This window comes from Peromyscus maniculatus, chromosome 1 (assembly GCF_049852395.1).
Source record: "Peromyscus maniculatus bairdii isolate BWxNUB_F1_BW_parent chromosome 1, HU_Pman_BW_mat_3.1, whole genome shotgun sequence".
NCBI classification, from domain to species: Eukaryota; Metazoa; Chordata; class Mammalia; order Rodentia; family Cricetidae; genus Peromyscus; species Peromyscus maniculatus.
In genome coordinates this window covers 128,601,157-128,662,104 of record NC_134852.1, presented here as the reverse complement: position 1 = coordinate 128,662,104, position 60,948 = coordinate 128,601,157, and the positions used below count along the sequence as shown (strand labels likewise).

At 48.2% G+C, this 60,948-nt stretch overlaps 2 protein-coding genes across 2 annotated transcripts; both read left to right on the top strand.

Moving 5' to 3' along the window:
* Positions 1 to 3,171: 3,171 nt before the first annotated feature.
* Positions 3,172 to 11,356, top strand: Coq7 (coenzyme Q7, hydroxylase). Its single transcript, XM_006985688.4, has 6 exons — positions 3,172 to 3,330; positions 5,292 to 5,470; positions 7,023 to 7,137; positions 8,815 to 8,954; positions 10,469 to 10,537; positions 11,156 to 11,356. Exons 1-6 carry the CDS (start codon positions 3,258 to 3,260, stop codon positions 11,231 to 11,233), a joined length of 654 nt encoding a protein of 217 aa, XP_006985750.1. The 5' UTR covers positions 3,172 to 3,257; the 3' UTR covers positions 11,234 to 11,356.
* Positions 11,357 to 50,302: 38,946 nt separating this feature from the next.
* On the top strand, positions 50,303 to 56,427 carry Itpripl2 (ITPRIP like 2). Its single transcript, XM_006985687.4, has one exon. It carries the CDS (start codon positions 50,311 to 50,313, stop codon positions 51,916 to 51,918), a length of 1,608 nt encoding a protein of 535 aa, XP_006985749.1. The 5' UTR covers positions 50,303 to 50,310; the 3' UTR covers positions 51,919 to 56,427.
* Positions 56,428 to 60,948: the final 4,521 nt, after the last annotated feature.

Sequence of the window (60,948 nt, the reverse complement as noted above, 5' to 3'; positions counted from 1 at the left end):
ATTCATTCTGGATAAGGACTCAGAAGCTTCCAGTCTGAGGAAGCAGGATCAGCTGAGGAACTGGTGAGGTGAGGTGGCTGTGGCCTGTTCTGTCTCCCTGATTTTCCAGCATTCACCCCAATACCTGGCCCCAAGTTTTTTTTTTTTTTTTTTATTAATAAGAACTTTTAAGATTCACGCTACAGTCTCATCCCAGTAAAAAGGAGAATCCAGTTAGGCAGGTCTTTAGTTTGCATTAACTCTTTTTAAGTTCGCAAATAAGATCTCGCAGCTGAAAATCTGATGGGCTGCTATCCACTTGGCTAAGTATTTGGAAACAAACTAATTCATTTTTTTTCCAGGGTGGCACAAGTCCCAACCCTGTGAGAAATTCTGAACACATCCTGACGCTGTAGTGTGCGGCTTTCCCAGAAGCCTGACCAGAGTGAGAGAAGTGACGGAAACATGGGATGTACCCTTGCGGTGTGACTGTGAACAAATGTCTTCACCTTCTTAGACAGCTTCCTTACATTTAAAATACAAAAATAAGACAAATCACTTTTCTATTTCAGCATTTGATTAGGGAAGCACATCCTCCTTGTTCCCTTTTGGAACATAGAAGTACTTACCATAGAAACTATGAGACCATTGAAAAACTACAGAGGCCAGCCTGGTCTCCAAAGCGAGTTCCAGGAAAGGCGCAAAGCTACACAGAGAAACCCTGTCTCGAAAAACCAAAAAAAAAAAAAAAAGAAAAACTACAGAGGAAAAATTAAAATTACTCATAAGTACACAACTTTTTTTTTTTTTTAATGAAGTACAGAGGCATCAGTGAGGCTGAGGCAGGCAGACTGCGAAGACTTCAAGGCCAACCTGGACTACACAGCAAGTTCCAAGACACCTGGAGACAGGGTGAGACTGTTATCTTATAACCAAAAATAAAAAAAATAAAGCACAAATAGAGGGAGAGAAGAAAAAATTGTAGTATTCTCACTTTCTCCACTTAAATGTTTTTTTATTTTATCCAAAGTTCTTTCACAGTTCATGGTACCGACATACACCTGTGAGCTCTGGAGGCTGAAGCAGCTGTAGCTGAGGCGAGCCTGAGTTACCCAATCAGATCTGAATTTTAAAAAAATCATTACACACATTCCAGGAAGCTGCTATTTGTGCTCATGAATCACATTTATTTATTTATTTATTATTTATTTATTTATTTTAGCATTCTCTTGATGGGGTAACATTAAATTTTTTTAATGTGATTTGTGAATTGTTGTTTTGGGGTTTTTTGCTCTTTTGGGGGGCCTGCCACCCAGCTCCAAATAAATCACACATGTAGGCTTATTTCTAATTATGAATGCCTGGCCTTAGCTTGGTTTGATTTCTAGATTTTCTTTCTTTCTTTCTTTCTTTCTTTCTTTCTTTCTTTCTTTCTTTCTTTCTTTCTTTCTTTCTTTCTTTCTTTTTCTTCTCTCTCTCTCTCTCTCTCTCTCTCTCTCTCTCTCTCTCTCTCTCTCTCTCTCTCTCCTTCTTCTTCTTCTTTTTTTTTAGACAAGGTTGCTTTGTGTAGCTTTGCGCCTTTTCTGGAACTCACTCTGTAGACAAGGCTGGTCTTGAACTCACAGAGATCCGCCTGCCTCTGCCTCCCAAGTGCTGGGATTAAAGGCATGCGCCACCACGGCCCAGCCAAGCCAGCTTTTCTTAACTTATCTCATCTGCCTTTGGCCTCTGGGCTTTTCCCGTTCTTTTACTTCTGTTAATCTTCCTCTTACTCCATGGCTTGCTGGTTGTGTAGCTGGGTGGCTGGCCCCTGGAGCCTCCTCCTCCTCTGGCTGCTAGATCTCTTCCTTTTTCTCCCAGATTTCTTCTTCTATATATTCTCTCTGCCTGCCAACCCCACCTATCCTTCCTCCTGCCTTGCCATTCATTGGCCATTTAGTTCTTTATTCGACCATCAGGTGTTTTAGACAAGCACAGCACAGCTTCAGAGTTAAACAAATGCAACATAAACAAAAGTAACACGCCTTAAAATAGTATTCTGCTACAGTGAGTATGTGTCCTGTGTGTCTGCAGAGTCCAGAGGAGGGTGCCTGATACCCTAGAGCTGGAGTTACAAGCAGCTGTTAGCCTCCTGGTGTGGATGCTGGGACTCAAACCCAGGCCTTGCAAGACCAGGAAGCACTCTTAACCTCTGAGCCATCTCTCTGCTCCAATTTTTAACATTTTACTTCCAAAATTTTTCCACAACTAGGACATCATACATCTCAACATTTTTTTTTTCCTCCTTAGATCTAGGAGTGCAACACATGGCAAAGGCTTTGAATATGTGATGGTTTTGGGATCGAGATTTAAGCGGAGCATGACAAGGGAATGTTATAGCACCCTCACTGCCGCTAATGTTGAGTACTTGGTTCATCTTAAGTTACTGTAGTATACTAATTTGAACACTATAGTTACATAGAATAGCTTAGTAGCTTCAATTATTTTACAGTAGCTATGCATCAAATATATACAATAACCAAAGTTCAAGCTGAAGCTCCCTTAAAGGCACAGCTTCTGGTGGCACCTATAATAACTGATGGATATCATTATAGGCATTTTTTTGTCCTCATACACATTACTTACTTACAAGTTTATTTCTATTGGCTAGACCCTAGCTGTCATATTAATGGATATTTACTTTTAAAGGGTTAACGTATGTTGCTAAATTTTCCTTCCCTCAATACACAGCCATCTTCACCACTAATGTGCGCCAATACACACGGCCAGAAATAATCCAGTAAAGTATGAAGAGCAATGTGTGAAACAAATCTTAATACGAAAATTGAGAAGGGATAGGAAATATTGTGAAATGAACTGTCAGACCCACAATTACACCAAACACTGGAGTGTTTTAGCACGTAATTTCTACTGATTTTTAGGTGTAGAGAGCCTGCAAATAGAGAAAAATAATCTTCGTAAAGCGGGGGAAACAAAGGCCCCAACATGAATTAGGGGTCGCCTTCCCAAGACGGTGGGCAGTGCACCTGGGTTGCTACTCCAGGGAAACTGCGCATCCTCATCCATAAAAGCAGCCAAGGCCCCTTCATGACGTCACAATGATCGACAGAGAGTACATCCAATAGAGTTCTTGCATTGGCCATTTCCAGCCAACCGGGTGGAATCCCGGGTCTAGGGGCGTTTCCTCTGGTTCCGGTCCGACGCACCGGTGCGTCATCACCCTGAGCCGAAAGCACGATTGGCCCGGGCGCTCGGGCCGTGGTTGCATTGCCACCGCGATGAGCGGCGCGAGGGCGATAGCGGCTGCTTTGGTGTGGCGCCTGCAGAAGGGCGCCCGGAGGCCCTCCTCAGGTACCGGCCGCTGGCGGCCGTGGGCCGGCGCAGGGTTCCATGCCGGGAATATTTGAAGGGGAGGTCACGGGTGTCACGGGGGAGACGTTCATTGCGTCACAGGCGCGCGACGTGGGGGTGGGGTTTGTAGCACACGTCGAGGTGATTGACAGAAACAGGTGGACTTGCGCAGGGTGCGCGCGCGGGGGGGGGGGGGGGGGGCGGGGACCGAGTGATTACCAGCCTATGACGTGACGTCAGTGCAGATGTGGAACTTGAGTGTCCTTGCAGTATCACTGTAGTCTCCACCCGGGCTTTCTCGAACAAAGTAGCCCTCCGTCGGCAGCTTTAACCCGTTAGAAATGCAGATTTCTGGGTCCCGCTCATTATCTACTTGGGTTGATATGTGTTTCTTTCTAGATTTTTAAAAAATTGTGTGTGTGTGTGTGTGTGTGTGCGCGCGCGCACCATAGTTAAGTGTCATAAATGCCAGAGCGGGGTTTAAATTTGGAGCTGAAATAACAGGCAGTTTGTGAGTCCTGTATGTTGGTGCTGAAAACCAGCTCAAGTCCTCTGCAAAGTGCAGCGCACACTCTTAACTGCTGAGCCCTCTTTCCAGCCCTGGTATCAGTATTTTTATCAAGCTCCTCATGGGACTGTTTGCATTGCAAAATCTGAGAAACATTGAATTTGGAATGGAGAGAAGTGGATCTGGATTCAGATCTGAATCATGTATTATCTGAGCTGCCCCTGAAAATTGTGAGGCCATTTTTGCAAAACTAAATCTTCAGGCATCAGATCTCTGTTTTGCCTGATAGCAATACTGTTTGCAATTTTGAGATTTTTTTTTTCTTAATTTTTCGGAGTTGAGGACTGAACCCAGGGCCTTGAACTTGCTAGGCAAGTGTTCTACCACTGAGCTAAATCTCCAACCTGAGATGTGTTTTTTTTATAACTACGACCTATTAAATAATTTCATCAAAACCACATCTTGGCCGGGCGGTGGTGGCACACGCCTTTAATCCCAGCACTCGGAGGCAGAGGCAGGCGGATCTCTGTGAGTTCAAGGCCAGCCTGGTCTACAGAGTAAGATCCAGGACAGGCACCAAAACTACACAGAGAAACCCTGTCTCAGAAAGCCAAAAAAAAAAAAAAAAAAAAAAAAAAAAGACCCTTCTCAAAGGGGTGAACATTTGAGATCCTCTAATCTAGGGCTTAGAGAGTATAATGGAAGGGTTTGCCACTCGGTTTCCTCAAAAGAATTGACATTTTAAAGAGGAGTTTAGTTTGTGAGGTCAAACCTAAGCTATCAGACTGGGTCTCGAGTCACCTGTCCATGGAGCTGGTGTAAGTCCCAACCTGGGCTGCCAGACTTTGCACCCTGAGCTGTTTCAGACTATCAGCACGGGCCTGCTTCCCAGGGAGACTGGGGAAGGGCATCGTGGCTTGGGGTGTGTTCCATGGGCTTCTCCTTGGGAGGGAAGAGCCTTTCCTGAAGCCGCTGTCACGTGAGCTCCCTGGTGAGACAGACTTCAGCCTTTCCAGATGGCCGTATGTGTAAAGCGAAGCCAGAAGCCCGTGATTTTAGTGAAATCTTTTGGGTTTGAGCATTCCAGATGACAAAGAATGCATGATAGGCATGTCCAGCCCTCAGGGCTCGTTTATGGCCTTGGTTCTAACATGTCTTTCATTCTGTACAGGCCGGTGGGATGGCTCAGTGGTAAAGGTGCTTGCTGCCAAGCATAAGGGCCTGAGTTCCATCCCTGGGCCCCACATGGAGGAGGGGAAAACTGATGCCTGCAGATTGTCCTCTGACTGCCACATGCACATCAACACACACACACACACACACACACACACACACACACACACACACACACACACAAATAGATATATGTCATTGTTTCAGAATAAAAAGGACAGTATCAGTATCAATGTTCTGTGTGAATGATGAAGGACCGTTACTTGCATTTTCATTGCAGCCTATGGAAGAGGCATCATCGTCAGGTTTCACAGTTCAGGAATGACCTTAGACAATATTAACCGGGCAACTGTGGATCGAATCATCCGGGTGGATCACGCTGGTGAATATGGAGCAAACCGCATCTATGCAGGGCAGATGGCTGTGCTGGGCCGGTCCAGTGTTGGCCCTGTCATTCAGGTGGGCTCTTCCCTAAGTCTCAACCTATCTATTGCATTGGCAATGTATCTGAAGCCCACAGTAATCACTTTTGCCAGTATGTCCCAAAGGGAGGTTCTGGGAAACAAAGAGCTCATGTTCTGTTTATATAAAAGCACAGATACAAATTGAACATGACTGGGTGTGGTGGTACATGCCTTTAGTCCCAGTACTTGGGAGTTAGAGGCAACTAGCTCTCTGTGAGTTTGAGGCCAGCCTGGTCTACATAGGAAGTGTCAGTCAGAAAGAATGGGGAGAGAGGAAATATAAAAGAAAGAAATTGAGTGTGGAAATCGAGTGTATTCGTGGTGGGAATGTTTCATGGTAGAAAAGACTGAAAAATCCCTTCATTAGGGGAATGTTCCATGTGCCAGGAGGTCATTGTAGGCTTCTCCAGTCACAGAGGGCCAGAGAGAGGGGTTTATAGTCCCAAAGATCCAGTTTTCCTTTGTAGTTCTCTCACCTTCTGTGACCTTGAAGAGGTCACATGACCTCTAGGGTTCCATTTCCCTGTGTAAACTAGCCTGGTAAAACTCTAACTTCGGTTTGGTTGGGGAATAAACAAGCTTATCTGGAGCTGTTGGCACCGTGCCTGGCACATGGCAGGGTAGCATGTTGTCCCTTCAGATTCGCCGCAGACACCCCAGTCCCCAGAGGTCATCCATGTGTAAGATGGTCTATATCTTCAGGAAGCCCCTGCACTGCACATCTCTACCTTGAAGCATGTCAAGGCTACTGAGAGTCCCCCATGCCAGGAGAATACCACACATTTGCTGTTCTGTTTCCTGTCGCGAGCAGTCTGTGTGTTTTCAGGACGCAGTTCTTTTCCGTTATTTCCACCTGTGGTTACTTGAACCGATGTCTCAGAGCCTGGAGTTCCCAAGGGCTCACTGTGCAAGATGAGTCCTCAGGGTAATCGGTCTGCCCTAACGAGGCATTGTGTGGATGGCAGGAGTAGCCTGCTTCAGCCATGTGGATGGCAGGAGTAGCCTGCCTCAGCCATGTGGATGGCAGGAGTAGCCTGCCTCATCATGTGGACGGCCCCTGGTGTTGAGGAGACACTGACTGTCTCACCTTGGCTGCTCTCACCCTTCTGTCCCCGTCCTTTGTGTGGAGTCTAGAAGGAAATGACACTGTGACTGACATTTGCTCTCCCAGTTCTGAACTGGGTCAGCGCCTTGCACACAGATGTGGAGCCTGGCCACTGAAGTGTGTGTGGGTCTGAAGGTGTGACAGTGGGGCTCTCAGCTTGTCTGAGGTGCAGCTTTGGTTCTTCCTTTGCCTCGCAGGCTCTTTTCTCTTTTGAGAGATTCTTCTGTGCTTTGCTTTTATCTTACGGATACAGAAGGGATGGGAGGCAGCAGTTCTCCTCATTACACCGCTTCCTCATTGTCTGCTGTGTGCTCCACCACAGCAAGTCCTCAGGGTGTAGCAGGCCCCTGTAATGCTTGCCGCTTTTTCTGGTTTTGTTGTCGTTGTTTTGTTGTCGTTGTTTTGTTTTGTTTTCTTAGTTTTTAAATTTTTTTTTCCCTAGAAAATGTGGGATCAAGAGAAGGACCATTTGAAAAAATTCAATGAGCTGATGGTTGCATTCAGGGTCCGACCTACAATTCTGATGCCCTTATGGAACTTGGCAGGCTTTGCACTAGGTAAGTGTCTGTCCAGGAGCAACTTGGGCTATTGGTATTGGGTTGGTTTTTCATGTCCTCACCCAACCTTTGTTATTTACTTAGTGTTTTCCTAAACTTAAATTGAGCAGATTGAATTTTTTTTGATCATATAACTTTAAGATAGAATCACCACTTTCATAAATAGAAAGTATGATACACACAGAGGGAAGCTGATAGTGAAGTCACAGCCATATGATGTCTCCTGGTGATTCTAACCTGAGATCAGCTTGAGTGCTGGGCATGGTTGCCCACCCCTTTAATCCCAGCACTCAGGAGGCAGAGGCAGGCAGATCTGAGTTCAAGGCCAGCCTGGGCTACAGAGTGAGTTCCAGGACAGCCAGGGCTACACAGAGAAATCCTGTCTCAAGCCCCTTCCCCAAAGGAAAAAAAGAGAAGAGCAAAGAACCCAGTGTCACGCTCTTGGCTCTCAGCAGAAGGGGCAGGGCTCATTGAGCCTGCCTGGTGGTGCCAATTTGCAGCTCCCCACTCAGGTGGCCGAGGCAGGAGGGTGGAGAACACGAGCCTTGGCTACAAAGTAACTTCCAGGTGAACTTGGGTTTCGTAGTGAGGCCTTGTCTCAAAAAAACAAAGCCAATCAAACCAACCAAATAAAACAGAAAAATGCATTCAAAAAGCACTTGTGACTGGCATCTAGTAACGAGCTCAAACTGCTTCTAAACATGGGATAACTGTCTCAGAGCACTCATGGGAATATCTAAATTCCCAGTAGTTATGCTTAGCAGGTATTACTGACATCTAGAGGGTAGACATTGGGTACCATTAAACATTTCCAGGTGTAGGGCCATAGAAACCATGTGTGTTGAAATCCACCCTTCACTGGCCTGGGCATAGCTGGCCCTGCCCCCGTCTGGACACTGCAGCAGGGGAGCTGGCCCTAACCCTCATGGGAAAGCTCCCCCACTCCCATACTCAGGAGAGATGGCTCCACACCTTGCCTGAGGGAGGGGGCCATCCCAAAGGTCTATCTAGACTGACCAGCTCAGCTACCACCCAGACCCACATCCTGGGCCTTGGGTTGCCTCATCCTAACATCTGCCCCATTTATGACCTGCTGGAGAACGTGAAGGGGCCAGTCCTGCGGAACCATAGCCACAGGATCTCCATGACTCAGGGCAACAGCAGGATGTCCAAGAGGAGTTTTGGTGAGAGTCCAGTGATGATGACTGTGTGTACCAGAGGCCTGAGGCCTTGAACCAGACTCACTGCTGTGAACGTTTGTGAGTGGGGCTGATTGGACAGAAGGGTGTATGTACTGTGTGACACCACAGCTCCCAGTGCCACTAGGATGAATGAAGGGGTTGGAGAGGCAGAAAAGATGGAGGAGCAGGGTGGCTTTCGTTTCTTAGTTGTTGTTGTTTGCTTTATTTTTAATTAATTTTGGGGGGAGGTTCTTTTCGGGGTGATGCTGTAGGGGTGAGGGGTGGATATGGAGCGACTGGGAGATGAGTGGGATTGGGTGCATGATGTGAAATTACCAAAGAATCAATCAAGAATTATGTTTATATATATATAAAATCCCCAGATGCACGACACAACCCTACCATAGAGAGTTACCAGCCCAGATGTCAGGATGCCTCACAGATGTGCTTGACCAGCAGCATGCGGCTCATGCTTGACCTTGTATGACGATTGCAGGGGCAGGAACTGCCTTGCTGGGGAAGGAAGGGGCAATGGCCTGCACTGTGGCAGTCGAAGAGTCTATAGCTCATCACTACAACAACCAGATCCGCACGCTGATGGAGGAGGACCCTGAGAAGTATGAGGAGCTGCTGCAGGTGACTGACTGTGTTCTGCTTGAGGGGAGAAAGGGCAGGTGACAGGTGGTGAGAAGAAGGAAGTAAGGGTGCTAAGAAGGTGGGCTTAGACAGCGGGGTGGGGGAGACAGACAGGTCATACAGCTCCAGCACAGTGAAGCCTAGAACCAATGTCTCCTGAGTCCACAGCTCATCCATAATTATGCACATCCATAATTCAACAGCACATGGGCTGTACAAAGAAGACACCAGCTAACATGCTAAGTTGGACAGAAAAAAGTCCCCGAGGCCTCAACCTACACAAAGAACCATAGGCAATGGAGGGAAGCTGAGACGGGAGAGGTGGCCTTCTCCAGGGAAGAGTACACCCATTGGTGGTCTGGTACCAAAAGGTCAGCCCTGAAAGCATACATACAGGTAGCATTCGATAAACTGAGCAGGATACAAACACATAAATGCCTGCAATAACAATTAGTGAAAAAAGAGGCTATAAATTTAAAGGAAAGCATGGAGGGGTTTATGGGAAAGTTTGGAAGGAGTAAAGGGAAGGGTGAAGTATGGTAATTAAATTATAATCTCAAAAATAAAATTAAAAAAATGATGATGAACTCTTTAGGCTGAGTGACTGAAGTACTAGAGCACCCAGGTAATTTTCTAAAGGAAAGAAGGAACTACTTAGCCCAGGCTGCTCTTGAATTAGTAGGTACAAAGGATCCCCCTGCCTCAGCACCATCCCTCTACCCCCCAGTAGTTTGTTTGGATTTTGTTTGTTTTGTTTTCGAGATAAAGTCTCTGTTTGTAGCCCAGGCTGTTCTTGACTCTCGGTCCTCCTGCTTCTGCCTTCTGAGTGCTGGGGTTATAAGTGTGCATCACTGTATCCATGTAGTCGTTTGAACAGGAACGGCCCCCACAGGCTCATATTTTGATTACTTAGTCATCGGGGAGTGGCAGTATTTGAGAAGGATGAGGAGGATTAGGAGGTGTGGCCTTGTTGGAAGAATTGTGTCACTGGGGGTGGGCTTTAAGATTTCAAAGCCCAAGCCAGGCGCAGAGCCTCTCTCTTGGCCTGCAGATCAGGTTATAGCTCTCAGCTGCCCCTCCAGCGCCATAAGTGTTGCTATGCTCCCTGCCGTGCTGATAATGGACTAACTTCTGAAGCTGTAAGCCAGCCCCCAATTAAATGCTTTCTTTCATTTATAAGAGTTCTTTTGGTCATGGTGTCTTTTCACAGCAATAGAACAGTAACTAAGACAGGCCACAACTCTTAATTTTTAAAACCTAAATTAGCAGTTGGCAAACACCAGCCTATGGGCCAAGTTTGTTTCATAAGTAAATCTTATTAGAGCCGCACCCATGGTTTCTCTTGCAGGGCTGCTCTCCCCGCTGGAATGGCAGATTAAACGCTGGCCTTTCATAGGAAAAGCATGTGCACCTCACCTGTAGATAGAACCTGATGCTCTGGCCTGGAAATGAGATGAGCAGCAGGCGACCTAGAGTGCTGACTTACTTCCGCTTGGATTCCTTTTCCTTTTCAGGTCATCAAGAAGTTTCGAGACGACGAGCTTGAGCACCACGACACTGGCCTGGAACACGATGCGGAGTTGGTAGGGATAGCCTGCTGCTGGTGATGCTTGGGGACTGTTTTAAAGGTGGAGGGGCCCAAGGTTTCTGTTCCCAGAAAGACATTTGAAAGTAAAGGTCAGAAGTTAGGAAGCCAGCTACTTGGCAGGACGCACACAAGCTCAGCCTTGGTCCAGGGTGAGGCTCCCGTGTCCTACTCTGTCATTATCCCAAAAAACAACCTAGGGGTTCAGTGGCCAGAGATGCTGCCAGCTGTCTGAATGGCTTTTGTTTCAAATTAAATGATTTCCCAGATCTTGTTTCTTATCCAGAGGAGCCCAAACCCTGCCCTTCCAGTGAGTCCAAGTCTCACATCTAAACATAGATGCACCACATTTGGTCTGGTTGCGGTTGTTTAGGTGTTGGGGTTGAACCCCGGGTCTTGCTAGGCAAGCGCTGTACTACTGAGCACGGCTCTTTCTCTGTTTGCTTATTCCCCCCAAGAAGTACTGCAGACCAAACTCAGGGTGCTCTGCATGCTGGACAGGCCCTCCACCACCCAGCCACATTCCAAGAAGTACTGCAGACCAAACTCAGGGTGCTCTGCATGCTAGACAGGCCCTCGACCACCTAGCCACATTCCCGCCTTTTGTTCTCCACAGGCTCCAGCGTATGCCTTGCTGAAGAGGGCTATCCAGGCTGGATGCAGTGCGGCAATATATTTGTCGGAAAGGTTTTAAAGTATGTTTGTTGCTCCATTTCCGGAAAAGGTGGTCACTCAAAGAGTGGTGATTGCAGAGGAGGATCTGTACAGTTATCACCGTGTGCTTTTTGTTAATAAACGACAGTATGTGGTCCTTGGAGGTTTGGGCCATTGTTTTTCAACAATGAAACTGTGGCAGCTGGGTGAGGGGGTGCACGCCTTTAGTCCCAGCACTCGGGAGGCAGAGGCAGACACATCTCTGGGTATGAGGCCAGCCTGTTCTACAGAGCGAGTTCCAGGGCAGCTATTACACAGAGAAACCCTTTCTTGAAAAACAAACAACAACAACAAAAAACACACCAAAAATCTCTTTGGTACTGGTTTCCTGGGTTTTCTTCTGCTGTGAGGGTGGCAGTTGACCAACTCTACTCACCTCACAGCACATGTAGCTGGTCTTCCTTTGATCTTTAGTTAATTTTGACCTAAGACATCAAGAATGCATCATTCATTAGTTAGCAGGAATCTTTTTTCTTAATATTTATTTTATTTTTATTTATGTGTGTGTGTACATATGTTTGAGTGTCTGGAGGCCAGAAGAGAGTGTTGGATCCCCTGGAGCTAGAGTTACAGGCACTTGTGAGCTGGGAACCAAACTCGGGTCCTCTGGTTAGCAGCATGTGCTCTTAACCCCTGAGTCACCTCTCCAGCTCCTGCAGGAACCTTTAAAAGGAAAAGAGGTTGAGTTTGCAGTTCACAGATAGTCACTTAAAACATGAAGATGTTTAAGATGGGGTAAGCAAGACTGGGAAGTTCATCCAGGAAGTGACTGCACCTTCTGAATATCACATGGCACGGCAAAGCACTGTGGTCTGAGTTACGTCATCCAAGAGCTGATGGTATTAGGTAGTGGTTGAACCCCTCACCTGAGAGGGGGTACCCTAAGGGAGCAGAGACTTGGGGGTGGTTAGATGAAAGAGCAGAGCCTGAGGAATGGCATTAGTGCCTTTTTAAAAGTGAGGCCTGACGGAGACTCACAGTCCCTTCCATGTGCCACAAAAGCTGCTGACCGTGGGGACACAGGCACCTTGATCGTGGACGTCACAGCCTCCAGAGCTGAAAACAGGAAGTTCATTGTTCACATGCTCCCCAGCCGACTGTATTTTAGTAGCAGCCCACATAGACTGAGACAGGACGGCATGCTTCCGTTAGGTGTGGTGATGTAATCCCAGCACTCAGGAGGTGGAGGCAAGAGGACCAGCAGGAGTCCAAGGTTGTTCTCAGCACAAGTTTGAGGACAGCGTACATGACACCCTGCCTCATCAAACAACCACAAGAAAGTAAAGACTTGTGGATGATTTACAAATTGAATTATAATAATTTCCATAAGCTCTGCTGCCCCCAAACAAACCATACTGACTAAAATTTAGCACTTTTGTGAATTATTTTTTAATTTTTTAAAATTTCCAAATATATTAAAAAACAGGCTCAAGCCGGGCGGTGGTGGCGCACGCCTTTAATCCCAGCACTCGGGAGGCAGAGCCAGGCGGATCTCTGTGAGTTCGAGGCCAGCCTGGGCTACCAAGTGAGTTCCAGGAAAGGCGCAAAGCTACACAAGAGAAACCCTGTCTCAAAAAAAAAAAAAAAAAAAAAAAAAAAAACAAAAAAACAGGCTCAAGCTGAGTGTGGTGGTGCACACCTGTTCCAGTGTGTGGGGAACAGGGAGGTAGATCTCGGTGAGCTGGAGGCCAGTCTGGTCCACACGCATTCCAGGCCAGTCAAGGCCACATAGCGAGACTCTGTCCAATACAAAAACCAAAACCAAAAAGACAGTAAAAGACCAGTGGCCCTCTCTCAGCAGCGCTTCCTTGGAGGCTGAGGTGGGAGTCCGAGGTCAGTCCCGGGATCCGTGGGTTCTGTAGCTTAGCTTCCCCTCATCAGCACCCCGTGGTGAGTGGGGCTTGCTGCAGGGGCTCCGGCTTTGGAGGACGATGGACACCTGATAGTTTCCACCAACACTCTGCGACCTCTTTCTTTTCTGCACTTCAGTGTATTTAGTACTCAGGAGGCCGAGGCAGGAGGACTACAAATTTAGGGCCAAGGTAGGGGCCATCGTGAGACCCTGTATCAAGAAAACAGAATGGGGGGCTGGAGACATGGCTTGGCAGTTAAGAGCACTTGCTGCTCTTCCAGAGGACCAGTTCAGTTCCTGCGCCCATAGTAGGCAGCTCACGACCATCCTCAACTCCAGTTCCGGGGGATCAAACACCCTCTTACATCCGGGACCAGAACACATGGACACACGAGTAAAGATAAAGAAAAAACAACAACAAAAGTGGTTTTAACTTTGTGACCAAGTAGTAGTAATGAGCACGAGAAGGAGGGGCAAAGGTGCTGTAGGTTCTTCTGCGGCAGATTGCCATCGGAAGTCTGCAGTGTAGTCTGGCATAGCTGACAAAGCCCAGCTCAGGTTGCTGCTGTGTCTACGCTGTTTCATGAGCGGCCATTTTCCTTCTCTGCTGCGTAAGATCAGTTGTCCTAGTGCACAGTAGGGGGAGGGAGGGAGGGAGGCTGAAGACATGCTAAGGGCGATGCCCTCAAGCACTCGAACTATGGAAACAGTAGACCCGCCAACCACTCGGAAGCCTCTCCTGGCTCTACCTTTCCACCTCTCTCTCTCAATGCCACAAGCTCCCCGATCCATTTTCTCCTGGCAGCATGGTGACGAGCAGCAGTAAGCTCAGAACCCCCCACTCCAGCCGACCTGTTCCAGTTCCAGCTCCTTTGCAAAGTCCCCATGGCCGTGAACAGAATTCCAGGTTACCTGGCCTTCTGGGGCCCGTCCCTGCCTCACTCAGCTCCAGCCACTGGCCTCCTTGTACTTCTCACAAATGCCAGGCACAGGCCTGTCTGATGCTCTTCCCAGTGGCTGTGCCCTCTGCCTCGAATGCCTTTTCCCCCAGACAGTGGCTGTCAAACCCCTCCCCACCCCCTCTCAAGTTCAAACTCCACCATCGCTCTAGAAGAAGCCCACGGTAGTAGCCAGTTTCTGTCTCTGTGACCAGATGTGAGAATACATTAAAGATTCTAGCTGGTGTTTTCAGTCCATCATCGCTCCGCCCATGCGCTGTGTGGGGAAAGGAAGTGTCTCCACCATGGACCAGAAGCCAAGAGAGGGAAACTGGATGGGTGGGGGAAAGACGCAGTCCAAGGACACGCCCCCAACAAGCTACTTGTTCCATGGAGGCCCCGCCTCCAATTTTTCCACATCCTCAGTATGGTCAGGTTATGATTCCATCAGACCATTAACCCTCCTGGTCTGATGTCCCTGAAATGCTCTCTTAGACACTCCTGGAGAGAGCTTCACTAACTGGGGCTTTTCAATCCAGTCAAGCTCACAAGACCAACCCCACCAGCCCCGCCTTCTGCCTGGCCCTGAGTGATCTGTCTGGTATCTGACTCTGTGAGATCCAGATCTTTGAGTCATGCTGAATAGGTGCCCAGTGGACACCGTAAGGGACTGAATGAAGAACTAGCCCTTCTGCGGTAAAGGGTACTTTCAAATAACTGCTCACTGGAGACTCCTGTGTGTCTCAGCAAAGATTCAGTGGGGATTCATGTCTCCAATGACCAACAGAGGGCGCTTTCCTGTGTTCTAGCTAATGATTTTAAATGCACCGGTTGGACTTCCATGTGTAAAGAGAGAGTTTGAAGCCAGGTGCTACAGTGGTGCTCACACTTAATCCCAGCACCCAGGAGGCAGAGGCAGATGGATCTCTGAGTTTGAGGCCAGCCTGGTCACATGGTAAGTGCTGGCCAGCCAAGGACTACACAGTGAGACTGTCTTAAAACAAAAGGAGTTTGACCCTTACAGCATCTATAAAAATTAAGTTAAAATCCACTAAGAATGTACACGTGTTTTAGTTTACTTTCCATTGCTGCAATAAAAACAAAAGCAACCTGAGGAGGAAAGGGCTGGTTTGGCTTACACATCCCAGTCACAGTCCATCCTTGTGAGAACTCAAGGTGAGAGCCGGGAGGCAGGAGCTGATGCAGAGGCCATGGATGAACACCATCTATGGGCTGGTTCCTCATGGCTTGCTCAGCCTGCTTTCAGCCCAGGGGAGGCACCACCTACAATGGACCCCGCCCCCATCAATCATCAATCAAGAAAGTGTTCCACAGACAAGCCTACAGACCATGTTCCACAGACAAGCTTACAGACCATCTGGTGGTGCCCAAACGCAAGGCTTTGAGGAGAAAATATGCCTGTATGTGTGACCTTGAATCAGGCCACCTTAATTCTGAGATAGGACATCAGAAGGGCAGGTAGAAGAGGAAGACAAGAGGCTAGGGGGTGCAGGTCAGTGGCAGAACACTTGCCTGATGGATGTCAGGTCCTGGGTTTGAATCCCTACCACACCTACCACAAAACAATGAAATCCAAGTCACTGGTCTCCACCAAAGCTAAAAACCTATACCATAGAAGTCAAGACTGAAAAAAATGTAGGAGATGAAAGGTGTTTGCAAATTATGTATCTGATATAACACTTGTTTCTAGAAGCCAGGCCTGCCTTTAATCTCAGCACTCAGGAGGCAAAGGCAAGCCGATCTCTGAGTTCAAGGCCAACCTGGTCTACATAGCAAGTTCTAGGACAGCCAGGCCTATGTAGAGAGACCTTGTTTTGAACCCCTTCCCCGCAAAAGGAATACACAAAGAACACCTACAATTCAATAAAAAGAAATACCCAATTGAAAATCAGGCAAAGAATTTGAATAGGCATTTCTCCAGAGGAGATAGCGTTTGCGTGGATGATCAGCTAAGAAAGAATTTTTGCAATCATTAGTCATAAAGGAAATCCAATAGGAAGCATTGGTGAGGATGCAGAGAAACCGCAACCTTCAGGTACTACTAGTCATGAGGCCACTGCTACAGCTACTTAGGGACGCAGCCTGGCAATTCCTCAGTCATGTTAACATACCCTGGGTTAGTTATACAGAAAGGAAAACACATTCACATACTTGTACATGAACATGCATGGCAGCATAATACCTAGCAGCTCAAATGCCCATCAGTTGATAAACTGAGTGAAGAATGGTCTCTACAGAAAATGGAGTATTATTCAGCTATCAACAGGAATGAGGTATGAGTCCCTGCTATCACATGGATGAACCTTAAAACATGGTTGCCTACAGGGATTCAGTACAGAAGAATAGAGTCCTGGGGAGGGATGCTGATGTTGATACCCTGAACTGTTTACAACTGGTTAAATGGCAATGTCACATTGAGATTTTCCCACAGTTTCCAACACACTTTCAGTGACTGAAGCCACTTACAACTTTATTTGTGTATGTCCAGAACAGGCCAGTCACAGAGATGGGGAAATTGGTGGGTGCTGGGGCTGGAGTGGGGGATGGGAGAAAAGAAGTAACTCCCAATAGATATCTATTGCTGAGGGCGGGGTGGGGGGGGGAGATCATAAGAATGTTCTAGAATTGGTGGTGCCTGTTGTTCAAGCATGTGCACTGAGTTCAACAGTGTAGATTTTCTGCCACAGAAATAAAAATAAAATTATACAGTCCTATGCTGTATTTGAAAGCGAGTTTCAATCCAGGCTGTTAACAGACTGCATGCATGGGTTTGGTGTTTGTGAGTCAGGGTGGGGGCCTGGAGAGGCAAGAGGTCCCTGGTGGCTGTCTTTCTCTGTCACACTCTGCGCCTTACTCTTGGAGACAGGTCTCTCACTGAACCTGGAGCCAATGGATTCAGCTGGACTGGCAGGCCATGTGGCTCCAAAAGTCCTCCGGTCTCTGCTTCTCCAGGGCTGGGCAGAGGTGTGGAGAATGTCTTCTAAGATTCCAGTGCCGGCTCTGGTCTTTCTGTTTCAGCGCTTAAGCCAGGCGTCTTAGCCACGAGAAGGGATTTCACAGTCAGCTGCTGTTTGTTTGGCCTCCCCTTCAAAATGAAGGGCTGGTGCTTGATGCTTCTGAGAGCTTCCAGAACAAGGCCAGGGAGGCTCTGACTCCCCGCCTCGCCATTAATCCTTGGCAGTGTGTCCTCACGAAGGCACAGGGCTCCCTTTCTTTTCCACTCTGACCTTTCAGGGAAATAGGATTTAAAGTTGGACAGATCCCGGGGCTGATGCCACGATGATGGAAGAGCTGTCCCTGAGGGCGCTGTGCTTCCACAGGCCGCTGAGCTAGGCTTCTCTGCATGCCCCCCCATTCCTCCTCATTCTACACAGCGGGGGACACCAACCTGAGAGGAGGTGGCAAATGCAGTTTGGGGGTGCGCCCTCAGCCCTGTCAGAATCTCCATCCTGGCCAACTGTGGTGTCAGGACTTCCACAGGTTCCTTGGTAGTTTCTGTGTGGTAGTGCTTACCTTCCCTGGCTAATAGTTACTTCAGGAGAGACTTTTCTCAGTGGTACAGCCACCTCTAAGTTGTCCGTGCTCCCATGATTCCTTGGTAGACCACACTAGACGTGGGTGGAATAATGGTGCGCATCTCGGTGGAGGCTGACAGCGCCACCACTGGCTCTCTATGAACCTAACTTCTCTTCTGCCCGGCCCTGTGGGTGTTTCGGGGAACCACCTGAACTTGCAGCTCAAGGTGGGGCTTTTGTTGGTGTCTTCTGGCGGCCTTGCTGTGGAGCTAAGGAACTACATGTCCAGCCCCTATGGTGCAAAGGTTTCACTCTGTAGGAGACTCACACTCTTTGAGCCTCACCCCAGGACCTCGCAAATACCTCCATAACAAGGCTTGCTCCTTGGTTAGGGGAAAAGGAAGCACGACCTAGCCTACTCGGGGAAAGTGAAATCAACAAGTAAACACATAAAGTCGGCCTTTTATAGCAGGTCTTCAGTGCTCCCCGGGGTTGTCCGCAGCTCAAGGGCCCTTTGCCAACACCACAGCCTGGCTGGACCACGCCTGGATGCCTCCCCGAGGACGGTCCGCCACGCCGGTGGCCTCCAGAGGGCGCGCGCGCACCGAGCGGAGCCCGAGGTGGGACTGTGGCCGCCGTAGGAGGTTCCAGATGGCTTGGGTGAAGGCACCTAAGAGAGCCAGGGAACCGCCACAAGGTGGATAATAACTTCGCCCTGGCAATCCCATCCTTCGATCTCGAAAGGAGAGCATCCCCGAATGCCACACCAGAGCCTTGCCTGATGAGAGGGTGAGCTGGCGTGTTCCAGCCGGCGCTGCCCACATAGCTTGGGTGTCCTGTACTGGTGGATTCATTTGCATTTTCAGAAAAGGGAGAGAGACGACAATAGGGGAGCGGCCAGTTAGTCCCTGTCTAGGTCTTCCCTGCGGGGTACCAAATTCCAGCGCCAGGCAGCAGCTGATGGATCCTGCTCTCCCTGCACACCCCTGACTCTCACATAAACTTTGTCCCATTCATTGGCTCAGCTGCCCTGGTACATGCCTCTGTACCCCCCCCCCCAACCTTATAGCCCTCATCTCCCCTGTCTGTCCGCTCCGCACCCCGTTACCCCTCCCCCTGCCCGGCACCTAACCTGTTTGTTACTTGCCTCTTCACCATCTCCCAGCATCTGGAGTTGAGCTCTCAGCCCACATCTGTAAATGAATCTAAGGTAAACAAACAGGTGGACTCAAAGACCCAAGGTGAAGGACACAGACAGCTGCAAGTCAGAAATGAAGTCCTGAGCTGGTGAGCACCTGGGAACTTCCTGTGAGCCTCTGAAGGAAGGAGGATGGTGGCCCACCAGCACCCAAACCCAAGCCCAGGGGTGGCCAAGCCTGCCAGCTCCACAACCGGGTCTCAGCCTTTCTCTTCCCAAATGCTTTTGATTTTTTTTTCCTGCTGTGTTTTGTTGTTTTGTTTCTGAGAATTTCTCAATTCTTTGTGCTGCTGTCTGTCTTAGGTACTCTCTCTGTTGCTCTGTTGTGGTGATAAAAAAATACCCTGGCAAAAGCCACACGCGGGAGAAAGGATTCTTTTGGCTCACAGTTTGAGGATACAGTCCATCATGGTGGGGAAGGCCTGGCTGTGGGAACTGGAGGTGGCTGATCACATTGCACCCGAAGTCAGGAGCAGAGAGCTGCTGCTTGCTGCTCGCTCTCCTTAATAAGTGTGTGTGTGGGGGGGGGGGGGGGGCAAAACAGCTTGACCACGCAGCTGCCATGACGGGCAGCTTCTGGCACGCAACACCTGGACCCAGGAAAAGCCATAAGCTGACCCCACCCAGGGAGGGCCTGTATCTAAGGGGAAGTACCTGAGGCCCAGACACAGCTTCTGGCAGATAACACCTGGACCCAGGAAAAGGAAATACCTGACATTCCAAACCTCCCCTATACCCCTAGACAAATGTCAGCCAATCGGGACCCTGAACCCTAGAAATCCTCTCACCCCAACCTCTGCTATGATAAAAGGCTCTTTGCTTTTACATACAGGATTCAGTCTCTGTGGTGGTCTTTTTGGGGTCCCCACGATCTGGGCATAATAAGGGCAGAACCCCACCCCACCGAATGGTGCCTACAGTTAGGAAGGTCTTTCCACCTCAATCTAGACACTCCCTCTTAGGATACTGCTCACTGGGGACCCCCAGCTGGCCGGACCAGGGAGTCCCACACATGAGGGAAACGTGCTGGGCAGATGTAGTGGCGGGCGGCGGCTCGTGAACGTAGTCACTCACACCCAGGCGCTGCCTCCACGTGGAGAGAGTTTATTAGAAAGATAGAGAGAAAGATAGGGAGAGAGAGACAGAAAGAAGAGAGAGGAAGGGGTCAAGGGGTCGAGGGGTCGAGGGTGCACACCTCATGGGAATGGAGAGAGGGGGAGTGAAAGAGAGAAGAAGAAGGGAGGGGGTTTCCTTAAATCAGGCTTTTGTTTGTTTTGTTTTGTTTTTCGAGACAGGGTTTCTCTGTGTAGCTTTGTGTCTTTCCTGGATCTCACTCTGTAGACCAGGCTGGCCTGGAACTCACAAAGATCCGCCTGGCTCTGCCTCCCGAGTGCTGGGATTAAAGGCGTGTGCCGCCGCCGCCGCCGCCGCCGCCGCCGCCGCCGCCGCCGCCGCCACCACCACCACCACCACCACCGGCCAGGCTTTTATACTTTTATATCAGGATGCAAGGCAGCCCCGAGGGGCGGGTCAGAATATTAACACTCCCTCATAAGCTAACCCAATCTAGAAGCTCCCTTAACCACACAGGCATGTCCAGAGCCCTGTCTCCTAGGTGACTCTGGAAGCTATTGACAATATTAACCATCGTATCTACCTTTAAGATTGTAAAACATCAGTAGCGAACTTCTGCCTTCTGGGGTTCTCCCATTGTGCTGTAAGCCTGTATTTAAGACCTCCTTCCTCCTTCAATAAACGGCATTGGGCATTAAAATATATATATATATTTCAAGGGCTGGAAACATGGCTCAGCAATTAAGAGATCACCCTGCTCTTCCAGAGGACCTGAGTTCAGTTCCCAGAATCCATTTCCAGCAGCTCACAATTACCAGTAACTCCAGCACTAGGTGATCCAATACCTCTGACCTCATCTGAACTCTGCAGCATGTGAACTCACACACAACCCCCCACAAACTGGCATCTGCATAATAAAAAAAAAAAGAAGTAGCAAAGCATTGGTTATCCCACAAAAAAAGAAAAAGAAAAAGAAAAAGAAAAGAAAAGAAAGAAAAAAAAAAGAATGAGTTCAGGCTGGGCGGTGGTGGTACACGCCTTTAATGCCAGCACTCGGGAGGCAGAGCCAGGCAGATCTCTGTGAGTTCAAGGCCAGCCTGGACTATGGAGTGAGATCCAGGACAGGCACCAAAACTACACAGAGAAACCCTGTCTTGAAAAACAAGAGAGAAAGAAAGAATGAAAGAAAGAAAGAGACGAGGGAGGGAGGGAAGGAGGGAGGGAGGGAGGGAGGGAGGAAGGAAGGAAGGAAGGAAGGAAGGAAGGAAGGAAGGAAGGAAGGGAAAGAAGAGAGAGAGAGAAAGAAAGAAAGAAAGGAGTCCAGTCATCTTTCTAGGGTTACACAGAATTTCAGATGCTTCGTCCTTGACTTTCAACTAAGCCGGCGGCATATCAGAATCAACTTGAGGCAAGCACCACAGACTACTCGCTCTGCCGACTGAAGCAGAGGTTCCCAGGACCAGCCTGGGGATGAATATATTTTAAAATCAATGTAGGAGCTCAGAAGTGCAAGCCAGGTTGATGCATAAAAGATAATTCCAGGACCACCTCTGTCTGCCCTCCACTGCCGCATCCCCTCGGCCGCATCCCATTCCCCCCCCCCCCCCCCCCCCGGTCCGCATCCCCTCTGCTTTGCAGGCTGCTTTCTCGGCTGAGGCAGGTCTCCACTGTCCTACTTTCCCACTATTTTCTGTGCAGAAGGGGCCTGTTTTTGCAATTCTTCTCCAGCCCTTTTGATGCCTCATCGGCTGGAAACACATTCCATTGTCTTCACCAGGTGGAGACAATGAGTAGCCTCGCTGCTCCTGTCTGCTGCAGGAGGGGACAGCTTTTTGTTCGGTATTTTCAGAGCCCAACTCCCAAGCTGCTTCTTCCCAATAATGAAATATTATGTTGAGATGCAGACTCCCATGCTTACTCGCTGATGCTGTGTGTGTGTGTGTGTGTGTGTGTGTGTGTGTGTGTGTGTGTGTGTGTGTGTAGATAAGGCCACATGGCCATTAAAGGGATAATTAAGTCAAGAGTATGCCTTGTTCTAAGGCTGTGGAACAGAATAATTTCCGAATGTGAATTCACATATGCCATTTAGAAGGGCCACAGAAATCTGACCTTTGTGCCTATTGGAAGTTAAGAGCTCCACTACAGGAAGAACCCGGGGTCCTTTATTGGGGTACAGCTTGATCCGTGTGTGAGTTACTGTGCTCCTCACTCTCCCCAGGTTACCCAGGAGGTGCACACCAAGGGAGGACGGGCTTGTTTTGGATCACAGTTTCTGCACTGTCAGTCCACCATGGGGGTGGGAGTGTTGAGCAGTTCACATCATGATGGCCAGGAAGCACAAGGAGCTGGGGCTATATATATCCCTCGCCCCCCAGACCTCCTTCTTCCAACTAGGTACTTCCTTCAGGTCTCACCTCCCTCAAGTGTCACCTCCCTTAGGTCTCACCTCCTTCAGGTCTCACCTCCTCCAGGTCTCACCTCCCTCAGGTCTCACTTCCTTCAGGTCTCACCTCCCTCAAGTGTCACTTCCCTTAGGTCTCACCTCCTCCAGGTCTCACCTCCTCCAGGTCTCACTTCCTTCAGGTCTCACCTCCTCCAGGTCTCACTTCCTTCAGGTCTCACCTCCTTCAGGTCTCACCTCCTTCAGGTCTCACCTCCTCCAGGTCTCACCTCCCTCAGGTCTCACCTCCCTCAGGTCTCACCTCCCTCAGGTCTCACCTCCTCCAGGTCTCACCTCCTCCAGGTCTCACCTCCCTCAGGTCTCACCTCCTTCAGGTCTCACCTCCCTCAAGTGTCACCTCCCTCAGGTCTCACCTCCTCCAGGTCTCACTTCCTTCAGGTCTCACCTCCTCCAGGTCTCACTTCCTTCAGGTCTCACCTCCCTCAGTTCTCACCTCCCTAAGGTCTCACTGCCTTCAGGTCTCACCTCCTTCAAGTCTCCTTCTTGAGTGTGTATCCCCTTTTTGCCAAGGTCCCAATTTTACAGAAAGCAGCTCTCCAGCCCAAAGACCTGGAATGGTTCATTTTATATGTCAGCTTGAGTAGGCCATGAGGTGCCAATATGTTTGGTCAATGCATGTGTGTTCCTAGGAGCAAGTTTCTGGATATGACTAACCAGGGTGAATGGGTGAGCTGAATACAGCAGGTGGACCATACCCCACCAGTTGAAGGCCCTGCAGAACACAAAGTCTAAATAAGAGAGCATGCCACCTGCCTGGCTTCCTAAGGGCTGGGTCAGCTGTCTGTGTGGGCTTTAGGATTCAAAGTATCAAAACACTGGCTTATCTTGGATGTTTTTTTTACTTCTGATAGAGTAGGGAACTGACAGGTTTGGGGTAAGGAAAAAATTTTTTTATGCAAAAGCATTTTGTTAGCATCTTCCCTGGTCCAGGTGGAGCCCCAGACTCAGGAATGAAAAGACCTGCCCGAGTGTCTAACCCAGCAGTTTTAAGCCTGTGGGTCACAACTCCTTTGGCAAACCTCTATCTCCAAAAATATTTACATTACAATTCATAACAGTAGCAGATTAGTTATGAAATAGCAATGAAAATAATTTTATGGTTGGGGGGTCACAACAGCATGAGGAACTGTATTAAAGGGTCACAGAGTTAGGAAGGTTGAGAACCACTGGTCTAACCAAAATCCAAGTTCACCCTCCACTCTGCCTGCAGCCCACTCTTGGTGTGAATTCATCCTTAAAACAGAAATTTTACCTCCTTGCACTGGTCTTTAATTCTGTTTCCTTGACAGGTAGAAAGGGTTTGAAGGGTCATTCTCAACCCACAAAGTCACTGTCCCACACCCTTCCAGAATTGCTCTATTTTCCAATGACTTCACTCATGCATCAGAGGGTCATGAAACTCTTTGAATTAGCTGGAGGATCACTGAGTGTGAAATTAGGACATAGGAAGTGATGGGTTTTGGCCAACAGTCCAGGGACATAAAATGTGTTTTTCATCTACGTGTTTGGATGAAGAGGAAGGGTGTGGCTATCCACCTTAAGTGTTTGAGGGATAGATACCGTGGTGTCCACAGGAGAAGATCAGAAAATGTCCTGCAAAAGGCCATTACTCCAAATCAGGCCTCGATGAGAGGGAAGGTGGAGGGGTGGCCCCAGGGTTGCCTTTCTGTCACTGTGACAAAATATTGACGCCATCAAATAGAGGAGAGGACAATAGCCCACGGTCTCAGAGAGCTCACCCTGTGCCTGGCTGGCTCCACTGCTGTGGGGTCTGTGACAGGGAGTTGGTGGCAAACAAGTTGTTCACACTGTGGCAGCCAGGAGGCAATGAGAGGGGATTGCCTTTGGGGGGCCCCAACACCCCTAAATCTGAAATGTCCTCTACAGGCTCATGGGCCAAGCTCTCAGTCCCCAGCTCGTGGTGGTGCCTGAAGGATGTGGGGCCTGCCTGCCCCTTTGGCAGCCAGGCCTGCCCCCTGGTTCTGGCCTTTCTTCCACGCTATGGAAACCTGCATCTCACGCTCTCAGCACCACAGACAGAGCCCGGCACGTCTGGCAGTGGATTCTCCACAGCCATGAGCAGGAAGAAACCTTCTGGGAGTTATTTCTGCCAGGTGTATGCAAAAGTAACTAATTCACTTGCATCCTGGGGCATTACATGTTCACGCACACACACATGCACATGCCATCCACACGTCTATACACGAACATACACATATGTACTCACTATGATTTGTGATCCGTGTCTGTTGTCCCAATTCAATTATCCTTGCAACCACTTTCCTGCCATCAAATCTGAGTTGGGAAAATAAATTTCATTGCCCATGTATTATTTCCTAAACTGGAAACATCATGTGAATGGTAATGAGGTCTTTGTTTTGTTAACTGAGTGTGCTCCGAGAATCTCCAACAGAGGACGACACACTGCAGGTATCAGGCAGTGTGTGTTCAGTCACAACACTGAAGGAATCATCTGCCAGCCTGTCCGTGAGCCAAAGTCCTTAGGGAACTCGGGACATATAGACTGTCCTTCTCTGTTCCTCCGCATGGCTGTGGGTAGCTGAAACCAGTTTACATGTGATGTCTTTCTCATGCAGATCAGATGCCCATTTCGTACAGTGTATGACACAAATTGGTCTATTGGGCTTTCTTTTGGTCCATGAACCAGCTCCCAAATCATGACACAGAGACTTGTTATTAATCATGAATGCTCGGCCTTATCTTAGCTCTTGTTTTAACCTGTTTCTCTTCATCTATGTTTTGCCTCAGGGCTTTTTAGCTTTCTTTCATTCCATATGTTCTACTTTTCTGTTTCTTCTGTGTCTGTCTGTCTGGCAGCTGCCTGGCTTCTGGCCCTGGGCATCTCCCTCTTTTTCTCCCTCATTCTCTCTCATTCCTTGAGCCTAGATTTCTTCTCCTACTTATTCCCTCTGCCCACCAGCCCCACCTGTCCCTCTCCTGCCTAGCTATTGTCCACTCAGCTTTTTATTAAACCAATCAGGTGCCTTGGGCAGGCAAGATGAAACAGCACCACATCTTTATATAATTAAACAAATGCAGCATAAAAAAGTGCAACACACCTTTCCATAGTTAAAGTAAAACAAATTGGGCATCCAAGATGTCTGATAGGCAGGTGTCATTCCTGGTCTCTACTGGGGTTTGGATAAAAGTCCTCAAATGCTCACTCCATACCAGTTTAGTTTCCAGGCACAGCAGGACCTTTAAGGGGTGGAGCCTAGCTGGAGGCTATCTGTCTTTGGGGGTGTGTCTTTGGAAAAGACACACACACACACACACACACACACACACACACACACACACACTTTCACTTTCTCCTCCCTTTCACTTCCTCACACCACCCCATCACCCACCCCGTCCCAGGGCATCATTTCTGCTCTCCAATGCTCCCTAGCAGGATGCGCTGCCTTCACCACAGGCTTGACAGGAATGAGGACCAACCCGCCACAGTCTGAACCTCTAAAACCTTGAGCCTGAATTAACCTTTTGACTTTGTAAATTCTCTGTCCCAGGTATTTTTATGATTATCATGGAAAGCTGGCTAACACCGCCTTCTAAAAGAGACTGGTGTTGGGACAGCCCTTCATGCAGGGGCAGAAATAAAACTCATCAAATTGAACCTTAGGTGGTTTTGCCCAAGAAAAGGAAGGCAGATTACGTGCTCAGCACAGGCCTGATGGGAAGGCAGGCTGATAATCCATCCCTTTTATGCACACAGTATGGTGTGGGCCATTTCCAGCTGCAAAACAAAGCCTGACCTTTGCAGAGGACTATAAAAAGACAGCCAAACGCACCTCTTCTTCCTCACAGTTGCCCTCCACAAAGGAGCAAGCCTGCAGGGCCTCTGTGTTCAAGTGTAAGGTGCACAAAGACAGCCTGGCAGTTTCCAAGCTGATGGCTGGAGCTGGGAGTGACAGACAAGGTGCTTAGGCTCTGGGCAGCTTAAGTGGCCACGAGCAAGCTTGATACTGTGGCTGCCAGCATGGGCACCTGACTCCCACTAACCCTACAGCACAGTTAGGCAGTGGGAGGGGATAGAGAAGGGCCAAAGCCTTCAGGAGTGACGATGGGAGAGGTTGGTACTGGAGGATGAAGAAATAGCATCTGGGTAAAACAGTTGCTCCAATGAAAATGGAATTGCAACAGATTCAAACACTCCAGGAAAACCACATGTGTGGGAGCAAGCGAGAGTTGTGCACTCAGCCCAGGTCACTCAGGGTGGGGACCAGGTGGACAGAGGCTCAAAACTAGTAAGGTGCCTTGAAATAATTCCCTATGTCATAGTTAGGGTTTCTGTTGCTGTGATGAAGCATCATGCCCAAAAAGCAAGTGGGAGGGGAAAGGGTTTATTTAGTTTATGCTTCCACATCATAGTTCGTCATCAAAGGAAGTCAGGACAGGAACTCAAGCAGGGCGGAAACCTGGAGGCAGTAGCTGATGCAGAAGCCATGGAGGAGTGCTGTTTACTGGTTTGCTCCTCATGGCTTGTTCAGTCTGCTTTGTTATAGAACCCAGGACTACCAGCCCAGGAAGGGCACCACCCACAATGGACTGGACACTCCCCCATCAATTACTAAATTAAAAAATGCCCTACAGGCTTACCTATAGCCCAATCTTTTGTTTGTTTGCTTATTTTTGTCTTGTTTAGTTTTTTGAGACAGGATTTCTCTGTGTAGCCTTGGCTGTCCTAGAACTCACTTGGTAGCTCAGGCTGGCCTTGAACTCACAGAGATTCACCTGCCTCTGCCTCCCAGTGCTGGGATTAAAGGCGTGTGTCACCACCGCCTGGCCTATGGCCCATTCTTATGGAGGCATTTTCTAGTGATCTCCTTTTCTCAGATGACTTTAGCTTGCGTCAAGTTGACATAAAACAATCAAGCACACCTAGAAATCAGTTGTGAGGCCCCTCAGGAACCTATGTACCTGTCTGAGTTGTTCCCAAGGTTTGGACACATCACCCCTTTTCTCTCAGTGACCTCAGTAGGAAGTTGTTTTCAGGGCCACAGTGAAGGAAACTGGAAATCACTAAGTATTAGTCACCCATGAGTCCGCTTTCCTTTACAGTAACAAAGACCAGAGACAATCGACTTAGAAAGAGAAAATGTTTCCTCTGGCTCACAGTTTCAGTGTTCTGGGACTGTGGCCATACATGACAGTGGGAGCATGTGGCAAGTCTAAACTGCTTACTTTGTGGTCATGAAGGAGGAGAGAGGGAAGGATGGAGGGAAAGGAGGGAGGGTTGGGGGGGGAATTCAGGCCATTTTATAGCCTTAAGTTGTTCTGCTGGCCCTGCGATGGTTAATATTGGTGGTTTACTCAGCAGACCTGGAACAGCCTGGAAGAGGAGCCTGTGAGGGTCTGTCTAGGTTAGGTTGGCCTGTGGGTGTGTCGGTGGGGGAGTTTCTAGATTGGATAGGAAAACCCACCTTAACTGTAGGTGACACCATGCCAAGGGCTGTGGTCTCCTGTGAAGATGCCATGCGACTTGCTACATCAGTTCCTGCTGCCTTGACTTCCCCCACGGAGGACTGAACCCCAGAATTGTGAGTCTAAATAAACCCTTCATTAAGTTGCTTCTGTCAGAGTATCTTACCATAGCAACAGAAAGGGGAACTAAGTCAAGGCCCCGCCTCTTACAGATTCTCCCACCGGGTAACAGACAGCAGACAGAAGGTGGGGACAGGCAAGAGGGTCAGAGCACTCTGGCACACGCTGGCCTTTCTCACTGTTCACGGCTCTAACATGGGCAGGCAGAGCTTCCCTGTGATCTTTACTCTCTCTCCTCCATCCTTTCCCCAATCCCCCTCTGTCTCTCTGTCATGAGTTGGTGCTTAAGATAAATTACAAGACCCATTCCGGAGAGGAGGCAGTAATCCACCCTCAGTGGGCCTGGCGACCCCCCTCTAGGCCCGCCTCCTGAAGCTCCATCACTTCCAGAGCAGCTGTGAATTACTCACACCACTTGGTCCCTTGGGGTCACCAGATGCCCGACCAGTGAGTATTTGGCTTTGATACTAGAGAATTTGACTGCTATAGCCAATGAGAAAATGAATGCCAGCAGCTTCCCAAGAGAATCTTAAGTGTAGTATTTCTCTATCAACATTACATTTAAAAATCTCCCAAACATCCAGAGAAACTGAGAGAACCCCACTGTCAGTCCTGTATGCGAGCCACCTGGAGCTCAGCATCGCATCTCATCCAGCCTATCTTATCTTCCACCTCTGTCCTTCCCTCTCTGCACACATCCATTCATCTCAGTCACCGGCCAACACTGCCGTCTGCAGCTCACTGCAATCCACTGTGTGTTCATGGAATTCAGAAGTGAAATCCATCTACACGGGGACGCACAAGACTGAAGCCAGCTGTGCAGTGGTTCTGAAGAGTGTGTGTCACAGACTCCTCTGTCCACAGAGTGAAGGCAATTTGAACTTCATACAGTTTTCTTTTTCTAAGTGCTGGCTTTGAAATGTCCCTGCCATGTGAGATAAGACTCCACTGTAAATGGAACCTTATGAACTTTCTCTTCCTGTGTCTTATTTTGCTCCAGACCATGAAAAACAGGAGGCAGGGAATCTGGAAACAACAAACTTGAAGCAGTGCACAGGGTGATGAGAGCTTTAGTGTGGAAGGCCTGGGTTCAAATCCCAGCTCAGCCACTGCAGGCTATAGGATCCCAGGCAGTGAACATAGCTTGCCTGTGCCTCAATTTTCCCACCTGTAAAGTAGAGATGAAGAAGAAGCTACTTTGTAAGTCTGTTCTGCATGGAATGGATGAACAAGTTATATCATGTGGAACTACCTATAAGAGCTTTGCTGCCACTGAGGAAATACTCCAACCGGCTTCCAACTCGTTCCACAATGCTGCTAGCAGACAGGGAAGAGGGGTCTTGTATCTGACATGCTCACTTTGCAAACTTTGTGCACATGGCTTTGTGGGTTGTATGGTTTTGTGTCCCAATCCCTTCTGAGTGGCTTTGGCCCTGTTGGACTTCTGTCCAGAAATTTAATGGCTGTCAGGATTCTCACCATGACATCACCAGACAATGTCAGTGGGAACTTATGTGTCCATAAAATGATTCAAAGTGAAAGAGCTGGAGCAGATGAGGTAGTCTCTAATTGTATGGGGTTTGCACTGCAGTTCTCATGGCCTTGATTCATATAGTACCACTTTATTGGTACCCAATTACATCAGACCCATTAGTTCTCTCTTGGCTTCTTAGCCAAGTCCAAAGCTTTCCTTTAACTGATGTTGGCTGAATAACTCACTGCAGTGGTCTATAAAATGAACATCAGGGAAAGCATTCTCTAGGGAAAGGCTTCTTATCTATCCAGACCTACTCTGCTGGACTTCCGAGATAAGATTCATTCTTTTTTCTTTCATTCCACTCCACCTACTGGTCAGTGGTTGGGGGCCTGTATGGCAGACATGAGAGCTGGGTGAGGGAGCTCACATCTGGACTCTCAGCACGTGAAGACTGAGCAGAAGGTTTACAGAGTATTAGGCTATCTCGGACTACAGAGTGAGGAGATGATGGATGGATGGATGGATGGATGGATGGATGGATGGATGGATGGATGGTGGAAAGACAGACAGGTGATGGACAAGCAGACAGATAATACAGAGGAAGAAAGAGAGGGAGGGAGGAAGGGACGGATGGACGGACAGACGGAGAGAGATTGATGAATATGGTAGTGTACACCCATAATCCCATCACTTAGGAGGTGGATTCAGGAGGATAAGAAGTTCTAGGCCAGCTTGGGCTACATGAGATCCTATCTGTAAGTGGGAAGATATCAAAACAAAGCAAAAAGACAGTTCCTGTTCTCAAGAATCTTGTGACCCCACACTCTAGAGGCTGAGTCAGAAGGATGAAAAGTTTGAAGATTGACACCAGCTGGGCTACAGAGCAAGACTGTCTCCAAAAAAAAAGTATTTTAATCACCTCAACTAAAAAAATTCACAAATCAAAATTTTAAAATAAGAGATCTAACAATCTATTTGTAAATGCAAGCATTTACCAGTAATCATGTGAGTCACAGTAAACTCAGGACCAAGAGTGAGTGGGTTCTGTTGGTGCCCTGCTGTGGCACAGCCTGGGGGTGTCCTTCTATGTTTACTCTCATTATTTCTCATAGTGATAAAGTACATTTCAGCAGGATCCATGACATCTAGGGTGATTGCTATACTTCCCAGCCTCCTTTGCTGGTCCTTGTGACCATGTGACTAGTTCATGAAATCTCTGAATTTCCTGTTTCTCAGCAGGCCCCAGAGGAAAGACCGGCCCTCCTCCATTGTGGGTGGCAGTTTGCTGGGTTTTCTCATTCTTTTTCTTTCTTTTATTACCTCTCATGTGGTGTGGGGAGAGAGCACACGCCTATGCGTGCACACAGAGGCTACGAGAGGACAGTGGGTCTCTTACTCAGCTGCTCTTCACCTCATTCCCTTGAGACAGGGTTTCTCACTTGAGACAGGGTTTCTCACTTGAGACAGGGTCTCTCACTTGAGACAGGGTTTCTCACTTGAGACAGGGTCTCTCACTGAACCTGGAGCTAGACTGGTGACCAGCAAGTCCCACACACCTCCTGTCTCCACCCAGCACAGTGCTGGGTTGCAGTGTGGGGTGCTGGGGATCGACTCAGGCCCTCAAGTTTGTGTAGCAACCGCTTTTACCCACCGAGGCACTCCCCAGCTCCTAGGTATGTTTGCTTTCTGTCTTTCTAAAGGAGATTTCATTGACTTATTTGTTTGTTTATGGGGGGGGGTCATGTGTGCCACAGTGTAAGTGTGGAAGTCAGAGGACAAGGTGGGAGCATGGGTTCTCTCCTTCTACAATGTGGATTCTAGGATTTGAACTCATGTCATTAGGCTTGGTGTTATCAGTTCTTCCAAAAGTCAATTCAATGGGTGGCTTCTCCAAGGAACTTTCGGTCCCAGACCAGCTCAAAGATCCCTCTAGATCCATCTGGCCACATTTGCACTCATGGACCTTAGCTACTTCTCTTGATTCCTAGGTAGGGCACCTCTAATGACCGCTCACTCCACTCACTTGCGCAGTTGGAAAGACTCAGCTGCCACCCCACTCCTGACTCAAACCAAACACTTTCTTCATGAGGTGCCAACCAATGGTCCAGACTTGCCGAGACTCTGGTTTTGCCATAGCACCCTGTGGGTACTATCTGTCCAGGGATTGGAAGGGGTGGGAAGGAGGTGGGAGCTCTATGCATCCCCTGTGGACAGCAGAGAACCAGCTCAGTTTGTTGCAACGCTTCCTTGGGGCTCATTTTCCAAGGAAATAGTTGCAGGTGAGTGTAGCTTGTAGTCCGCTTCCCAGGGAACAGGAAAGGCCTTTGCATCCCATGCCACCACCCCCTATCCTCCCCACCCCCGCCGCCCTATGACCCTCCTCCTTCCCAAATCTGAGCTGCCAGGAAGAGACTCATTCTATGACCTCAGGCCCCGTGGGAATTCGATGGATCCTGGGAACAGAAGCGACAGCTGTTCTTTCAACCGGGAATCCCAGAAGCTGGAGGCCTCACAGCAGCTCTGTGCCCTCCCGTCAGCTGGTCAGCTGGAACCCGCCATTTTCAGCCGTCCACTCCCCAAATAGGCTAGCTTTCCCTGACTCCTGACTCACATGGTTTCTGTGGCTGGAAGGCTTTTGCCTGCTCCAGAGTTTCTGATGTTTAAAACTTCTGTTTATTTCTCAATCCTGCTTCCCCAGGGCTCCCCTGTCCCATTCAGATGCATCAAGAGAGGAGACTGGATTGAGCCAATTGGGTTGGTGTGAATGAAAATGCCCCTCATAGGCTCATAGGGAATGGCACTACTAGGAGGTGTGGCCTTGTTGGAAGGAATGTGTCGTTGGGTGTGGGCTTTGACATTTCAAAAGCTCAAGTTAGTCCCTGTGTCTCTCTCTTTCTTTCTGCTGTCTGCTCATCCAGATGTAGAACTCTCAGCTACCTCTTCACACCATGCGATGCTTCCCACCATGAGGATGGACTAAACCTCCGAACATGTAAGCCAGCCCCAATTAAATGTTTTCCTTTATAAGAGCTGCCCTGTTCATGGCGTCTCTTCACAGCAATAAAACCCAAACTAAAACAGGCTACTTAGTTGTTCATCCATTTATAGATCATTATTGGTAGTGTTATGTGTCAAGTCCTGTTTTCATTGGCTTCTCTGGGCCAAGTCTGTGAGTCTTAAATGACCTGCATTAACTCACCATCACTGGGACAGCCATATAAATGTCACCAACCAGCTCTACCCTCTGCAGGGACAGAGTAGGGTATGTGTGGTGTTTTTGGTGTAGTGTGAGTGGCAGGACAAAAAAAAAAATGTATTTGAGACAGGGTCTCATGTATTTCGGGCTAGCCTTGAACTCTGTGTAACTAAGGATGACCTTGAACCTTTGCTCCTCCTGCCTCCACTTCTTGAGTGATGGTATTGCAGGTGTGCACCACCATGCCTGGTCTGTGTGGTACTGGGGACCAAACCTAGGGTCTCATGTAAGCTAGACAAGCATTCTACTAACTGAGTCACATCCTCTAGCCCTAAAGATAACTTAAACACCAGCAGTGTGTCACTTATCACCTATAGTTTGAGAGTCACAGGAAAGTGTATAGGAAAAGATGCTGAGTGAAGGTTCCAGAAGACTCCAAAGCCACGCAGCAGAGGACCCAGGGAATTGTTGGCCCAGGTCCCACCAGGGAGCTGCTTACAGAGTCAGGGCTGCTGCAGGTGGGGGCTTCAGAAAGACCCTGTCTTTGAAGCCTGCCACACCAGCGGACCTGGAGTTCCCACACTACAGAATGTGGGCACGGAAGAAGGGCTAGAATGAATGGCTGATGAGTGGAGCTACAGCAACCACCTAAAAACCGCAGACGTCCACGCAGCGGCGCCACGGTCCTCCTCCTCAGATGTCACGTGCTCACTGACGACAGCATTCCCGTGTTGGTTTCCCTCACCTGGGCTGGCATCTCCGAGTTTCTGCTGCTCACACTCCTGTTCATTCACACATTCACCCACCCAATCAGGCCCTCAAGCACCTAGTGTGGCAACGGCTGTCGCAGTGTTGAGATGGAGCAGCAGAGACTCCGCCTTCAGAACCTCACCCGGCGTGAGGCAGATGGACCCAAACCTGTCTTCCCGGGATGCTCCTTGGCTGTCTTCTCCAACAATGTGTCAGGGAGCAGAGCCCAGAGGGTAAGAACCTTGCTCCGGAATCAGGTGTGCCTGATGTGTGGCCTGGGACAATCCTGTTATCCTCTCTCAGCCTCAGTTTCCCTAGACTGGAAATGGCACCAGCCTCACCGCATACTCTCTGAGCATTTCAGGAGATGGTGCTCAGTGCGGGCCACCCCCTAGGAGGCACCTGACACAGACCTGCCAGATTGTCCATCAAGCTCATCACCTGTCACCTCCCCTGGCCTTCCTGTGTGAAAGCAGACACTTCTTTCTTTTCGTCCCTTTCTGCTATCAGGACACGGAGGGATGTGTTTTGCATAGCCTTGTTGGGCTGCTAAGGTCCAAGTGTGTCCTTCATCATGTATTGAACATTAATAGACTTAAAAAAAAAACTTTGCTTACTTCACTTTTTTTTTTTTTTACTTTTTTTTATTTATTCTTTGTGTCTTTCACATTATGTCTCTCAAGCTCACCTATGTACTCACCCCCTAAAATAAAACAAAACAAAGTTTAAGAGAATAAAGTGGGGAAAAAAGAAGTGGAGAATCTCATCATGGACGCTGCAGAGTGACACAGTGAGTCCCGCAGTAAACCCCTTTATCCATACATTTTCACAGGCGGGCGTTCGTTGTAAAGGATCATTGGTCTGATTTGAGGGCCCCTGGTCTCTGCTACACCATCGACCCTGGGCCCTCACTGGGACTCTTCCTGGACATCTCCTTGCTGTCCTGTGTTGTGGAGATCCTGCAGCCTTGGGTCTGCAGGACTGATCCTCCCACCCCACCCCGTGCTCCAGGAGATCACAGATGGGCTGGATGTTGGGGTGGGTCAACACATAACCTTGGTTCTGGGCCTGGGTAGTTGCAGGGTTGGTCAGCCCGCCAAGCTCTCCCCTGTCTTTGTCACCAGGGTGAGCTCTCCAGCATTGCTCTGGCTAGGTCACCCCTTGCAGTGACGAGCAAGGGGCAGGGCCAGTTCTGCTTTCATGTCCTCAGGGTCGGTTCTCCCACACCTACACCTTCAGGGCCAGCTCTAATGGGGATTTTTTTTTTTTTTTTTAATGAAAAGATTATCTGGTCTACGGAACTGATTCTTCTCTGAAGTCACCTACTCTGTGTGAACCTTTTTATTCTGCAACCTCAGAATGTCTCCTTTTCTTTCCATGTCCCTTCTGCCTGGCACACTTAAGAACCTGCAGATGTGGGTGGTAAAGGAAGCAATGGATTAACTTGTATTTGGTCCAACACCAACAGCAGATGCTCCAAGTGCCAAGCTCTGAGGCTCTAGCTTGAGCCCTTTGGAGAAAATGCTCCAAAGAAACAGGTGCCATCAAAAAGCAGGAACCCGTCATCAAGAAGCACAGCTGGGTGAGTTCATGTACTCATTACATCTCACTGTGACCAAATACCCCCCAAAGAGCAACTTAAAGGAGGAAGGGGTTGGTTGGGACTCACTGTTGGAGAGGACAGTCCATCATACTAGGAAGGCATGGTTGTGGTGATACACTGTGCACCCTAATAAACTTGCTGGAGGATCAGAGGACAGAGCCAGCCACTAGATTAGACATAGAGGTCAGGCGGTGGCGGCATACACCTTTAATCCCAGCATTTGAGATCTCAAGCCTTTGCTTGGGAAGCACACATGCCTTTTATCCCCAGGAAGTAATATGACAGGGCAGAGAAAGGTATATAAGGCGTGAGGAAACAGGAACTCACTCTCTTGAGGCTGAGGATTTTGCAGAGGTAAGAACTAGTGGCTGGCTGTTCTGCTTCTCTGATCTTTCAGCTTTCACCCTGATATCCGGCTCTGGGTTTTTTATTAAAAGACCATTTAAGATTTGAACAACACACCGCGGTGGCAGACGGCTGCTTGTTTTCATGTGGGTGATTGGGTAGCAGACGAGGTGAATGCTGGCTCTGGATTGGCTTTCTTCCCCATGCTTTTTTTTTTTTTTTTTTCTTCAGTCTAGGATGCTAGACCACAGGATGGTGCTGACTATGTTCGGGGTGGGTCTTCCCTCTCCAGGTGAACCTCTCTGGAAACACCCTCAGAGACAGACCCGGAGTTATGTTTCCTTGGCGGATTATAAATGCAGACAAGTTGACAGTGAAGACCCACCATCACATTCCTAAAAAAGACACGCTCACCCCTGAATATTACCTTCTTTGGAAAAAGGATATATTTTTTGCAGATATAATTAAAGATCTTTGAGTTAAAAACTCATAAATTAAGCATCTCTTGATGAAGTCCAGGGGATTACCCAGGTAGACACAAAATAAAAAATGGGCATCCTTGTAAGAAACAGGAGAGGAGCTGGGCAGGGGTGGTTCATGCCTTTAATCTCAGCATTCAGGAGGCAGAGGTAGGTGGATCTCTGTGAGTTCAAGGCCAGCCAGGTCCACCAGAGTGACAGCCAGGGTTATAGAGAAACTCTGTCTTGAAAAACCAGAAAGAAAGAAAAGAAACAGGAAAGGAGACAGAGTCCCAGAGGAGATCCATGTGTGGGCATAGGCAGGAACTGGAGTTTTACAGCCACAAACCTGGACGGCCTGGAGTATCAGGAGGTAGAAGAGGCAGGAAGGAGCCTCTCCTTGGAGCGGGCCCAGCCTTGCTGACACCTTGCTTTCAGAATTCTGTTCCAGGGAACTGGAAGCAGAGCCATTGTTTTCTTGTTACTGTGACAGAGTGCCCAACAAGCAGCTTAAGGGACCAGAGTGGGGTGGTTTGAATGAGATGCCCTCCACATTCTCAGGCATCAGAATACCTGTCACTCCAGTTGGTGACACTTATGGGGTAGGTATAGGAGGTGTGTGACCTTGCTGGAGGAAGTATGTCACTGGGAGCAGACTTGAGGTTTCAAAAGTCTCGTGCCATTTCCAGTGGTCTCTCTCTGCCTCTCAGTTGGAGATGTGAGCTCTCCAGCTCTTCCTGCTGCCACGCCTACTTGTGGGGGTCCCTGCAAGCATCGCAGCCGCTCAATCCGCAGGACATAAGAAGGAAACCCCGGTTCAGGGTGACTTAGTTAGCTGGGCGCTGCTTCAAACTTCTGGAGTCTGACTATTGGTTAAGCGGCGCTGCTCATGGCCATGCCAACGGAGGGAGTGCTGGTCAGAAGAATCATAAGCCATGGTTACCTTTCTAGACCTTTATTGGGAGAGGGGTGGGGAGAGGGAGAAAGGAAGAGAGAGAGAGAGCGAGATCGGAGAGAGAGGACAGACGAAAGGAGAGAGTGCGGAAAAGAGGGGAAAAGGAACGCACAGAGGGCACGCCCGCTTTTTAGGCTGGGATGCCATCGCAGGCTGGTGATGTAATTAAGGACAGAATCCTTACACTGACACCAAGTGAGTTTATTTCAGAGATTTTTAAGTCCAGTATAGTTTTGGAAAAAAGTTTCCTAGTAACAATGATCCCAGTCTCATGCGCACAATAAAGCTTAAGGTATGACTGACTACACCAAAACTCTTTTGCAAAGTCCATGTGACCTCTACCATGAAGATGGGTTTTATAGCTTAAGGGCTAGGATCTGGAGAAAGTGGAAAGGTCAGCAGGCTATAAAGCACATGAGACATCTCCCCTAAGGATAGGCTCTATTGCCTGAGAACCAAAGCTAAAGATTAAGGTCTAGGGAAGGAGAGGCCGAATAAACATTCCAGGGGATCTGGGTGGGGCCTGGCCCTACAGATAGCAAAGGTCACCAGGTCATTAACCACATCTGCTCCCAGCCTTCTGGGTGGAAAACCCGGTTTCCATTTCCTCCACTGAGGAGACAACCCTGCGTGGTTGGCATGCCTCGTTTCTCCCGGGCTTATCTGTCTGCACTTGTGCCCTCTGTATCTGCCCTCTCCCACGCCTCTCTGCTGTGATGGTGACGGACTCTTGTCCCTCTGGGCCATCATTCCTAATAAACCTTCCCTTCCATAAGTTGCCATTGTCATGGTGTTTTGTCACAGCAACAGAAAAGTAACCAATGCAGGAAGGAAAGACTTATCTGGCTTGTGGCTTAGAATCTATCAGCGGCACAGTCTATTATGGAGGAAAAGGCATGGGGGATGGGACAGACTTGTTCACATCCAGAAGGATCAGGAAGCAGAGAGCTCTGTTGGGGTGGGAACAGGGCATAACCCTCAAAGGCACCCCCACCCCCACCCCATGACTCGCCTCCTGCAGCCGCACCTCCCGTGCCGAGGTTCCACGGCCTCCCCCAACAGTCCTGCCCGCTGAAGACCAAGTGATCAGACCTTATCCTGTGTGGCCATTCACACCCAAACCACAGCACTGAGCGAACACACCTGGGTGGTTTCAAGCCATCCGGTGTGTGGTGACTTCACAGCGGTCACAGGAAACTGAAACACCCAGCAAACACAGCCAAGAGCGGTGTGCTTTGTTCCAGAATGGACCCTGGTGGTCCTCTAGATGATGACACCCTTAGCGTGTGCAAGTATAGTCTGTGATGTTCTCGAAACAACAAGATTGCTAAGGAAAGCTTCTTGCAGAATGCAACCTGCCATTAAGCAAATGCTCAACCATATTTATCAGGGATTACCATGTCTTGGACACTGTGCTGGGAGCCAGGGATACGTTAGTGAGCAGACACAGGTCTGCTTCTGTAGCGCCTTTCAGAAGGACAAAGGAGTAAATCACAGACTAGACGACATATACTCCACATCACTGAGTACCCAGGAGGATGACACATACTCCGCATCCCTCAGTATCGGAGGGGAGTTGTTTTAGGACCACTGTGGTTACTAAAACCCAAAGGCAGAGTGTGTATGTAACCTCTGACTTTAAATCATTTCTATATGACTTGTGATAGATGCCTCAAACAATGTCAAGCACAGTACAGTCCTCTGTCTCTGTCTCTCTCTGTCTCTGTCTCTCTCTGTCTCTCTCTGTCTCTGTCTCTCTCTCTCTCTCTCTCTCTCTCTCTCTCTCTCTCTCTCTGTCTCTCTCTCTCTCTCTCTCTCGTACGTGTGCATGCCCCTGCGAAGCCACAGCATGTGATGTGGGTAGAGGTTAGAGGACAGCAATAGTCATAAATTCTCTCCTTCCACTGGAGGAGCACTGAATTGAGATGCACGCTGCCGCTCCTGGCTTTTTATGGGTTTGTGGAGATTTGAACTCCAGTCATCATGAGTTTGAGACAAGTACTTTACCCATCTCCCTAGTCCCAGATGAAAATGTTAAACATTTTCAACACACAGCTTGTTGAGTCCAAGGATGCCGAGAGCTGACTGTTTCATGTAGCAGGGGGTGAATGATGTTTAGAAGGAAAATAAGGTGGGGTGTGAGGACAGAGAGAGGTGGGGACTGCTGTCTTAGGGTCATGTGGACAGGGTTAAAGAAGGTGTCCCTGATAGGAGGATGTTGAGTAGAAATGTGGTGAGGGAGTGAGCTGTGTCACTTGTCAGGGCACAGGACCTTGGTCAAAGGGAAGGAAAGGGTAGTGGAGGGGACAGCGTAGAGAACAGTAGGGATGGTGTGCTGGCTGCTTCTTGTCAACTTGACACACGCTAGAGTCACCTGGGAAGAGGGAACCTTTACTGAGGAATAGCCTCTGTGGTCCTTTGAATAACAATGGCCTCCACTGGCTCACATATTTAAATGTTTAGTCAACCCGGGGAGTGGAACTCTTAGAAAGATTAGAAGGATTAGGAGGCGTGGCCTTGTTGGAAGAAGTGTGTCTCTGGGGATGGACTATGAGGCTTCAAAAGCCCATGCCAGGCCCAGCGAGTCTCTTTCTTTTTGCTGCCTGTGAATCAGGATGTAGCTCAGCGGCTTCTCCAGAATCATGTCTGCCTATATGCCACCACGTTCCCTTCTATGATGGTAATGAACTAAACTCTAAAACTATAAGCAGGCTCCTAATTAAATGCTTTCTTTTATAAGAGTTGCTGTGGTCATGGTGTCTCTTCACAAAAACAGAACAGTGATTAAGACAGCCTCCATCAGATTGGCCTGTAGGGACATTTTGTTGACTAATGATCGATGTGGGAGGTCCCAGTCTACTGTGGGTGATAACACCCCTGGGTAGGTGGTCCTGGGCTGTATAAGAAAACAGGGCAAGCAAGCCATGGAGAGCAAGCCAGTAGGTAGTGTTCCCCCATGGTCCCTGCTTCAGTTCCTGCCTCCAGATTCCTGCCTTGTTCCTGCCCGGACTTCCCTCAGTGATGGAATGTGACCTGGAAGTTGTTCATGATCAGTGTTTTACCAAAGCAACAGGAAAACAAACTAAAATAGATGGGAAACAGCAAAGAAAGGGAACAGAAAGCCTAAAAGCAGGTATGTGACTAGAGTTCTGAAGGACAGGGAGCTGTGGAGAAGAGAGAGAGAGAGGACAGGAGAGGACCATGAATGATGTTGGCACTTTCAGCAGGGTCTTAGAGACTGGGGTCCAGGTTCTGGGGATTTTATTCTGAACAAATAGAAAGTGTGACAAGTTTCTCTTGTGGAATATTCCTTTATACTGTGTGAAGATGTGTTACTGTGATTGTTTTAATAAAGAGCTGAATGATCATTAGCTAGGCAGGAAGAGGTTAAACGGGACTTCTGGGGACAGAGAGCTCTGGGCAGAAGAAAAGGCAGAGTGGCCAGCCAGGCACAGAGGAATCAGGATGGGCAGTACAGAGTAAAGGGAACTGAGCCACATAAAGGAATGTAGATTTTAAAATATGGGTTAATTTAAGTTATAAGAACTAGTTAGGAACAAGCCTAAGCTATAGACTGAGCTTTCATAATTAATAATAAGTCTCTATGTCATTTTTTTTTTATAAGCTGGAGAGTCAAAGAAAAATCCTGCTACATATAGCATTCAACATCTGGCCACATCTGATCACATAAGGCCAGAAAAAGCTTAAAACGAACAAACAAAACAAAACAAAACAAAAACCAGTTCAGAACACAGAGTCAGCCACAGCTTCCTGGTGACCATGGTCTCTCAGGTAGGCTCAAAAGCATACAAAGATGTGGCTACCAGCCAATGCCTGGGGGCTGGAGCCAGCTGCCATGTGCCTGCACTATGCACTAAGCTGAGCCGCATGGTGGCTGACATAGCAGTTTAAGATTTGTCTCACGTGATCAGACAATGCTTCAGATTCTCAGTAAAGACAGATCCAGATTGAAAAACCTCTAAACAGGTTACAGTGTGTTAAAAAAAAAAAAAAAAAAGGGAAGCCGAGCGGTGGTGGCACACTCCTTTAATCCCAGTACTCGGGAGGCAGAGGCAGGCGGATCTCTGTGAGTTCGAGGCCAGCCTGGGCTACCAAGTGAGTTCCAGGAAAGGTGCAAAGCTACACAGAGAAACCCTGTCTTGAAAAACCAAAATAAATAAATAAATAAATAAATAAATAAATAAATAAAATAAATAAATAAATAAATAAATAAAATTTTAAAAAAAGGGCATAGGCTTAAAAAAGAAAAGAAAATAGGTATAGACAATCATAAAAAATAGTTTATAAATAATAAGATACAGTCTTTAAAGAGAGAATAAAATAATATAAAAAGGATAAGCTATGTAAAGATGGAAAATACACAGAGAGTCTGGATTCTATATAGTGCCTTGTTGACTTTAAATTTTTTGATTGCTGATTTATGAACAATAGCTTCTGGGAGACACTGGATTATGGAAACTGCTAAATTAAACCAACATATGTATTTTTTTAAATGTTTTAATTTCAAAATGAAAGTAAAAAAATATATTATGTTGGGGAAGAGGTTATACTTTTGTTTCCACAGAAAATGAAAGACTGTGGATTTATTCAAGGTTGATAGAGATTAGGTTTGATGGGGGGAGACCCCTGAAAAATCCTGGCTACAAACGTAATGAAATAAACCTAAAAAAACTACAAGGCAGGTGAAGTATATTTTACATGCTTCAACATAAAACAGAAAATCATCTTTGTCTGGCTTGTGTACAACACACAGTCCATATTTGTGTTAATGCAGATATGTATGTTACCTTTGAAAGTTTGTGCTTTCAGAGCAAGGGGAGCACACACTAATGAAAACAGGTGGTCCAGGTGATCCAGCCTCTCAGATGCCTCTGTTGCAGTTTCCTCAGAGTTCTGCATCCAGAACAGCTTCAAGGCTGCTGGCTGAGATGGTCCAGCCTCACAGACTACTCCAGCCAGGACTGCAGATAAGCCTTGTGCTTTCCCATTGCACAGAGACTGGACAACAAATGTTATGGCTAGCTCTCCCTGGACTTGACCATTATCCTAATATTCTCAGTGTCCTTCAAAGATGGCAGCACCCCCAAACAACAGGAAACAGTCTAGAGCACATGAAGCCCACATTCCCAAGAGGTGGGGTGGGTAGTTTTTGGTCATTTGGTGGGTTATGGATGTTTGTTATCATTTAGGGGGGTTGGTTACAAGTTGTTACTGGTCATGGTCAGGAAAAAAGCTGAACAAAGAAGATTAGATTCAGGGATCTTTTTCTGAAGGAAAAAAAGGGGGGATATGGTATATAAATGATGGGATAAAAAGGTAGATTGTTGAGTCTACTTTTGAACAACCACTAGTCTCAAATATTTTACATTGGTATGGAATTCTTTTATATTGATACAAATTTAAGGATATTTTTGTTATATTGTATATATGTTTCTATTCTTATTTAAGGTATTATACCTATGCAGCTCATTTTAAAATGTAAAGTTTTAGTACTTGAAAGCTATTCAGAATAATTCAGAAATACAGATTAGTCATTAGTCATCTCACAATCAAATTTGTAGCCATGTTAGGTAAGTTTTTCAAGGTTAAACAAATGTATTTTAGATAGATAGATAGATAGATAGATAGATAGATAGATAGATAGATAGATAGATAGGTGGTCTTCAAAAACTTCAGAGACCTATAGAATATGACATTTAAGATGGTTTAATAACATCAGGCTTTTCATAACAATGAGACATATCTGCTCCTGGCAGCACCAATCTACTTCAGAGAAGATGATGGGCATCAGAGAACCTCCATATGGGATTTACTTTCTATGTGACAGTGAGCCACTGGGCAAGGAACTGTCCTTCCCTTGACTGCTGACAGTATGCTATCCAAACTGGGTGCGCAGGACACAAAAGGTGAATGCTGAACTTTGCCAAGGCAAAGTAGGACAGTCCTTCAAAATTCCTGCTTCACAAAAGTCTGTCAGATATTCTAGGCCTGTAAGCTGAAGATGGATGCTCTGATGTTGCAGAGGAATCTTGGGTGACTGTCCATGCAGCCAGCTTTTTCTGTCATTTCTTATAGTTTTGGAAGTTGCTTGCTCTGCACATCCTGTTTAATCAGGTAATATTATATACTTCTTGAGTCTGATGGAGTTGAAGATGAGATATAGTTACAGTTTTCTTTGTTACTAAATTAAAAAATAAACCCTCACAAAAGGTATAAAATGTATAAGGTTGAGAGACATAAAAGGTTAAATTGTTTATCTAAGAAAATGTTTTGAGGTTCAAAAAGACAGTTTTAAGATGGTAATACAAGTCATGATAAAAAATGGTTTAGGTATAAAACTTTAAATTCATCAAGATAGGTAATAGAGTATTTTCTCCAAATATGCCAAATACAAATGGACTAGATACTGTAAATGTAGTTCTTACTGATAATTGTTCTTATTGTATATAGTTTTATTGTGTTAGAGTTTAAAACCTCTCTTTTTTATTTAGACAAAAAGAGGGAAATGTTGTGGAATATTCCTTTACATTGTGAAGATGTGTCACTGTGATTGGTTTAATAAAGAGCTAAATGGCCATTAGCTAGGCAGGAAGAGGTTAGTTAGGTGGAGCTTCTGGGGACAGAGATCTCTGTGAAGAAGAAAAGGTGGAGTTGCCAGCAGATGCAGGAGGAGAAGTGAAAGCCATGAGTCACATGGCAACACATAGATAAGTAGAAATGGGTTAATTTAAATTATACAAACTAGTAGGATAGATAGGTGGTCTTCAAAAACTTCAGAGACCTATAGAATATGACATTTAAGATGTTTTAATAACATCAGGCTTTTCACGACAAAAGCTTGTTTTTTTCCTAAAAAAGCTATAGGCTGAGCCTTCATAATTAATAAGTCTCTGTAGTTTTTTGTGAGCTGGTAGCCCAAAGAAAAAGTCTGCTACAATTTCAGAATAGAGCCCCTGTGGTTTGATTAAGCTGTAGAAAAGCCATTCTTGGTGCTGGATCAGGAGTTTAGGGGTTATGAGTAGAGGAGGAAGGACCTCCAGGGTGCTGATGGAACAAGGCTGGCAAGTCAGGCAGGTGGTTTTGACTACAGTGGTGAGAAAGAGCTTTACTTGAGGTTGAAACAAGTCTTAGAAATGTCAATTATTGATCCCAGTACTCAGTACTATGCTGTGACTGAGCACCAAATACCCAGCACCTGGATTCTTTTTATTGTCCTTATTATTTTGCTTTGAAAAAAATAGCAGTTTATTCTTAGACCTAAATTTGGGCCTGTAGTCCACTCAGACCTACCAGCTCAGCAGACCAGGGATCTATGTGCCTTCACTATTTAAACCTAAAATGTCCTCTGATGGTTCATATGTCATGGTTCCAAGTTGGTCTCACTATTCTAGGAGGTTAGTGGGACCTAGGTGGGAGGAAGTAGGTCACTGGGGTATGATTTTGAAGAAAATACCTGGTTTCTGCTTCCTATCCTGCCCACCATGAGATGAAGTAGCCCCTCCCCCCACTCCCACCATCATAATGTTCCTTAACTCCTCCCACTTTGCTGTGGCCCATGCATGGAGCCCAGTGACCCCTGAACCCTTGAAGCTGTGATCAGAGAGAAGGAAATCAAATGGCTGTGATGGTACACACCTTTAACCCTAGCACTCGGGAGACTGAGGCAGGTGAATCTTTGTGAGTTTGAGGCCAGCCTGGTCTACGGAGTGAGTTTCAGGACAGCCAGGGCAACATAGAGAGACTCTGTCTCAAAAAAAAAAAAAGGAATTCTTTCTGTAACTTATTCTGTCCAGTACTGAGGGAAATGCTGTGCAAAAATTACTAACGCTTTGTCCCCATGCTCAAGGTCAAGGGCAGCAAATCTACATGTGAACCTCAAGCTGAGATTTTGTAGGTTTGTTTTGTTTTGCTTTGTTTTTTTGGTTTTTTGGCATCAATTAACTTTTTTTTTTGAAATAGGGTCTTGCTCTACAGTCCAGGCTAGACTTGAACTCATAATTCCCCCTGCCTAAGCCTCCCGAGTGCTAGGATTATATGTGTATACTACTATGCCTGGCTTATGTTCTTAAATAGTTGGGAAAAAAATCAAGTGGTATATATTTCAAGACATGAGAATATTTAGAAATTCAGCATCTACAGATAAGTAGTAGATTCAGCTCCATTCACTCATTGACATGCTTTCTGAAGCTGCTACAATGGTTTAGGTCAGGTGTGCCCCACACATGGAGATATTCTGACTCTAAAACATGGGACAGACTTCATTCACAAGTGTCTTTGCAGAGGTAAACAATATGAGATATACTACACTACACTACACTAGGGTGGTTCTTAAAGCCAATGATTAGCATCTTTCCCCCTCACCCAGGGTCCTAGGTATTGAACCTGGGCCCTTACACACGCTAGGCAAATGCTCTACCACTGAGCTACATTCCAAGCCCTTTCTGTAGTTTCCAAACTATTGACACAAGTTCTTCCTAAACTGCCCATGCTGGCCTTGGATCCACGGTAGCCCAGGCAGGCCTGGAACTTGGGATCCTCTTGCTTTAATCATCCAAATGGCTGGGATGACAGGTCTGCACCACCACTTCTGGTGTGGCTGATTTTATTGTTTGTTTCTTTTTTTTTTTTTTTTGGTTTTTCGAGACAGGGTTTCTCTGCGTAGCTTTGCGCCTTTCCTGGAGCTCACTTGGTAGCCCAGGCTGGCCTCGAACTCACAGAGATCCACCTGGCTCTGCCTCCTGAGTGCTGGGATTAAAGGCGTGCGCCACCACCGCCCGGCTGTTTGTTTCTTGAGATGAGGCCTCACTCCAGCCCAGGCTGGTCTGGTATCGACTATGCAACCCAGTCTGGCTTCCCAAGTGCTGAAATTACAGATGTGAGCCACCATATCCAGCTTACAACTGACTTATTTAAAAAACAAAGAGAGAGAGAGAGAGAGATTTGGAGATAGAGATGCCAGCAAACCCCCAGGGAAGAGATGACAGAGGTCTCAATGTTATGGCCACGGGCTAAGAAATGCTAAGGACTTCCAGGAGAGACTAGGACAGGCTAGTCTCCAGGGCTTTACTAGGAGGAAGAGCCCAGTCAGCCATGTGGTTTTCCTACAGAAGCCTCTAGAACTGTGAAAAAAATTGTTTTTCTGATATTTTGAGACAGGATTTCACTATGCAGCCCAGGCTGGCCCTAAGTTTATGATCCTCCTGCTTCAATTTTCTGAGTATCAGGATTACAGGTAGCTGTCACCATGTCTGGTAGTCTCATGTTTAAGCCACTCTGTTTGTATGACTTTGTTCTGGTGGCCCCAGGAAGTGAGCAGAGCCTGACTGGGGCTACTGAGCAGACCTGAGCAGTTGTGGAAGTCTGGCTCACGATCTGAAACTATTCACAGGGTGGGTCCTCACAAAAGTGTTTGCCAACCTCTGAGCTACGGTGTGGCCATTATTTGGGCAGTAGGAGATAGTGTGCCACCATATCTAATAGGGGAAAATTAATCATCTAGAAAGTGTCACAACCCCTCCCTACTCTAGAGATGTGATGACCAGAGCAAAACAAGGTTAAGACATACACGGGGCAGCCTCTGATCTTCCCCGTTCCTCTTCCTTCAGTACTGTGACTTTCTCTGGGGGAACACCTCTGCCACAATGACCCTGTGTCCTGTTCCCAGGGCTGGGTACCCAGTGTATTAGTCAGCTTGGACTGATGGCAAATACCACAGGTTGAGTGACTAAAACAATGGACTTTATCCTGGGTCTGGAGGCTGGGAGGTGAAGGATGGACTTCTGCCAGGGCTCGGCTTCTGAGGAGGGCTGCTTTCCCAGCTTGGAGGTGGACACCTCTCCCTGTGTCCCCATGATCTTTCCTTGATGAGTGTGTGCAACCAGGCATCCGTGTGTCTTCACAAGACCAGAGATCCTATCAGATTAGGGCCCCATCTTTACAACCTCATTTAACCTTAGTGAAACCCAAAGCCCTGTCTCCAAATTCAGTCCCCTTGGAGGCTGGGTTTCAACATAGAGTTTGGAGATGGGAAGCACAACCCAGCGGGTACAGGGGGCACCAATGCCTCTCCCTACTTGGTCACTTTTCACACATGGCCTGACACTACCCTGAGGCATAGCATGAATTACAACTTTTGGGAAAACAAGACTCTCCTCCAGAAAAATGAGGCTAGGCTAGTCATGGCACATAGAGGTGACCTATCAAAACACAGTCCATTTAGGAGAAACCAGAGTTAAGAGGCAGATGGAAAGCAGGTCCATGAGGAATTATTAGACCTAGATCCAGCTGAACCTGAAGTAGGTTCACCATGGACTCCTCTATTAACATGATACAACGTGTTTTCCTTAAACCGTGTCTGTTTCTGTCCCTTTCGGCTTGTTAGCGCCTCTGTAACCTCTCACCTAACACTCACTCTGTGGACAGTCTGCCTCTTTTCATCCCTGTCCTTGCCCAATAGGCCCACGAATAAAATGGATGTGGTGGTGGAGATGCAGGTTATAATGGGCTCAGCAACTTCCACTCACCAAAACTGCCAGATCTGCCAACAACAGACCAACACTGAGCCCCAGATGTGGTACCATTCTCCAGGAATGAAGGTATGGGTCACTCGTTCAGGAAAAGAGCCAAGATCTGCGAAGGTGTTTGCTGAGGGCGGAGGAAATACAGAATGGGCAATAGAAAAAGATAATTATGAATACCAGCTAAGGCCACGCGACCAGTTGCAGACAAAAGGATTATAATTAATGTAAGTGTTTCTGTCGTATTTTTGTTAATGTGTTTGTGCATATGAAAAATACATTAAGTAGATATTTTCACTTTCTTCTATTTCTCTATCATGTACTATATAATATAGGTTGAGATAATATCAGTGATTATTATCCTATTTAAGTCATGAGACACTAAAAGACTAAGCATTCCTCAAGGGACATTGCCACCTATTCCAAAATATATACTGCGTTAGTGACTGTATGTGGCTAGTTATATTATGTTTGGCAAAATTATGACCTAGTTACTGTTTTCATTTGGAAATTAAGGATGGCACAGGTGATGTGACTTGTCAAGGGCTGAGTGTGTGATGGCCAATCTTGGTTGTCATCTTGACTACATCTGGAAACAACTAAAACCCAAGCATCTGGGCACCTCCATGAGGGATTTTCTTGACTGGATCATTTGAAGTGGGACTATTCACCATAAATCTGGGCCTCAGATTCTGGTGGCATTCCAAATAAAAGGACACAGAAGAGGGGAGCTTTGTCCTCACTCTTGATGGCAAATTCATCCATTCTCGGTTGCTGCTGCTGAAGCAGCCCTTCACTGATGTGGAACCTACTTCTTTGGAATTCTAGCATGGACTGAAGACCAGCAGCTCCCTGGGAATCCTCCAAGACTCCAGCACCAGCACAGATGGGATCTAAAATAGGTCAAGAGGCTGGGGAAAGGGCTCAGTCAATAAAACACTTGTCTCACACGCATGAAGACCCTAGTTCCATCCCCAGAACCACTCTAGGGAGGCAGGTGTGGAGGGACTGGACATGATGGTACTTGCTTGCACCCAGAAGATGGAAACAGATCCAACCCTGGGAGCTCACTGGCCTGCTGAATCAGCAACCTTGGGCCCCAGTGAGAGACCCTGTCTCAAAACCAAAGTGGACCCCGGGAATAGCACCCAAGGTTGACTTATAGCCTTCATACATGCATGTGAGTAAGCAACACACATGCACACATACATGCACACACACACACACACACACACACACACACACACACACACACACTTCTGCTTAGCACCAACTGGTGCAATCAAGATCTCCTGCTCTAATGCTAGGAGGACTGACTCTCTGTCCTGGTTCCAGACCACAGCTAGGCTCATATACTTTAATGCATTTACCCTCGCTCTCCTTACACAGCAGCAAGGTGTGATTAAGTGTGAACAAATACAGATGACTATTCAAATAAATTCAGATTGCTTCTGGGAATATCCATGTAATGAAAAAGCACAGGCTTTCCAGGTTCCAGCCGAGTCATGGAGGGGCTCAGAAAAATGCCCAGAGGATGAAAAGAGACCCGTGGGATTCTTCCCTGTGCATCCTGCCCTCTGGGTCTTCCAGATGTAAGCACCTGAGTTCAAGGCACAGCTCTGTAAAGGCTGTGTGACCCCAGGTGATCTTCAGAACCTGCCTGGGCCCTAGCTTCCCTATAGGAAAAGCAGTGAAGATACTCCTACTCATTAGCAAGAGATATTAGTGCTAACGTCTAACCAGTATGTATTAGCATTAATGTGCAGAGAGAATTTGTACCATGTGACTAATGCAGGCGTAAGTCCTTTGCAAAATAAAAGCACTGTTTTTTTCTTCTTAAAAACATTTGTGTGTGTGTGTGTGTGTACATGTGTTTGCATACATGAGGAGCTCAGAGGGTAACTGTGGGAGTGCCTCTCTCCCTCCTGTAGGTTCCAGAATCAAACTCAGTTGGTGAGTCTGGGCATTAAGCCTGACTCTAGCCCTGAAAAAACCACCATTATCTCCTCGCTCCGGCTCTCCCAGGTCTTGGGTTCAACACCACCCCCTCAACCACCCCATGGTTTGGGCAGGACTCTGGGGGATCACCCAGTATCCTTCCATCAGCTTCCTTTCAGAACATCTGCCTGTGGGGGCTTTGTTTTTGAGACAGGGTCTCCCTATGTAGCCCAGGGCGGCCTTGAACTCATGACCCCAGCCTCCGGAGTACAGGGGTCAGAGGTGGTCCCCAACACCTTTCTGTTCATGGTCCCTTTTTACAAGGCTGTAAGCTTGAAACGCTAGCAGGAAAGCATCCTCCACTCTGTCAACTGCATTCCCAGCCTTTAGGTTTCTGCCTAGTGCTTAGTAGGTGCTCACCAAAAGTGGGTTTGCAAGAAAGCACAGCCTCAGACAGCTAGGGGCCACTTCCGCCCGGGCCTGCCACGCCGCAAGCGGGACGCGGGGGGGTGGGGCCGGGCGAAGGGAGGGCCGAGCGGTGGGGCTGCGAGCCTTCCTCCGCCAACTTCCCAGTAACTGCGGGATCCGATGCAGCCACCGCCCAGGAACCAGGCCTTCTCTGTTCTGCCTTCCAGGAGGGGGCCTGGGAGTAGCCCTCGGGAGTGCAGTCTCCCGCACGTCCCGAAGTCCCTCTGGCCACCCGGCGTCGATCCAGGCGGAGGCCGGGAGGGGGCCGCCCTCCCCGCGAGGCTCCAGACTCAGGCATTTCCTCCCGGCTGCCCGGCGCGGCCTTCCCCTCCGAAAGAAGAAAATTTGGGGGCCGGAGTAACTCGGCCGATCGCCTCCGTGTGCAGCTGCTACTGAGCCAGGAGGGCCGCCCAGGGTAGGGTAGGAGTCCGGAGCAGAAGCTGGCGAGGGCAGCGCGGCGGGGACTGAGCTGGACGGGGACAGGGCGCGGCCAGGGGCCGGAGTGTGCTGCGCGGGCGGCTCCTGGAAGGGGAACTTGAGCTGGGAGAGGAGGCAGAGGAGCCGGGCTGCTGGCCCCGGCGCTGCGAGCGGGGAGCCGCCTCCAAGGCCAAGGACACGGGGGCCGCGGGGCCGCCGGGGCGCTGCGCGCATGCTGGGCAGGGGACATCACCCGGGCTCGCGCCCTGGGCCGCCCGGGCTCCCGGCATGTCCGTGCGGTACACGCTCAACCTGAAGGTCTTCTGGCCAGTAGTGACCGGGCTGTGCACTGCGCTGGTGTGCCTCTATCATGCCCTGCGCAGCAGCGAGGGCGCCCGGGCCGAGCCCCCCGACGGCGCAGACAGCGGCTTCCCGCTGCTCAAGGTGGCTATCCTTCTTATCCTTGGCTACATCCTCCTACGATGTCGCCACACCATCCGCCAGCACCTCTTGCCAGGCTCTTCCCGCCCGTGTGGCCACACCAACTTCTCAGCCAGACCCTTGCAAGAGCCAGGCCTGAGCATCTTGTTGGAGAGTTACTATGAGCACGAGGTACGCCTGTCGCCGCATGTGCTAGGTCACAGCAAGGCCCACGTGAGCCGGATCGTGGGTGAACTGGTGCAGGCTGGCCGGGCCCGGGGGTCTCCAGGCCCCATCACCGGAGGAGCACTGGCCTTAGCCTTCCGGGGTGATTTCATCCAAGTGGGCAGCGCTTATGAGCAGCATAAAATCCGCCGGCCGGACAGCTTCGACGTGTTGGTGCCACTGCGCCTCCCGCCGCAGGTGGCGCTGGAGCCGCGGAGTCTGGGGACAGAGCCCACACTGGCCCCCGCCTTCCGCAGTTGCTTCGTGTGTGCCCTCAAGGCACCGCCCTCGCCGTCGGGGACCTCGACGGGCCAGTGGCATCGGGACTGCAAGCCCTTCGCTGAAGGGTTCTGTGTGGATGTGCAGGGCCGGCGCCACCTCTCGGCTACCCTGGTGCTGCGATGGTTCCAGGCGCACCTCCAGCGCTCCTTGGCCACCGTGCGCTACAGTCTGGAGGGTCGCTGTCGGGTCAGCCTGACCCCAGGTGGTCTGGAGCAGCCTCCCATTCTCCATATCCTTCCTTGCCGCACGGACTACGGCTGCTGTCGCCTTTCCATGGCCGTGCGCCTCATCCCCGCTGTCCATCTGGGCGATGGCGTCTTCCTTGTGGCACCGCCACCACCACCCTCGCCCAGTGGGGCCCTGTCAGAGCTCCCGGGTGGCCTGCGCTCAGAGGCACTGTGGGGTGTGAATACAGCACGCCAGGAGCAGAAATTGCTGGGCTGTCTTCAGGAACGGGCGCCTCCAGGTGCCTGCTACCTCAAGTGCCTGCAGCTGCTTAAGGCTCTTCGAGACCTGGGTGCCCGCGGGCTGGACCCTGCGGCTGCTACCCAGTGGGGACGCATCCTGTCCTCCTACGTGCTCAAAACGGTGTTGTTGGCGGTGCTTCTGAATCAGGGCGGCCCCACGCACAGTTGGGACGAGGCACACCTGAGTGAGTGCTTGGAGAAGCTAGTGAAGTTCCTTAGGGACTGCCTGCTGCGACGCCGAGACCTCTTCCACTGTGTCCTGGGCCCAGGTGGGGCAGCTGCCGAAGTGGGCCCCCTGCCCAAAGCGTTGTGCGAGGCCTCTCCGGTTGACCTCCTGGCACCTTTCGACCCGCGTGCCCGGGAGCTCGCAGCAGCGCGGTTGCTGTCCACCTGGCGAAGGTTGCCCCAGCTTCTCCGGGCCTACGGTGGCCCCCGCTACCTTGCCAGGTGCCCCTCAACCCGGAGTCCACGCATCCAGGGCTTCCCGGAAGATGAACCATGAACCCTGATTACACTCCACCCGACCAAATGCCCCTTTCCCACAGGATAGGAGTGAGGGTGGCAGTTAAATTTGAGATGAGCTGCAGAAAGTGTTAGGAAATTTGGAGGGTATTAAAGGCTCTGGTGGCATGAATGTTCTGCCCTAGACTCAATGACCCAAGATAGCCGTGCCATCTCCTGCAGGCCCATTGAAGTGCCCTGGGTGGTCTTATACACAAAGATCTCTCAGCTCCCAAAAGGCACAATCATGTTTGACATACCTAGTTGTTAGATACTGGGTTCTCAACTAGGTTCTCCTGTTTCTGGAGGGGTGTTGTATGTTTGTGTAAGTTACGGGGCTGGAATCCTGGGCCTTGTGTACGCTAGGTAGGTACTCCACAACAGAGCTACACATTCTTGGGCCTTCTAGTTTTGTTTTTAAAGGGGAGAAAAGTCCTTGTCCACAACTGGAATTGAAATTCTAGTCCAGCTGTTCCAGAGTCATAATTTAGCCATTCCCATGAGCATTCATGTCTTTTTAATGGTGCAATCACAAGTTTGTTGAGCAATAGTCATGGAATTGGTAAAAATTGAGTGACTTGTGCTAAGAGATGGTTGGGAGCTGGTTGGCGACTTTCAGAGCAAGCAACACTTTATGCCCAGTGGTTCTCTTGTCCAGTGGTGGCTGGAACCAGGGGCTATTCAGAGGATGCTGCATGCAGTCATTAGAAAGACCAACGCTCTGAAAAGCAGCCAGCCCCCACCATTCACCAGTCTCCAGGTCACAGGTGAGGATTTGCAGCGACACTCAATGCACCTGTTCATTTGATCCAGGCACGATGCAGAGGGAAAGGATACTTAATTAAGACAGGTCTGGCAAAAGTGTGAAACCTAAGTCTTGAAAAAGATCCTGCCTAAGGCTCCCTGTCAGCTGGACACAACCCCGCCTTTGTTTTAAAGCTTCTGAGCCCATTGCGCTGCAGGCCTGTTTCAGGGTTTAAGAACCTAGGAGAAAATGCTTGGCAAGCTGCCTGGTAAGGGTTAGACTTCGGTGATACCTAGTGTTGGGTTAAAGGTTGGAAGGTTTTCGATTGTCCTGACAACCTTACACAGTCTTGAAGGCCAGCTCTTGCTTCTGCTTCTGACCTGTGAAATAGTAGCTTGCAGTATGTGCTTGGGGACCTGTCACTTCTCACCAGTCGGCAGAAGGGGTGGGCCACAGGAACTGAGGGAGCTGGCCATACAGTGCTCTGCTCCTCCTGCTGTGAGCTTCCCCAGGCTGGGTGCGTCTTGCAGGTGGGAAGAGCCCATTCTCCAGGGCCTCTCATCCTCTGGGCTGCCCGACAGCTTGGAAGAGCAGCTCTAGTTTAGAATGTTCCACCTCCCTCTCTCCTAGTGGGAAGTGCGGCCAGTCTCAGCAGTAAACTTAGGGATTTTCTTTTTTAAACAGCAAAGATCTGCTCCCTTAGACTCTAAAGTGAAGGTTGGAAGACAAAAATAGTCACATGAATAAGGCCATTGTTTAATCCCCTAGCTATCTGGAGGGAGCTCTGCAAACCCCCTTTCTTTAGGGCACTGTTGGCAAATCCTTGGGAATAGATTGTAGGGAACTTCTCATTAGAGCTGTGTAGGCTTCTTGTGCCCTTTGCAGCTGTGGACTGAAAGTCTCAAGAAACAGCTGTCTCACTGAGTTGTTTGGGGGACCATTCCTCTTGATACCCCAAAGTCATTCCTAGCTTTTTTGAGGCCAATATTTGGTCCTAAGGTACGGCATTGGATGCAGGGGTTGCTCCGCCAGCCTTTTGCAAGGGTAGAAACTGCACAATGGGTTTTATTTTAATTACTTTAGAAAGTCAATGCCAAGGGAAGGTGTGTGTGTGTGTGTGTGTGTGTGTGTGTGTCTGTGTGTGTGTCTGTGTGTGTATGTGTGTCTGTGTGTCTGTGTGTATACTGCATACATGATTTCCATACTCAGCCTGTTGATTCCTCTATAGTCATTAAGTTGGAATAAAGGACAATGAGGCAATTTTCCAATTATTAGATTCCTTTTAAAAAAATCTTGATTTTAAAGTATAAATCTGGTTATTGTCATAAATATAAATAGCTTGTATAAATATCTTTCTTGTAGGTGTTTCCCGTTATTTTTATTTTTTCTGGTTAATTAACCAAAGCTTCATCCATCCTCAAAGTTTTTAAATTTTATTATTATTATATTATTATTATTATTAAATTAATGGGCATTGTGTTTGTAAACTAAAAAAATATTAATGTTTTATTTAAATGCCATGCTGAACAGTTGTTCTTGATATGTGGCAACCAAAACTTAAGATATTTCGATCAATTTTGATCAATGCTTAGTGATCTGAAACATGTACTGTGTACAGATGCAATGATATGGCTGTCATGGTAGCTGCCCGAGGCTTTAAATCCAGCTCAGTGCTGCATTCCGTTCTAGCCACTGTCTCAGCCTCTATTTGATGTGTACACATTTTTGGTGTATATTTGGTACTGGAGAGTCATATATGCCAATATTCTCATATAAGATGGCTCTACCAGAAGATAAAGAGTTGTTTAGCCAGTGCCCGAAGAAAATGTTTTGAGGAAGATGACTCAGCCCTTTTGCAGCCAGACACTTCAGAAACTCCCACTGCCCGGCTCGGAGCCTTCCTGGAATGTTCGTGGGCTGGGAGAAAATGTGTTTTGCAAAATGAAGTTGGAGTGGAAAGAGAGGACAGTCTGAGTGAATGCGAATAGTCTCTGAGGAACTGGGGAACGGGGACTTAAGATGGATGTGCGTGAAAGAAATGGGTCGGGGGAGACAAGTGAAGACCCCCGAGGGTGTGAGAGAGTTTTAGGTGAGGAAATGTGCTTTTAGGTATGCGATATTTCCAGCCAGGAGTCACAAACTCGGTAGCCTAAAGACAGGGAAATAAATGAGTGGGGAGGGTGGTGGGGACGGTGCCTACCTTAGAGAGAGGGCTGCATGGCTCAGCTCAAGGCAGGAAAAGAAAAGGCGGGGCTAGGAGTGGGTATTTCAAATGAAAATACCGAGGTTCACTGGTTTTCAATTTAAGAAGTAATTTAAAATGTCTAAAATTACCAAGTGAGCAGAAATTTGGTTGAACCTGAGGCCACCAGTTTGCGACCCCTTGCCTTATACAGTTAGACTTCTACCAAGTATACATAAGGTTATGTTCTTTGCCATGGAGATGATGCTTCTATATAGGTGGGGGTGTGCTAGTTCATTTCTGCTTTATCTCTCAGAGTTAAGCTTTATTATAGGAATAACAACAGAAAAAATTAACACAGCCGCAGATAACATTTATCTCCAGTTTCTGGTAGGGCTCCCATGCAAGCCTGGCTCTCCAGTCAGAATCCCAACTAAAACACTTGGGGCTATTTCTGGATTTTCTTTGCTGGTGATTTGGGGTCAACTTCCTGGCCTGGCTGCAGTTTGCAGAGTAATCAGGCAGAATTGCAGAATAAGTTCTTTGTCTTTGGTTCTTATATGAAAATTAATTGTTTTGGTTGTTGTCCATGGTAACCTAGCCTGGGACTTCACAATGTTGGCTGAAGGCATTAAACACCAGCAAGACAAAAACAACAACAAAAACAGCCAGTGCTCCATCTTTGGGCTAAATTCCATGGCTTTGTACTATTCCCACCTCCAAGAACACTGGCAGACTTTACTTCCAACATTTCTATCCCTTTCTGACTCAGTGTCTCCCACCAACATTACCAGCAGCTGAGCATGCTTCCAAAGCATCTCTTTGTCACCTCCCAGAGGAAGTCATGTTTTCCACAGAACTGAGCTTCCTGGCTTTGACCTTGACGAAGAGGTTTTTCCCATGTCTACACAAAGAAAAGTTTCCCCTATGTGGAGAAAATGAACCTCATCGACATTTCTGACATCCCTCTCGAGGAAAACTGGTTCAGTGTTACCCCTGTGGCGTGTCTTAGTTTTTTCTTCTTCAATTGCTTGTCTGTAACACATCTATTTATCTTTTTATGGCACATGGTGGGGTGGGAATAATGCTAGTGTAAGTCAAGAGAGGGTGGCAATTCCAGACCATGTACACAGAGAAAATAGAATAAGACCTGCAGCTAACTGATATGGGATCCGGTTCTGGAAGTATTGGATATTCAGGAATATTTTAGCACCTTTTGCCAAAGAAAAAGTTGCTTTACTTAATCACTTGACTTGAAGCATTCCAGCACTGGCTGTTTTTAAACGTGCCTTCTGACCCCAAACTGCCCATCGGGATGCAGTTTGAGGGTCTCAGTTACAGCCTGTTTGTTCCAATAAAAAAGACCAAAGAGTTTACCAGACCTGGTTGGCTGCTGTCATAGCTGTATGATTAAGGATGTCTTAATCACGCAGTGTCCATGGTCCCAGCAGTCAAGGCCTGTCAAGGCCTGTCACGCTCGTCTTCATTCGAAGTTGGAGTAAATTTGCACTTTCGATCCTGTGGGTCACTAGGGGACCTTGTTCTTTCCCATTTTGCTGTATCAATAAAGGGACTTGTGGAAACTGCTGGACTACGTGTGTGGGCTTTGGGGACCCCAGGGGGGAGGGTGCTGGTGCCCTGTGCCTGCACTGGATTGAACTTCTTTGCACAAACCTCACTTGCTTTACGTCAGTTGCCCCCTCCCTCTGCTTCTCCCCCATCGTGTGTGTGTGTGTGTGTGTGTGTGTGTGTGTGTGTGTGTGTGTGCTCATGTGAGCTGCCCACTTCCCTTGTGTGTGCAGGTGTGACTGCACGCTCCTGTGTGCATATATGGAGGCCAGAGGTGAATGCTGAGTGTCTTCAGTCACTTTCCACTTTTGTTTGTTTGTTTGTTTTGGAGCAGGGTCTCCCACTGTTCCAGAACTTACCAAGCTAGAACTCACTAGCTGGTCAGTGAACCTCAGGGATCTGTCTATACCTTGCCAGTGCTGGGGTCACAATTGTGCACTGTCACCTCTCTCTCTCTCTCTCTCTCTCTCTCTCTCTCTCTCTCTCTCTCTCTCTCTCTCTCTCTCTGTGTGTGTGTGTGTGTGTGTGTGTGTGTGTGTATGTGTGTGTGTGTGTGGGCGGTTCTGGGTGTTATAAACTCAGGTCCTCCTGCTTGGGTAGCAGTCACCTTACCAGCGGAGCCATCTCTCCAGCCCACCTCAGAGACTTTTCTGGAACTCTGTCTCTTGATCCCACTGGAAAGGACTGTTTGCCCAGGTGGGAGAAGATGCCCTGCAGGTGTGCAGCCTGGAATTCTGTCTTCCTTTCTTTCCCTGCCTAGAACTCTCTGCCCTGCCCCTCCTCTCCGCCCCCACCATCCCCCTTCCACACAATTCAAGTATTGGCCTGTGGCTAATTCATAGTTCAAACATTTCGCCCAGGAACTGCCTGGGCCCAGGGCCCTCTTGACATGGTTAACTGCTAACGTTGAAAATCAGCCGGCTTAGCCTGAGACGGATTCTTGGAGACTGTTGGGTGGTCTACATCTCAGCCAGCTAGGCCTGAAGGAAAGCTGCAGCTGCCGCTGACTAAGCATCAGTTGTTAAGTCTCCGGGAAAGCTGATGAGTGTGTTTCGCTTGGTTTTCAATTAAAGTAGTAATGTCCCAGGGCAGTGAAAACAGCACTGAGCAGGCAAAGACACACACCGCCTCCCCCAAGTTTATAGACAGGATGTTGGGGACTAGGGTACTGGGCAGGAAAGGCAATGAAACTCACAAGAGAGAAGCCTCCTAGAACATAGGGATTTCCAGGAGGGCTGCTTGGAGGAGGTGGCTTCTAAGTAGAGATCTAAAGACAGGTAGGCATTAGCCAAGCCAGGGAGGTTGAGCTAGCTACAGAAGAGGACATCAAGCACCACCAGGGAGGGAACCATGTGGTGGAGGAAAACTGATCACTTCAGTCACCAGGAAGCAACGAGAGGAAGGAGCAGGGAGCTCCAGCGCCTGCTCTCAATGACCTGGCCTCCTTCCTCTGTGGCCCAACTCCCAAAGGCTCTGCTATCTCCTGAGAGCACCACAGCCGGAGGACCAAGCCTCTACTGTAGGGACTTAGGGAGACATTAAGATCCAAGCCATTCCAGAAGGACATGGAGGAAAAGGCGTGCATTAGGAACACAGTTTATAAAAGCCTGACCCACAGTGACATCAACAAATAATGATTTGAAACCCCACCCCCTTCTAAAAGCCTGGATGTAAGGGTCCCACAGTTGAGGGATGGTTCAAGATCCATGCATCTTTTGCTTTAGCTTTCCAGGTGGCTGTGCTTTTATCTTGATGCATGTCAAGATTCCGCAGTGACCACTTTCTTTTTCTACAGCTAACTTGTTCAGAGAGAGGAGAGAGACCTGACTCTGGAAAGCAACAGACTTCTCTCTTCCTATTGGATAGAGTCCGATCACATGACCTATTTACACGGGAAGCTGGGAAGGGCAAATGGGTGGGTATCTGTGGATAAATAAGCCACCCACAGAATCTGCCACTAAACAAGTCAGCCCTAGAAACAAATTCCAGAAGGGTCTATCAGAAAAGGGAGCAGTAGAGGAAGTCACCATTTCATATCGACTTGATTTAGACTGTCCCAAGTTAGCATGCAACAGATGTGTCTGGTCTCAGGGTCACCGTCCACTCATGACAATGATGATGGTGATGATTATTATTTTGTTTATTTTATTTTTTTAAATATCACTCCTGCCCCATATTCAACATGAGAGTGAAAAACCCATCCCTTGATAGCGGCGCTGGGAATAATGAATGAACACCAACAAGTGTGAGTCAGATGATAGGGGTCTATCCTTAGGATCTGCACACCAGATTTTTGAAACAAGCAAAAGGTCAGCTTACAAGAGGGGGTCCTGCTCAAGCACTCAGCCCCTGTCTCTCCATCACCAAATTTCCTTGGGGGTGGGACCAGGGCTGACTCTGAAATTTTGAACATTTGCTGTAGCTGTCCCTAGAAATGAGGTCTATCCAGTAAGAGGTTCACCCACTTCCACAATGCCTTATCTTCTCACCAAATGCTCTCCAGTTGTCCTCACTAGAGTTCAGGGTGCAAGGTTCAGGTTCTCAATTCTCTCAGTCCTGGCTTTCTTAGGACACAGCAAGGACTTTGCAAAAATACCCAAGCTTGGGGTCCCAGCCCACACCAGTGAGATCAGAGCCTCAGAGCGTGCAGCCCAAGCAAGGACCCTTTTTAGAACTCTGTGGATGAATTCACTGGGGTTATTAATCACTGACTTCTGTCTGTTGGCCCTTCTAGAACCTTCTGCCTGTGATGTCTACGTCAGGCCTTATGGAACCAGTTGGTGTTTGTCACATCTGCTTCCTGGCAGAGACAGACAGGTGAAAGGTAGCAGCAGTGGTGATAATGGACAGGAATCTTTGGCTGAGAGACACGGGCTTAGCAACATTTCTGAGCAGGCACGGGGCTTAACTTTGCAGGCTCTTTCCCTTTCTCTAACCCCAGGAAGACAGAGACAATTTTGTCAAGGTGCCAGAGTCACAATGAAACAGAGAAAAGCATCTAGATCCGAAAGACACTACCCTTCTTCTATAATCTACCATCCAGGAGAGAGCCAGACGCTACTGCTTTCTGCCATTGATAAAACATCAGACATAATCAAGTGTTAAGAAAGAATGGTTTATTTGGACAGTTTTAGAGGGTTCAGCCCATGGGCAGTTGGCTCCATTGCTCCTGACCTCACTGCCATTAGGGAACATGAAGGAAGAGATAGGGTTGAGATTCCCTTCAATGGTGTGCCGCCCCGCCCCCCCCCCCATGACCTAACTTCCTCCCACTAACTGTCGGAAGGTTCAATGCCTGTCTCCCTCCAATGGCACCTTGGGCTGGGAACCAAATCTTGGACACATGGTCTTCAGGGTGAGACATTTAAGATCCAAGTGCAATAGCTATAGCCTGTCTTCACAGAATGTTGGCTCCTTCCATGAACATCCCATGGCTTCATCCACACGTGTGTGCATGAGTGTGCAAGTGCATGTGGCAGCCAGAAATGAACCTTAGGTATAAATGTTTCAATTTTTCTCCACCACATGATTTTTGTTTGGTTTGGTTTTGGGTTTTGCTTTGTTGTCTGTCTGTTTGTTTTTTGTTTGTTTGTTTGTTTTGTTTTGCTTTCCTTTGTTTTAGACATAGTTTCCCAATGGCCTGGAACTCACCAGGTTAGTTAAGCTGACTGGCCACCTAGCCCCTGGGATCTGCCTCCTCCTGCCCCCTCCCCAGTACTCATATTACAAGCGTGTGCCACCACGTATGGCTTTTTAACATGAGTCCTGGTAATAGCACTCAGGTTCTTCTGAATCAGCAACAGAACTGGCTGCCCAGCACCATTTACCTCAGTTTCTTCCTCAAACCCTCTTTCGGTGCAGTGACCCTGAGCTGGCCCTGAAGAAGAAACTCAAGTCCATTGAGTCACCTTCCATTGAAGCCAGGGGGAAAGACCCAAAGAGTCCCTCTGCCTTCCACACCCGACGGAAAGCTTTTAAGGAGCTCATCTCTTCAGAGATTCTTGTCTTCATGGTTTATGTAGTCGTCGGTTACTTCAAATTAGGCACTAGGCCTCTAAAGAGTGGCTGTCAATGCCTTATCAAAATGAAAGCGTCAAACATTTCAACTGTGGAGACAAATGGCCATGGTGCTGCCGAGGAGCACCCTTCCAGATCCCACGGGGCAAGAAACTGCAGACTGAGGACTCCGCCTCACATGCCTCAGATGTCGCATGGATAAAGGCAACTTTCCATATCCATGGCTTGCACATCTGTGGTTTCAACCAACCACGGATCAAAGATTCAGGGGAAAGACAGCAACTGAGTCCGGAGGCCAGCAAGATGGCGCAGCTGGTAAAAACACTTGCCCAGAAAGTCTGATGGGAACTGACTCCCAAGAGTTGCCCTCTGATCTTCACATACACACTGTGGCATGTTCATACCCACAGGCATACATACATACACGCACACAGCATACACACAATAATAACAAATTTAAAAAACTACATCTGGGGCTGGCTAGATGGCTCACATGATAAAGATGCTTAGTTGGCCAA

Coding starts and splice junctions, on each gene's coding strand:
- Coq7 (XM_006985688.4), top strand. CDS start 3,258: ATGAGCGGCGCGAGGGCGATAGCGGCTGCTTTGGTGTGGCGCCTGCAG. Junction 3,331..5,291: donor CGCCCGGAGGCCCTCCTCAG/GTACCGGCCGCT, acceptor TTTTCATTGCAG/CCTATGGAAGAGGCATCATC. Junction 5,471..7,022: donor GTGTTGGCCCTGTCATTCAG/GTGGGCTCTTCC, acceptor TTTTTTCCCTAG/AAAATGTGGGATCAAGAGAA.
- Itpripl2 (XM_006985687.4), top strand. CDS start 50,311: ATGTCCGTGCGGTACACGCTCAACCTGAAGGTCTTCTGGCCAGTAGTG.